The 72,089-nt window shown below is 35.2% G+C and overlaps 1 protein-coding gene across 1 annotated transcript; it reads right to left on the bottom strand.

Moving 5' to 3' along the window:
- Positions 1-13,802: 13,802 nt before the first annotated feature.
- acap2a (ArfGAP with coiled-coil, ankyrin repeat and PH domains 2a) lies at positions 13,803-50,305 on the bottom strand. The gene is made up of 24 exons (XM_056472436.1): positions 50,082-50,305; positions 45,575-45,632; positions 39,569-39,688; positions 39,400-39,453; positions 38,447-38,505; positions 38,106-38,289; positions 36,400-36,444; positions 36,172-36,267; positions 35,927-36,001; positions 35,104-35,115; positions 32,253-32,365; positions 31,359-31,410; positions 30,260-30,360; positions 30,072-30,177; positions 28,650-28,855; positions 28,124-28,193; positions 27,916-28,010; positions 26,774-26,967; positions 26,570-26,674; positions 23,065-23,157; positions 20,261-20,472; positions 17,847-17,956; positions 15,203-15,313; positions 13,803-15,103 (listed from the first exon to the last, which is right to left on the bottom strand). The coding sequence occupies exons 1-24, from the start codon at positions 50,153-50,155 to the stop codon at positions 14,953-14,955; spliced, it is 2,496 nt and encodes an 831-aa protein (XP_056328411.1). The 5' UTR covers positions 50,156-50,305; the 3' UTR covers positions 13,803-14,952.
- Between the last annotated feature and the right edge of the window lie 21,784 nt (positions 50,306-72,089).

The raw sequence follows: 72,089 nt of genomic DNA, 5'->3' as shown, positions 1-72,089 counted from the left end.
CAACCCAGCACTGGGAAACACCCACAAACTCTTGCACTCACACACACACATACACTACTGCCAATTTAGCTTATTCAATTTACCTATTGCACATGTCTTTGGACTGTAGGGGAAACCGGAGCACCCGGAGGAAACTCATGTCAACACAGAGAGAACAAGCAAACAGTTTTGTGATCCGTAGTCCCTGCTGAAAAAAAACAGCTGAAACCAGCCTAGGCTGGTTTTAGCTGGTCGACCTGCCTGGTTTTAGAGGGGTTTTGGCCATTTTCAGGCTGGTTTCCAGCCATTTACAGTCTGGTTTTAGCTGGTCGGGCTGGAAAATGACCAGCTAAATCCAGCTAAAACCAACTTGACCAGCCTGGTTTGAGCTGGACATAGCTGGTTTTGGCTGGGCTCCCAGCCTGTCTAGGCTGGTCAAGCTGGTTTTAGCTGGTCATTTTCCAGCCTGACCAGCTAAGACCAGGCTGGAAATGGCTGGAAACCAGCCTGGAAATGGCCAAAACCCCTCTAAAACCAGGCTAGTCAATCAGCTAAAACCAACCAGCCAACCAGCCTAGGCTGGTTTAAGCTGTTTTTTTCAGTATGGGAAAATCTCTGAAGGCAAGATGATCCTCTCATGTGAATACTCCAAACATCCACAAAGAAGAAGCTAAGGAAATCCTCAAAGTCCTGCATTATAATGAATAAAAATTGAATTCATTATACATGATTGAATAAATTTGGAAGTAAAAAAATGTAGACTATATATATATATATATATATATATATATATATATATATATATATATATATATATATATATATATATATATATATATATATATATATACTCATGGTACGGTTACACCAGATGAAGCACCAAGTGTGAGTGATTTACAAGTTAATGCAAGGATGCGTATAGACATCCCGCATCGCTATTTGTGTGAATAAAGCAGCATGATTTGAGCGCTTCAGGCGTTTGACGTGCTTGAAAAATCTGAATTTTGTTGACGTTCGCACTGTGTCAACCAATCACGAGCTTGCTCTAGTAGGGGCATGATTATTGCGTAGGGCCTGTAGTTGGTGTCCTTTTTTGTTTTTCAGCATTCCTAAAGCACATAAAGCACAGCTACTCTCTCAATAAATCCCATGTTAGCCATTAGTAACGAAACTGATGTCACTAGTTAAGGGCCACAGCCATATCACCCTGCAGCCAAAGACCAGTTACTCACTGAAGCTAAGCAGGTTTGTGCCTGGTCAGTACCTGGAATGGGAGACCACATGGGAAAACTAGGTTGCTGTTGAAAGTGGCTTTAATGAGGCCAGAAGGGGGTGCTCAACCTGTGGTCTGTGTGAGTCCTAAAGCCCCAGTATAGTGAAGGGGGACACCATTCTGTCAGTGAGTGCTGTCTTTCAGATGAGATGTTAAACTGAAGTTCTAACTCTCCATCGGTCCTTACTGTTTATGGCCTCCCAATCATCCCTGTTGCGACCTCTCTTTAAGAAGGCTTTTTTAAAAGAGAGAGAAAGCAACAACAAAAAAAATTGAGTGAGCATTATAAATGTTTTAAATTGATAACATGATGATGATAACATTCTTACTAAAAGCAAAAGAACAACAAATAAACAAATCTCAGACAATTACATAAATCTCCAAAAGAAAACAATACGAACAAAAAAAATAATGCTGACTTGTCCACTAAAGCTGTGTCACTTCTACTCCTTGTTGGTATCTTTTTAAATTCTCCCAATTAGTCCCTAACGACTACTCCCTGCCTATGGAAGAACTAGAACAAGTGCGCATGAGCACTCATAGAACAAGAGCCAAGAAAAACAAGGGAGGGTTAAACAAAAAGAAAAACACAAATCAAGCCACCGCCCGTAACAATCCCCATCTCTGCACTCCACCGACCGTCTCTCCACTGCACCTATAGCTGGTGTGTGGTGAGTGCACTGGCACCGTTGTCCTGTGGCTTCCATCGCATCATACAAGTGGATGCGGCACACAGGTGGTAGTGGTGTGGAGAGACCCCATATCATGATTGTGAAGCACCATGTGCGTATGGCCATACACCAGTGGTTCCCAACCTTTTTTTGCCTGAGACCCCCTTTCCATCGGAAAATATTGTAATGGTCCCCTCAACATTTAATGATATTATCGCTCATATAAGTTTGCAGTAAGGATGACAAAAAAAATCGATATGTTTATTACTATATCTAGATACCCAATACCCAAGCTTCCTCTGCAGGTCACGTCATTTACAATCGATGTGGCATGAGAGTGCTGGGCTCATTTGCATAAAAGTCCTTAACCAGTTTAAGGTTAAGGACAGGGGCGTAGTGGACATTTTAAAAGTGTGTGTGTGTGTGGGGGGGGGGGGGGGGGTGTATGAGCTCATACGTCCAAATAATTATTAAACACCTGTTTCTAAATGGTCTGTCTCTAAAAGTGAGGGAGACGCATCCCCCCATCCCCCCCGGTTGCTACGTCCCTGGCTAAGGGTACCCTTAGTAAAAGTTGGGTTGTAAGATCAACTTAAGGAATTTAAGGCTGCCATTAAGTATTTCCCCTTAGTCCTTGGTAACAATTTCCTCTTAAAACAGCTGTGCTAAATGACTAAATGTAAATGTGAAAATTACACACTGTGGCTTTAATTAACATTATGCCACACATGATGTTGACTGAACTTGTACAGATTCCCAAAAAAGTCCTTTAAAAAGACTGCTGAAATGCACAGAAATGTCTGTATGCATAGCTACCTTTTGACATTTATTATTTATTGAACAGAGTTTGAAAATATATAACTTACTCTAAACAGAAATCTGTAAGAGTTTAAATGATTACCTGTATAATTATTATTATTTTTTAATCAAATGAATGCATCCATGCATGGTTAATAAATTCATTAATGTCATAGTGATTACAATCTCTGAAGCCCAAAAGTTAAGGTAACTCAAATCATTTGCAACAAACCAAAGGCAACAAACCATTTAAGTTCAAAAACCAATTCTAATGAGTACTGCGAACTTAATCCATTAGAGTAAATGAAGAAATCTGAGCACAGTAAAACCTGATAAGTGAAGAGAACTCAAACCAACTGAGTACTATAAAACCCAATAAGTTAAGGCAACTCAAACCGTTTGAGGAAACCGATTGCTACAAACCATTTGAGTTAAAATACTAATCTATATAAGTACTGTGAACTTACTTTATTTAAATTGAATTAATGAGATATTTAATTAACTCATCACCTTCAACACTGAGTTCAAAACTCTTTTCAAATGAGTAGAATTAACTTTCAGTAAATTTTGGGTTAACGACACTCATTTCATTTTATAAAGTTGACTGTTGGGTTTTACAGTGTATTTGTAAGTGTACGTGGATCAGTTTATATCAATGACCAGTTCATCATCACTGTCCTCCTCATCTTCATCCTGCAGGTTCTCCTCTTCCTCTGCTTCCTTTTTAACACTCGCTGGGATGTAGTTGTCCTCGATGAAGCCATCATCATCCTCTTCCGCCTCATCGTCTGAACTTTCTCCAGTGTGGATCATTCTGCCCCTCATGCCTCGCACTGGGATTTCTCCCTCCAGAGCTCCGTTTTGGCTCTCGGTTTCTTCCTCAGGCAATAAAGCGTGATTGTTTCTGGCCAGACACCATCGGAAGAAGCGGTATCTGATGGCCAGGGCTATGAGGAGACCGGTGGAAAACACTGCCGTCAAAGCACCGAGAACAGCGGGCCAGGCGGAATGGTTTTCAACGATTTCCAATGATCCTGTGACTGACAAAACAGGTTACCATATATCAGTAGTCAGTTAAAAAAAGAGAACAATGAAGAAATACAATGCTATTGATTTAAAGTTGCTATTTGTGTCTACAGAAATGAAACATTTTAAGTTCTTTGCAATAAATACACTGATTGGTGGAATTTTCTGCACAGCATCATGGGTAATGTAGTCCTGCTACTGTTACTTTTACAAACTGTTTCTGTTTTTACTATTAAGTAAGGCTGCATCCGAAATCGCATGCTTCCATACTATATAGTACGTTAAAAAATAGTATGCGAGCCAAGTAGTATATTCAAAAAACAGTATGCGAGATTCTGAAGTGTGCATCCGATGGACGCTATGCTATCCTATGGTGCACCCTGAGAGAATTCATGAGTTTATTAATCAGGGGTCACCACAGCAGAATGAACCGCCAACTTGTCCAGCACATGTTTTACGCAGCAGATGCCCTTCCAGTTGCAACCCATCTCTTGGAAACATCCACACACACTCATTCACACTCATACACTACGGACATTTTAGCCTACCCAATTTACCTGTACCACATGTCTTTGGACTGTGAGGGAAACCGGAGCACCCGGAGAAAACCCACGCGAACACAGGGAGAACATACAAACTCCACACAGAAACGCCAACTGACCCAGCCGAGGCTCGAACCAGCAACCTTCTTGCTGTAAGGTGACAGCACTACCTACTGTGCCACTGCGTCACCTACAGATTCATTTTTCCATATTATTATTTCCTATATGATAATAAGCTACTAAGGATGTCAATAAGTCACTTTGTTAATCTGTCGAGTTACATTTCAACATAAAAATTTCTCAGCAGAGATCAAAGTCCCACAATCCAATTTAAAAGTGTAAATAAAAGGAGAAAATACCCATGAAGCCTTTCATACTGACAACTCTTTACGTTTTTTATGTATAATTTATGGAGTTACTTAGTAATTCAGGATGATTTAGATGATCATCATTGCAGTTTTTTGTTATTACTGAAAATTATTACTCGTTATTTATGCAAATGGATGAATAATAATAAACCAACGCACTAACCATTTCCTCGCGTTTCCGGTTTGTCCTTCCGCTGATCATCTGAAGAGCTTTGCAGATGTTCGGATGAAAATGTCAGACATTCGTGGGCTGACATTACCACAAACACACATGTACCCAGAAGCACATTAACCCCGTGCTTATTCCTCATGATGGTATGTCTATAAGAGAGATTATATTCGTGACCATTGACGTTTTTTCCATCTCCTCAGATTAGTTTCTCATGATAAAACGACCACAGCAGCCACTTTAGTGTAAATCTTTAACAAAAGACGTTCCCGATGTACCTATTAGCTGTCAGCTTAAGGCAAAGAATATATGTAAACGCATGGAAAGTTACCATATTTGTGTTATTAATAAGTTATTTGTAAGTTATTGTTTTCCAAATCAAGTCATATCATCCTAAGTTATAAAGAGAGAAATATATCATAGTCAAACCCCCAATTAAAAAAATGGTCAAATTTAAATGGTATATTGGAATGTTAATACGTACCCGTAACTTGGTACAATCCAAATTTTCAGGGTTATTGCTTATTTTGGTCTCATGTTGAAGAAGTGTTGAATGCATCACAACGGAAGCATCTTGAGCAAAGGTTAAAAGAGGTGTATCTGTTCAGCTGGGTTAATAGGTAATTTTTATTACCTATTAACTGGTTTCTAGTGCTGTGCCTTTGCAGCTGTCAGCTGTTTCACACTTGACATACTGGTTTACAGTCTTTGAATGGTTTTGTTTCACTTTGCACAATATCTTCGCTGAAGAAAAAGATACTTTAAAGATTCCTAAAATAAGATTGAAAGACTTGATTGCAAAGTGAAACGTAAATACATTTAAGGTAATATTTAGAGTTATGCTGATCTATTTGCCAAAATACAACTGAAATGAACTCAGATTGTTGATTGGCTGTAATCAGTGGTTGAATTGTGAAAACAATGTTTCATTCATTTTCTTTTCAGCTTAGTCCCTTAATTAATCAGGGGCTGCCACAGCGGAATGAACCGCCAATTTATCCAGTCTTAAGGTATTAAAAGTCTTAAGGTAATATGTAATCTGTGCTTCAAAATAGTGACAAACATTTGCATTTAGAAGATTAAAACATTCAAATCTTTAGGTTTGTCAATTTTTATTGACATCACCTCATACTTCAGTTTCTCATCAAATCTTCTGACCAATCAAATGCTCTCTAGTATTTGATTTGTCAAACTGAGGGTTTGCCTAAACACATGTAAATATGAGAAAATCATAAACAGGAGCCAAGCAGTAGCCAACTCTGCTACTCCTTTATGTTACTCCTGTTTTAGTTCAGATTATGTCAAACATTGAATAAAAATGCAAAAAAAAAAAAAAAATACTTTTTACTGTCCTGCAATTGTCAGTTAAGTAATGGCTAAAACCAGGACCTCACGTTTTGCTTTGAAGAAAACGTCTTTTCTTGGAGTCCCAACACATTTAATAAAGAGCAACATTTAATTCAAGCTGTATGTCATTGGTGAGCGGGGAAAAATGGACCCTAATGCAAAAATTTAATGTAATGTGTATTTATATAGCGCATTTATTGTGGATGGCCATTCACTCAATGCGCTTCACAATCATGAGGGGGGTCTCTCCACACCACTACCAGTGTGCAGCATCCACTTAGATGATGGGATGACAGCCAAAGGAGGACGGCTCCAGTGTGTCGCCACACATCAGCTATAGGGGGAGCGGAGAGACAATGATAGAGCCAAATCAGTGGTTGGGGATGATTGGGAGGCCATGATCTGTAAGGGCCAATGGTGGGATTTACCGGGACACCGGGATTACCCTTATTCTGTACGAGAAGTGCCATGGGATTTTTAATGACCACAGAGAGTCAGGACTTCGGTTTAACGTCGCATCCAAAAGACGGTACTCACTGACAATATGGTGCCCCCTTCACTATACTGGGGCATTAGGACTTACACAGACTGCAGGTTGAGCACCTTCTGCTGGCCTTACTTACACCACTTTCAACAGCTACCTACTTTTCCAAGCGGTCTCCCATCCAGGTACTGACTAGGCTCTGCCCTGCTTAAAGCTGGTTTATACTTCTCAGTTGAGTGATCACCGTGACCCACGACACCTGCCTTGTGTGTAGCTGTGTACTTCTGACTGCAGTTTGTGTTGCTCTGCAATAACACCTCTGAAACGTTAGCTAGCAGCAGGTTAGGTTATGTTCCTCTGTATCGAGTTTCTTCAAAGGCGTTTTGTTTGTATGCAACTTTAATACCTTAATGTAAAAGTAGCTAAAACTTGCTCATTCAGAGGCGGGAACCCGCGAATGTGCAACAACTTTAATCAACCCAGGCTCATTCTGAAAACGTAGTCCCGTGGACGTTTCTGAAGACAGCGAAATACGTCCCGGGAGGTACGTATTTTTGCAGTTTTTGTTTTCGCGAATCCACGAGAAGCCACTGTGTGCGCTTTTTCGCTTCTCGAATGTCTCTCACGAGTGCCGTTTGCGCCCGTGCTGTTCTCGCGTAAACCCAGCAGAGGTCGCTGTCGAATGGCCATCTGTCCGACTGGCTGAATGATTGACTGGGCGACCAGCCAATCGGTCGACTGACCCACCCTCCTCCTTCCCTGAACCCAACCAATTTTACCGATTGACCAGCCCACCCGCTTACTTCCTTAAACCCAACCAACAATTTACAAAAGCTGTCCAGACAAAGAAAAGCCCTCGTCTGATTTTTACCACGTTTTCGGATTTTACCACATTCTCACCCTGTTATGAACTTGCTCACTTTTGTTTCTTGGATCCTGTTTTGGTCTTACCTGAGCTCTTCCCTGGACTCGAACATGATCGTCGTCGTGGTCAGCTCCTCTCTGCGTCTCAAGTCCACCGACGTACAGGACGAGCTAACCGGACAAACTGGTTGCAGGGGGAAAGCCCTCCACACGAAGGTAAACGGTCATCCGGTAAGCGCTAAAAGCAACAGTGTCATACCGCCCCGTAGCATACGCTTAAAAAATGAAATGCAGCCATACGTACCTCCAGCTACATAATTCGCAGTCTCCAGAAATGTCCACGGGACTACGTTTTCAGAATGAGCCTGGGTTGACTTTAATAATAAGGTAAACACAAAACAAAAGTTTCCATCCAGAGAGCCTTCACGGGACTCGACACTTGTAAACACTCGCTCCATCAGGTTTGCGGCTCTCAGCACCACCTACACTCGTCCCAGCTACCAAGCCGACCAAGTTATATTTTTTGAGAGGTGCGCGTCAGCCACAGCGAGGGCTATGCAACCACGCGATAGCTGCGCCAGACCATACGTGTGCGCTTGATGCATAAGTATAAATCATCTTATAGCTTCAGTGAGTAAATGGTCTTGGGCTGCAGGTTGATATGGCTGTGGCCATATGCAGTTTCTTGGATTTATTTAACAGAAAAAAAAAACAATTAAGGCAGGTAAAATGACAGTCAATTGGACCCCTTTGGCGCAGCAGGGACAAAAAAGAAACTTGACTGCCTAGTGGGGCAAAGTGAGAACTGGAACTAACTCACAAACTGTTAGAAAAAGTAAACATAACTCATGACAGTACCCCCACCCGATGAATGCACCCTGGTGACAACGAGGAGAGGGACTGGCAAAAATAAAGAGTGTAAAAAACCTTGATTAGTGAGCAGTCTAGCAAGTCCCGGGCTGGTATCTAGCTTCTCTCCTCCAGTTCATACCCCTCCTAATCTACCAAGAACTGATTACCCAGATCAAGGATGGGCAACTGTCCTGCAGAGTTTAGCTCCAACCTTAATCAAATACACCTGAACAAGCAAATCAGTGTCTTCAAGATCACTAGAAAGCTACAGGCCGGTGTGTTTGATTATAGTTGGAGTTAACTCTGCAGTAAAATGGCCCTCCAGGACTGAAGTTGCCCATCCCTGACTTAGATCATGGCGCTGGACATCCACTAGACAAGAATAGGGTGCAGGAGAAGAACAAGGTGATGGGGAAGTGAAATGACAGGCTTGATGCAAGAGACATGGAATAATGGTTTGTGACGATCCCTACACTGGCATTCAGGAGCATGTGGTTGCTCCACCCAGGCATTAAAGCCGGGATAAAATGGAAGTTAAGATTGTCCTTTTGACCTCTATCTTGATGTACACCCACTTGAAATCCTTTGGGAACCGATTGGACTGTTGGAAGATGGGTGTTGCTAACAAAACGTAAAAAAAAAAGATTGATGAACGGATGAAGGCAGAGCAGAAACAAGAAACGCCCTGATAGCCCCGCCCTATAGGTATTCAATGTGACCAGAAGTGAAGAAAAGATGCTTCGAGGGGGGACAGAAAGTTATATTTGATTAAAGATCAGGTGCACCTGTACATTGTTTAACACAAGGGGTGGCATGGTGGCTCAGCGATTAGCACTGTCGCCACACAGCACGAAGGTCACTGGTTCGAGTCCTGGATGGGCAAGCTGGAATTTCACTTGGAAACACGTGCCACGTGGGTTTCCTCTGGGTGCTCTGGTGATTCCCAGTACTGGGTTGTGGCTGGATTGGAATCCGCTGAATGAATGAATGAACTTGATTGGTGGACCATTGGTTACACCTGATGCTGTGGCTGTAATGCTCCTTTAAAAGACATTGCTAGATAGCATTGGGACTTGTGATTGGACCTTTGTTCTGCATTGTTTTGTCTTTGATTTAGTTTGTTCCACAGTCTTCTTTGCAATTTACATTTGGGTTATGGTTGGGCAGGCATATGTTATGGGCAACAAACAAAGCTGGATGTTATTGATATTATTAATAAGTGCATATATGATACAATAACCTATGTAGATCAATGGGATCCAGATTTTCAGAATACATTGTGCTGTATCAACACATTCCTAATCTAAATACAAACTGTACACAAAAGAGCAGTGAATGAACACGAGTTGTCCACTGAACCCGCTGCTGCATTAACAAATGGACCTCCCTAGCTAGCATTTTCATTAAAAGAGATTTAAATTTTAATTTAAATTATCTTTAATTAATATTAACTTAATCGTAAATTTAATGCACAATTAATGTTTTCCTGTTGTTTTAGGAGAAGGTTGGGCTCAACCTTTGAAAGTTGAACGTTTATTTTTCATTATTCTTTTTATTCTTGAGAAAATACCCGCACAAAAATCCTGAATTGAACCAGTTCGTTTCTGAAATCAGTGTAGCGTTTAGAACAATGCAAAGACTCGTATACGCTTGAAGACTTATTTTATTAATGTTGAGTCTCGCGTAATTTGAACAACTTTCTCGAAGACTTGCACTCATTTAGACCTGTCCCTCATGAGTGCGCAGACTCGCTCTTAAATAGAACACTCGTCTTTTAATGCCCCAACAAAAGAGAACATACACACACACACTCAAATGACACCTGGGGTCTGTTCTTCATATGTGGATTACTTCGTTTGCATGATTATTTTTTTGACAATCTATTTTGATATAGGATCATTTGATTCTACGAAGCTCTTCTTGGACTTGCTGTCATAGGAACAGATCTGGAAGCCATACCCATCAACCCTCCTGTTTTTCCCGGGATTCTCCTGTATTTTACAGTTCTATCCCGCTATCATCCCGTAAAAGTATTTTCCCGTATTTCTCCCGTATTATCAGTCTTTCTCAGAAGGGTGGCAAATAAACATTAAAAGCCGAGCTTCAGCCTCCCTATACGCAACCCATACTGCCGAACCACCAGGGGCCACCCATTGCTCTTAAACGTGAGTCTGTTCTGTGCTTTTGCTTTGTTTAGGCATGAAAACACTTTGAAATAAATATAAAAACCGGGGGATTCCCTTCCTTTTCATTACAGGTGCTGTCGTCCCTTTGTATGCAATCCTCAAAACAGTCATATAGTGGTGCGTGACTGTCAGCTGACGCGTTCCATAGTGATAAATAGACGCTGTTTCCCAAACGGATTCTGTACATGTGATTTGAAGAGGAGTGAAAGACTGGGTTTTGGGTGCGTGTTTGAACAGACATATACACATAATTAATAATAATAATAATAATAATAATAATAATAATATGTAAAGATGTCGATCTTGGTGGGTTTTTTTTTCAAACACAATTAATTTCGTCCTAAATGAGCATAAAATGTTAGTAAAGCAGTCGAAAGCTCTCATTATAACGTTAGATGTGTGCATTTTTAAAGCGACACCTGTTATTTAATGTAATGAAAAGAAAAAAATCTAAATAAGTAAGAGATTCATTTGTTGCTCTTTAATCAGAATGTGTAAGCTATAACGGCTAATGCGATTTGATAGCTTGAATCGATTTCATTATAATAGCTTTTAATTTTAATAAGTTGAACAGTTTGCTAATGTATTTGCTGCTAATGTATTCTACTTATTTTTTCTTTGTAAATAATAATAATAAAACATATTACTGACGATTTAATTGTGTATTTACAATGAAACCGCTTCAAATTAACATATTTAATAATTTGGGGATTTTATAAAGGAGGGGGGGGGGGGGGGTGTCGGGGGAACCCCTTATTATGGTGGGCATATCAATTATTTTCACATCCCATAGTTGACAGGTATGGTGGAAGCTTAAAACTGCTTGGGAGTCAACCAATATGTGGGTGGCTTCTCAGAAGACACACAATGTGATAAGACGTTAATATTAGGTATGATTTAGGTCGCCAGCGGCTAAGGACAATGTTATTTTGATGTAATTAAAATTACGTTGATATTTTGTTAATTTTAGGTTGTGTTGGAAAGTGACCAAAATCCAACATCGAGCCAACATCTTAAACCAACGCCATTTTGATGTCAAATACTGATATTTATTCATCAGGTATGGCAACCAAAATCTAACTCTGATAGACATCATATTGATAACGTCCAAACAACTTCAAGCTGTAACATCATTAGACGTTTTGCTTTTAGGTTGCATGGGAAAGTAACCAAAATGCAGCATTTGTCCGGCGTTAGACATTGACGTCGGCTTGACGTTCGGTTCTGATGTCAATTCAATTTTCATTTCCAAACAAAATGCAATGTCCCACGACGTTGGGGTACAACGTCAATCTGACGTCATGTTGAAGTTCTGTGTCTGCTGGGTTGATGCAGTCCAGGAGATCAATGTCCCTTTAATTCATAGCATTTCACTTGACGGCCATGTTTGAAACGCTTCTCGGGCAATCAAATCAAATCTCTTTAAATGCGGAAACATCCAATTCTCCAAAATGGTTTCCCAAGCATATGATTAAATTTCATATTTGTAAGCATAAGTGTATGAGCATTCGAAGGGAACAAGATCACAGTATCAACATCCAGATGACCAACGCTATCTCACGCTAATTCGTAACTTTTTGATTTAGTGGCTAAATTCTATATATCTGTACATCTCATTCAAACGTTTTAGTACGATTTGCTCATCTCCCAATGACGGTTGGGTTTAGGGGTGGGGTTTGGTGCCACAACCTCCTTTAAAAAAAAAAACTCGAATGAATTTGTACGAATTAGCCACTAAACGGACAAAATTTAAAATAGTTACATTTCCTTGTGAGATCAGGCTGATTCTGAAGAACACGATCAGACGTCATCCTGTCAATCAAACTTAGTAACTACCATAAGAATCGATAACTTACGGTGACACCATATCATCCTATGAATAATGGCATGTCTGTTCACGTCAGTCTTCTGAAGAAATTTCCAACTTATTCCTGACAGCAAATCTTCTCCCGAAATGATAGGATCTTTGTTTACTATTTTGTAGGTGTTCAAGTAGTTGCGGTCATGTGATTTGTATCTAAATGGCGGAGACAGGAATTCATGAGGTCAAACAAGATGACTATGGCTGTGTTCAAAATCACATACTTACTATTTAGTGCATTAAAAACAGTATGCGAGCGGAGTAGTATGTCCGAATTCATAGTATTCTGAAAATAGTATGCGAGAAGTACCTGGATGACCCACTTCTTCCAGTGAGATTCTGAAGTGTGCATCCAATTTACATAACTCTATCCCAAGATGCCATGCGAGAGAATTCACGAATGAGAGTGAAGTGACAGAACTGACGCAGGTATGGCACAAATGGCAGATGTAGTATGACGTGTTCTGTTCATACTGCTCACATTCATACTATATAGAACCTACTTTTCTAAAGGCCGAGAAGTAAATTCAAATCTAGTACCTACTCGAGTAGTAGGTGATTTCATACACAGCCTACACTACCTGACAAAAGTCTTGTCGTCTAGTTTTAGGAACAACAAATAATAACTTGACTTCTAATTGACCATTTGTCAAAGGTCTCTAGATTACACTTATTTTACCTAAATAAAATATGATCATGCCTTCATTGAATTATTTAATTAAGACAGTGCGGTCTGACTTTGCTTAGACAAAAGTCTTGTAACTTAACAGAAATAATGTCCAGTATAGAATATAAAGTCATGCTGCAGTGGAAAAAGAATGAGTATTGTGTATGACTCCCATGAGCTTGGAGGACTGCATCCATACATCTCTGCAATGACTCAAATCACTTATTAATAAAGTCATCTGGAATGGCAAAGACAGCTTTCTTGCAGGAGTTCATCAAGAGTATTTGGATTCATCTTCAATGCCTCCTCTGTCATCTTGCCCCAGACATGCTCATTAATGTTAATGTATGGTGACTGGGCTGGCCAATCCTGGAGCACCTTGACCTTCTTTCCTTTCAGGAATTTTGATGTGGAGGCTGAAGTATAAGGAGTGCTATCCAGCTGAAGAATTTGCCCTCTCCTGTGGTTTGTAATGTAATGAGCAGCACAAATGTCTTGATAGCTCAGGCTGTTGATGTTGCCATCCACTCTGCAGATCTCTCGCACACCCCCATACTGAATGTTAACCCAAACCATGATTTGTCCTCCATCATCAAACTTGACTGATTTCTCTGAGATTGGGATGCAGTTCACCAGATGATTAATCTAAAAAATCGACCTTCTGCCACTTTTCCAAATGATCAACTAGAAGTGAAGTTATTATTTGTTGCTCTTACAACTGAAATCGATGACAAGACTTTTGTCAGGTAGTGTATACCTCCTCTTAATTTCATTCAGATTACTAAATTACAATTCGTTTTTAACTGTAGTTGGTTTGTTTTAAAGTTTATGTAGATACATCCCTTGTGTCTTGAGGCAAGTATTCACTGAGATTCCAGTGCGTTCGCCCCTCTCCTGGAGAATCGTCAGTTTATATCGATTAACGATTGGCTACTTTACTTGAAGGCGGGGCTTCCTTTGCTAGAGCGACCATATTGACTGTTACATTTTTCCCTATTCAAAACGATGAGTGACATCTTGTGTCTTCTACAGTCTTTGAGGAGACTTCCCAAATCTCAAAATGCTTTTATTATGCCTTACGCGATTAAAAACGTTAATGATGTCACATTTAGCAAATCCGCTGTATAGATAAAATTAAATAAATTGATAAATACTCGCAGAAAAGTGTAAAGACTGTATTGTGTTCCATTTTAAAATATTTTATCAATGGCATCTTTTATGTAATTTTGCTTATTAATTATATGATATCATTACACTGCTCTCTTTGCCGCCAACGAAACGCCCCATTGTTGATCATAGTTCCTACGATCGATGTGTCTTCCTAATGAACACAAGCACACATACTGCAGCAATCTCAGATAACTCAACGCAGATATTTAAACAAGACTTGACTGATTTAATCAAACTTGTTTGAGGAACCAATTTCGTCAGTTATTGTAATTAAATAATCTGGCACGATCTCAGATGAAGAACGAACCCCAGGACATGAAACATTCTTCAGACTAGCTACAATAGAGACAGCAGCCATATTGGCTTAACTGGAACAAGCAAGCACCTTTTAAAGTTTTGAAGTTCTGTGCTGTTCATGTGTTTTCTTAAATAGACCAAGATATCGTTGAGGAAACAAGCACCAGTGCATTCTTTGACATGACTCTTTTTACAAAATGACTACAAAATTAGGAAACTTAAAAAACTTGTCAGTGTTTGGACTTTTGTAGTAAGAGATAGGAATTTGTGCTGTCTGGTGGCTACTGGCTGGCAGGTGATGTTACAAACGTGGCCTCAGAAACTATAAATATGGCTTGGATGTTTGAAAGACATCTAAAAGATGTTTGTCCAGTCTACAATGTCCAATCCTTTCCAGTCTAGGACTCCTGTAAGTGCAAACTTATAAACTCTTGAATGCATTTTTTATACTGTTGCTCGGTGTGACTCTGGGAGAGAGAGTATTGACCAGCCTGGCCAAACGCTCCTTCGGACCCTTTCATTTCTTCATTCATCTTTGCTAAACGTAACCTGAAATCCAAAAGGAGAGAAAAAATATATTAAAGATATGATTCAGCAGACAATGAATTCAATGAACAGAAAGTTTAAAGAAGCAGGTGTGTGACGTACAGAGTGACGATGTCTGCGTTTGCAGCCTCCACTGCAATGGACAGAGGGCTTCTGCTATCAGTGTCCACAGTGTTCTGCTTGGCTCCTCGTTTTAGGAACAGACACACTTGACTGACACCACATGAACACAGGAAGAAACTGTTAGTCATTTTTCCAAATAAAAACATAGCATAGATATGATTTACCATGTCTACAAGTTAGGTTAATTGAGCAAGTCATTGGATAAACATTGTTTGTTGTGAAGCCGATTGAAAAACAAGAGAGCTAATAATATTGACCTTCATTTTTTTTTATTTTGAAGCCAAATTAAAAAATATTTTGGATTTTGGCTAGAAGAAGAAATATTATAGGAAATACTGTTAAAAAAATCCCTTGCTCAGTTAAACATTACTTTTTTTTTTAAACCAAATTTTTTTTTTACATTTTATAGGGCTAATAATATTGCCTTAAACTGTATACAATATATATGTGTATATATACATATATATATATATATATATACATACATATATATATATATATATATATATATATATATATATATATATATATATATATATATATATATATATATATATATATATATATATATATATATATATACATATATATACATACACACACACACCGGCCACTTTATTAGGTACACCTGTCCAACTGCTTGTTAACGCAAATTTGTAATCAGCCAATCACATGGCAGCAACTCAGACATGGTCAAGACAATCTGCTGCAGTTCAAACCGAGCATCAGAATGGAGAAGTAAAGTGATTTAAGTGAATTTGAATGTGGTATGGTTGTTGGTGCCAGAGGGGCTGGTCTGAGTATTTCAGAAACTGCTGATCTACTCTAAATATCCAGTGAGTGGCAGTTCTGTGGACGCAAATGCCTTGTTGATGCCAGAGGTCAGAGGAGAATGGCCAGACTGGTTCCAGCTGATAGAAAGGCAACAGTAACTCAAATTACCACTCGTTACAATCGAGGTCTGCAGAAGAGCATCTCTGAACACACAACACGTGCAACCTTGAGGCGGATGGGCTACAGCAGCAGAAGACCACACCGGGTGCCACTCCTGTCAGCTAAGAACAGGAAACTGAGGCTACAATTCACACAGGCTCACCAAAATTGCACAATAGAAGATTGGAAAAACGTTGTCTGGTCTGATGAGTCTCGATTTCTGCTGCGGCATTCAGATGGTAGGGTCAGAATTTGGCGTCAACAACATGAAAGCATGGATCCATCCTGCCTTGTATCAGCAGTTCAGGGTGGTAGTGGTGGTGTATTGGTGTGGGGGATATTTTCTTGGCACACTTTGGGCCCATTAGTACCAATTGAGTATCATGTCAACGCCACAGCCTACCTAAATATTGTTGCTGACCATGTCCATCCCTTTATGACCACAGTGTACCCATCTTCTGATGATTACCTCCAGCAGGATAACGCACCATGTCATAAAGCATGAATCATCTCAGACTGGTTCCTTGAACATGACAATGAGTTCACTGTACTCAAATGGCCTCCACAGTCACCAGAACTCAATCCAATAGAGCCCCTTTGGGATGTGGTGAAGTGGGAGATCATGGATGTGCAGCCAACAAATCTGCAGCAACTGCGTGATGCTATCATGTCAATATGGACCAAACTCTATGAGGAATATTTCCAGTACCTTGTTGAATCTATCCCATGAAGGATTAAGGCAGTTAAGGGGGTCCATCCTGGTACTACTATAGTAAGGTGTACCTAATAAAGTGGCCGATGAGTGTATATGAGTGTTAAAGTTATGAGACAATTGAAAATGTAAAATCAGAATACTTTACTGTTCATGTGCTGTTACAGCAATTGAATTTTTTTTTGTTATTGCACACATTGACCATCATCCACTTTAATGTATTTTTCTTTTTATGTTATAAAAATCGATTTTATAATAAAAAAAAACATACATGAGTCAAATCTGAATTTTTAGATGAAAACTGCCAGAATGGTACATTATTGCCAACATAACATAAATTTCTCAATATGTCTGAAACGATATACAACAAATGTATAATTTATGGTAAACTAATGTAAATTAATGCTAAAATGTTGTAGATAACATTTAATTGTTACTAACTGTTCAACTTTTTAAAGTTTGAGAGTTGACAATAACAAAATTGACATTTCCCACACTTTTCTGCATTAGCTGTAGATGCTAACCTCAAACCAGACACCCCATGGCATATCTAAAACTGTATTTTATGTATAATAATCATATTACAGCTTTTAAAAAGTGAATGAGAAATGCACTGAAATATCACAATAACAAAGCTGTGTAATGATTACCAGCCATCTCTAACCACCAGAGGTCGCTGGTAAGCACTCACTTTCACATGGACTACATCTTATGAACTACAAATTCAGTCATGCCACACACACACACACCTGCTCCAAGTCTCCACTGATTGGACTCCCACAGCTGATGCTGCTTCTGGACTTGGATCCTAACGTTGTCTCTGTCATTCACGTGTTACAAGCTGACATATAATTGATATTTGCCTTTTAGCAATTAAACCACCTCCTTTCTAAAATGGCCTCAGCTGAGAGCTTTTAAATTATTTACTTTTTTTATAATACAATGAATGAAAGGCTGAATCTTTCATTCTGCACCTACCCGGTATGGCCCAGAATGGTGGCATGATGTAGTGGTCCTCTGCCACGAATGTCCTGCTGGTCTACACAGGCAGCATTTTGAAGCAGGAATTCACAGCTGATCAGAGAACCCTGGGAAAAAACAAAGACAGAAACCAAATAATTAGCAGCTTTTTAAATCGCATTGGGGTATATGGACACAAACTTTTCATTTTCAGTCAGCCAGGGGTGCGTTTCCCAAACAACAACGTAACTCATAACTGAACTACCACAGTACGATGCATCATTTGGCAAAAGAATGATGTAGTGACAAGTGTTTCCCAAAACCGTAGTTGCTTTGTCGCAGATCAGTTGTTTGACCATGTAAGTTTTAACGTAAACCGCCTATAATGATGCTCTGAACAGGGTGGAGTAACAACTTCTTTAGAGAAGAACCCCATAATTTTTTTTCTTTTTGTGTAAATTATATTGTTTTACACACGCACATTTAAAAAAAAATCCAATATGAGTTTTGGTAAAAACATGCACTCATTTTCCATTATAACTGAAATAACACCTCCTGTATAGAGCCCGTGTTTACTTCACAAATATTGAGAATATGCCATTTTCTACTCTATTCTAAATATTCTATTATTATTATTATTATAATAAAGTAGTATGTTATATATATATATATATATATATATATATATATATATATATATATATATATATATATATATATATATATATATATATACAGTTGAAGTCAGAATTACTAGCCCTAACCCCCCCCAACCCCCCCCGCCACCTTTAACTTATTTTTTTTTATTTTTAAAATATTTCCCAAAAGATGTTTCACAGAGCAAGGAAATTTTCACAGTACGTCTGATAATATTTTTTCTTCTGTTGAAAGTCTTATTTGTTTTATTTCGGCTAGAATAAAAGCAGTTTTAAATTTTTTAAAAGCCAATTTAAGGTCAATATTATTAGCCCCTTTAAGCTTTTTTTTTTTCCGAGTCTACAGAACAAACCATCGTTATACAATAACTTGCCTAATTATCCTAACCTGCCTAGTTAACCTAATTAACCTAGTTAAGCCTTTAAATGTCACTTTAAGCTGTATAGAAGTGTCTTGAAAAATATCTAGTCAAATATTATTTACTGTCACCATGGCAAAGATAAAATAAATCAGTTATTAGAAATGAGTTAATAAAACTATTATGTTTAGAAAAGTGTTGAAAAAAATCTCTCTGTTAAACAGAAATTGGAGAAAAAAATAAATAGGGGGCTAATAATTCTGACTTCAACTGTATATATATATATATTATAAAGTAGTAATAATACACGTTTTCAAAGTGCACTATGAAGGGAACGCAATTGTCTCTATGAAGATCGCGAAAAATAAACTGGAAAAAGCAAAAAAAAAAAGCACTTTGAAAACAAATTACACTAAGAGAGATGACTTTATTTTAAAAAAATAATAATTTTAAGGTTAAATGTTGCATTGTTCGAATGGAATAGGGCATAGGGGGGATAACTTGGAAGAGAACACAACCAGGAACTATGCTTCTAACTACAGCTCCAATGGATTTGGGAAATGCCAAATCAACGAACTATGTTTGTAATGATAGAACCTGCAACCTTAGTTGGCTAACGATGGTTTTCGGAAACGCACCTGGGTAATGCAAGTGGGTCTCAGACCGGACAAGAAGGACTGCATTAAATTACTCATTTCCATGGCATGTCTTTAAAATTTGGAAATTAATTTTATCTCAGTATTTTCAATGGAGTTTCTGTGCTAGCCTGCTGCTACTGACGCCACTTGCGTCTACACGTTCTTTCATCTCCAAACAACTAAATGATTGCTTAAGTCTATTTAACTGATTTTATTTTAATTACATAACAACATCGATGCTGTAAAAAAAAACACATGAAATTGAAAACAGTCACATAAACCTTTCACCAGAAGTTTAGCGTTGGCCGAAAAACACTAGCATGTGCATATAGCGCATTCTTTCTTTAAATTGTTTTTTAGAGACTTTTTAGTCTAAAACATCATATGTATTATCATTTATCAAGTGCGACACCATGGTTCAGTAGTTAGCACTGTCACCTCACAGTAAGAAGGTCGCTAGTTCAAGTCCCGGCTTGGTCAGTTGGCATTTCTGTGTGAAGTTTGCATGTTCTCCCAGTGTTCGCGTGGGTTCGCGGGTGCTCCGGTTTCCCTCATAGTCCAAACACATGCACTATAGGTGAATTGATTAAACGAAACTGTTTATAGTGTATGAGTGTGAATGATTGTGTATGGGTGTTTTCCAGTAGTTGCAGCTGGAAGGGCATCCGCTGTGTAAAAACATATGCTGGAAAAATCGGCAGTTCATTCCGCTGTGGCAACCCCTGATGAATACAGGGACTAAGCGAAAGGAAAATGAATGAATGAATAAAAGTGCTGACCCCTTGTACAGCTTGTATTAGTGGAGTGCGACTGCTGTCTTCTACATTGACCCAGTTGATGTCAGCTCCGTGAGCCAGAGCCTGTGCCATGTCTTTAAGGCTGCAAGCACACGACGCCCAGTAAAGAAGAGAGTCAGCGGAGAAATCAGTCAGCTTCGAGAACACTGGAGAACGCTCGGCCTGATTCGCTGCCGCCTCTGACTCTTGAAGATCTGAAAAACAACATAATTTGCATAATATTCAGTATATTTTTATTTCTTAGATTTTTATTTGATTTTTTTTTTGACTGCTGAACAGAAACACCCACCTGTTGCACTTATTCAGGGGTGTACTTGTTTCTGTTGCCTCATTACAAACATACATGACAAATTTCACAATATACACGTTAAACTAACAAAAGATACATTTGTTTTTTTTATGATTATTTTTTTTAGGGTTTTTTCACCTCTTTTTATAGGGATAGTAAAGTGAAGAACAGACAGGAAAGTATTGGCAGCTGAGAGAGGGGAAGGGTCGGCATAGGACCTCGAGCCAGCAATCGAACTCGGATCGCCGTGAACACCATGGGGTGCTATTTGTCAGCGCACTTAACCACTAGGCTATTGGTGCCAACAACAACAAAAGATACATCTGCTATAAATTTTATGAGTGTAAATATTGCAGTTATGACTGAGTTAAATGTGTTCAGATGAAGAAAAAAAAACGATGAAAAATGTATTGATCATGTTAAAATGACAGTTAATATGTATGTATTTTTTTTACACATTTATTCATGTTTGCATTACTAAGAGCAGGAAAGAGACAGACTGCACTGGTAAGCTGTATCCCCATAATATCGTTTAATTAAAATGACTGTCTTGACAGTTTTTACAAGTGAAGGCATTATCTACACACAATATAAATTCCAAATTAAAAAAAACTACAAACCATAAAAGACTATTCATTAAAATAGTTAAATACAGACAAATCCAAATGCCCAACACAAGTGAGCTGAGCTCCAGACCAGTCCAGCTTGATGACGTATAATGTCTCCGACACCGCCTGTAGTCCCATTTAGCAACTTGATAGCAACCTTCTTTTTAAAGAAACGTAACCGATTTTAAAAAATCAAGAGTGTGATGTAACTGATGTGTTTTATGTCGTAGAATAAAAGTGAAAGTATCTTGAGTTTGTGTTAGCCACAGACCTTATTTAAGCGATTTAACTGAAATCCCATTGAAAAAACCCATTGACTTTGTGACGAGGGAACCGGAACTGCTAAAACTCGCTTCCAGGTTTTTGCATACAAATTGATGTCATAGTTCCTCCTCTCTATTGATGAACTTTGACACATTTTTACTGTTAATTGGCTTTACTGTTTTTCTTTTTAATTTCTATGATGCTACTTTGACACAGTTTATACTTAACAGAAAGCAATTACCCTTATTGTTCAGTGTGGAAGTGCGCTTGTTTTTGGAAAAAATGACTAGGAATAATAAAAGTCAAACAGCTTACTCAACAAACAATCATGACTATGCATAAAAAGCAGAATGATATAATAAGAAAATATCAGTTTGCAACATCAAGCAGCATAACTATCTGTTTTCAATGTCTAAAAATGAATGGAAGTGATTAAGTCCAGAGGCCAAAAAGATTCCAATGGCTGCGCCTGCTGGTACTTGAAGAATAATATCGTTCACCCTGATGATCCCTCGGTTCCAGCTCGCATCTCAGCCTGCCTGTCAGACATTTCACACTGGATGAAAGATCATCATCTTCAGCTTAACCTCGCGAAAACGGAAATGCTTGAAGTTGCTGATAACCTGACTCTACACCATAACTTTTCAATCCAGATGGATGGGGCAACCGTTACTGCATCCAAAATGGTAAAAAGCCTTGGAGTAACGATTGATGACCAACTAAACTTCTCTGACCACATTTCTAGAACTGCTCGATCTTGCAGATTTACACTCTACAACATCAGAAAGGTCCGACCCTTCCTATCTGAACATACAGCTCAACTCATTGTTCAAGCTCTTGTTCTCTCCAAACTCGATTATTGCAACTCTCTACTAGCCGGGCTTCCAGCTAACTCTATCAAACCTCTTCAGCTGCTTCAGAACGCAGCAGCACGAGTGGTCTTTGATGAACCCAAAAGAGCACATGTCACTCCGCTACTCACCCGTTTGCACTGGCTGCCAGTTGCTGCCCGCATCAAATTCAATGCTCTGATGTTTGCTTACAAAGCGACCTCTGGCTTTGCTCCTTCTTATCTGCTCTCACTTCTGCAGATTTATGTGCCCTCCAGAAACTTGTGGTCTGTGAATGAGCGTCGCCTCGTGGTTCCATCCCTAAAAGGGAAGAAATCACTTTCTTCCCAAACTCTCGCATTCAATCTGCCCAGTTGGTGGAAGGAACTCCCTAACTACATCAGAACGGCAGAGTCACTTGCTGTCTTCAAGAAACTACTAAAAACTCAACTATTTAGTCTCCACTTTCCTTCCTAATCTGTAACTGCCTCTCTGGCTATACCACTAACTCTACTCTCTCAAAAAAAACCCATTACTAATGCTTTGCTTCTTAGACTTTACACACCTGAAACTTGCCTATAGCACTTATTCACTGTTGCTCTTATAGTTGTGTAAATTGCTTCCTTGTCCTCATTTGTAAGTCGCTTTGGATAAAAGCGTCTGCCAAATGACTAAATGTAAATGTAAATAAGGTCAATAGAAATGGCTCGCAGTGACTTCACCATGTCATAATATAAAAGAATGATTGGCATATCAGCTAAAATATGAAAGAAGGCTGAACTTTTTAAAGCTGACCTGTTTCACTCAGGCTGGAGCTGGAGGGGGTGGAGGCCAACATCTCTCTGCTCCCGTCTGCACTGTTCTGAATCCCGCTGTCCGCTCTCTTTACTGCCATAAGAACACAGTTAAAGCATGAATGAGCCACCAGAGTACTGCAGCAATAAAACTTGACATGACGACACATATTACATGTTATACTTATTATATCTTTATTATGGGAAAGATAACAAAATAGAACTTCATTCACAAGGTAAAATAAGCGATTAGTTGTTACATACTGTACACTCTTTATGTTACTGCAAACATTTTTATTATTAGCCCTCCTGTTTTTTTTCCCAGTTTCTGTTTAACGGAAAGAAGATTATTTCAACACATTTATAAACATTCTTCATTTTCTTTTCGGCTCAGTCCCTTGGTTAATCTGGGGTCGCCACAGCGGAACGAACCGCCAACTTATCCAGCACACGTTTTACATCCATAACATCCATACACACTCATTCACAACGGACAATTTAGCCTACCCAATTTACCTATATCTCATGTTTTTGGACTTGAGGGGGAAACTGGAAACCCACATGAACACGGGGAGAACATGCAAACTCCACACCGAAATGCCAACTGACCCAGCCGGGGTTCAAACCAGCGACCTTCTTGCTGTAAGGCGATTGTGCTACCCACAAGGGTTGGGCGATGTCGACTAATTTGGCATCGTACGATATCCGGAGGCGATGTTTGACAGAGTGCGCGCGACGTGTCTGAAGAGCAAGGAGGGATCCGCCGGTGAGGGGTGAGAAGGGTGCGCGACTTGCAGTGAAATCTCGTTTAAATTTATGTCATTTAAAAGAGCGTTTTAATGACATAAAACTATTTTAAATTATATATTTCATATACTGATGTACAACTAAAGGCATGTGTAAAGCTTTTATTTTAGATAGCCTGCGGCATGCTCCCAGTTCTTATGTAAATATATAATGTTACATTTAAATACATAAAAACATCAAAAAGACATAATTTAATGTTTACAAACATTTCAATTATTTAACTATGCATATCTTTAACTTGTAGTTCCCAATAATACTACCACTAATATGATTCGTCTTGTTAAAATGTAAAGACAGAGAATAGACTATAAAAAGCACCAAATATGATTATAACTGCACTGTGGATAAGTACAATAGTTTTTGATCAGGCATTCAACGTAGACGATCCATTAGGGTCCTAACTCGATTGCAGGGGGGACCCGATTTCTTATGACACCGGCTCAGCATTGTGTTGTCTATTGGCCATCGTCAATCGGCCCAACCCTACTACCCACTGCGCCACCGTGCTGCCCCATTTCTAAACATAATCATTTTAATAACTAATTTCTAATAACTGATTTATCTTTGCCATGATGACAGCACATAATATTCGACTAGATGTTTTTTTTAAGATACTAGTATTCAGCTTAAAGTGACATTTAAAGGCTTAACTAGGTTAATTAGGCAAGTCATTGTATAATGATGATTTGTTCTGTAGACAACCAGAAAAAAAATAGCTTAAGGGGGATAATAATATTGACCTTAAAATGGTTTTAAATTTTCTTTTGAACTGCTTTCATTCTAGCTGAAATAAAGCAAAAAAGAATTTCTCCAGAAGAAAAAACAATATAGGAAATACTGTGAAAAATTCCGTGTTCTGTTAAACATCATTTGGGAAATATTTGAACAAGAAAAAACTTTTACAGGAGGGCGAATAATTTTGACGCACACACACACACACACACACACACACACACACACACACACACACACACACACACACACACACACACACACACACACACACACACACGCTGCATTCTGACCCCATACCTTTTTTTCCTCACAGATTAGGCTTTAGATTTTTTTATTCAAAGCAGTTAATATTTAACTTAAATTATTTGTTTATATTCATCCCTTTATATTCCTGTGGTAATAGGAACCGGAGACAGGAGTTATTTCTTTCCTTATTGCAACCCTTTACCACATTTGTTTACCTGTGGACTGTAACACTTTTTACTTGAAGGGAGTGTTCATAGGAGTGTCATGAAACCTTTATGATCATGACATGATGCATAATGAATATGGAAGAGATTTTATGCATACTTATGACATCAGTCATTAAGTGTAATTCGCTCAGTTATGTCGTTTTAAACGCAAAGGTGATTTGAGATGTCTTTGTCATGACAACTTGACATAAATACATCATAACCTGTCTTTGTCATAACCTGTTTTGTCAACTTGACATTACCAAGACAACTTAAATTAGTTAAAAATTTGTCATTAATCTGTGACATTGCACTATACTTGTGTCATGAATTATATAAAAGCATCATTACTATTTTTTCTGACCTCAACTACAACAGTACAAACTGAATTTGTCATTAACATGTCATTAAATATGAATGACGCTGTTATAAAATCATTTGACAGACTATTGACACTTTTAGTGAGAAATTTAAATGACAAAATCAGCTTGGTAAAGTGACCAAATTAATATTCATTACACAATTATAAAGGCCCTAATGATAATTATGTTTATGATGGGTTTGTGACAAGTTATGTTGTATTGGTAATGTCAACTTGCCATGACAAAGACATCTCAAACAATGTCACCTTTGCATTTAAAATGATATATCGGAGCAAATGACACTTAATGACAGCTGCGTAAAGCATGTACAAAATCTCATATTCATGACATGTGACATAAAGGGGACCTATTATGCAAAAATCACTTTTATATAACTTTTATAAATCACATTTACAGTTGTGTGGGATCAGTCTGTGAATATAGCGCGCTTCTAATGGTAAAAAAGTATTAATTATTTTTTATAATCACACTTGATAAAAAACGTCTGCCGAAACACTTTGATTGACATTCTACCTTTGTACGTGTCATAAGAGAGAGAAAGCCTCGCCCATAAGTGACGATAGTTACGTTAGTCTTATTTTTGAATCTGCCACTATGCTGACACATAGGCATTTGCAGCTCCGTCCTCCTCTCAAAAGAGCACAATCTCATTTGAATTTAAAGCGACAGTCACCAAAATGGCACAATTAGTATCAAAGCCTAAGAGAGGCAGTTTCAAAGAGTTAAAAAACATTATTTGTGGTTTTTTTCTTAGCTGAAACGTCACATACATACTCCAGAGACATCATACATACTCCAGAGACTTATTTTACATCTTTAAAAAGGGGTGTAATAGGTCTCCTTTAGAGTAACGTGTTACAGATAGTACTAATATATATTTATATATATTGGGCTTAAATATCTCAGAGCTCAGGGTTCTATCCCAGGACAGCATGTCAAACCTGCTATAAATGCTAAGCATATCTAAGCGGGAACTCTTGAAACAGAAATTGGAGAAAAAAAAATAAACAGGGGGGCTAATAATTCAGGGGGCTAATAATTCTGACTTCAATATATATATATAGTGTTTGACTGTAGACATATAAAATATAGCATGCAACACAGCAATGATTGAAATTAAAGCACTTACAGTTTTGCAACTTTGAGGATGTGTCAAAGTAGGAAAATAGAGAATCAAGCTCATCAGGGCAGAACAGCGAATCCCGTCGCACCTCCTGGCCACTAAGGGAAGCTGCTAACAGTGGAAGGGATACAAAACAGAATTAGCAAGCAGAAAAAACAGAATGGTTTCAGTCAATCTCCAGTTTTTGATTTCCAGTTATGCGTCATTCACCTGAGGCATTGGAGGCAGTTCGGAGTTTGGGTGTCGGAGGGGGAGGACGCGGTGGCAGAAACTCCATGTTCCCCTGCATGCGTTTGTCATGTTTCCTCAGCGCCATGATCTTTTCCATTTGTTCCTGCTCTGTAGGTTTCAGGACAAACCTTTTGTCTACATACTTAGCACGGATGAAGGCTTCAATTTCCCGTCTTGCACAGAGAGAAATGCACACAAGTATTAAAAAGATTAATTACACGTACACAGAAAACTATATCACCTATCCAAGTTTTAGGAACAATAAATAATAACTTGACTTCTAGTTGATCATTTGGTATCAGAAGTGGCTCATATGAAAGGTAAAGGCCTCTAGATTACGCTTATTTGACCAAAATAAAAGATGATCATGACTTGATTTTGAATTATTTAATTAGGACAGTAAGGTTAGACAAAAGTCTTGTCACTTAACAGAAATAATGTCCAGTATAGAAAATAAAGTCATGCTGCAGTGGAAAAAAAATGACTATTGTGTATGACTCCCATGAGCTTGGAGGACTGCATCCCTACATCTCTGCAATGACTCAAATCACTTATTAATAAAGTCATCTGGAATGGCAAAGAAAGCGTTCTTGCAGGACTCCTAGAGTTCATCAAGAGTCTTTGGATTCATCTTCAATGCCTCCTCCATCATCTTACCCCAGACATGCTCAATAATGTTCATGTCTGGTGACTGGGCTGGCCAATCCTGGAGCACATTGACCTTCTTTGCTTTTAGGAATTTTGATGTAGTCCCTTTCCTGTGGTTTGTAATGTAATAAGCAGCACAAATGTCTTGATCCCTCAGGCTGTTGATGTTGTCATCCACTCTGCAGATCTCTCGCACACCCCTATACTGAATGTAACCCCAAACCATGATTTTTCCTTCACCAAACTTGACTGATTTCTGTGAGAATCTTGGGTCCATGCAGGTTCCAAGTAGTATTTGCAGTATTTGTGGTGATTTGGAGGCAGTTCAACAGATGATTAATCTGAAAAAAATCTACCTTCTGCCACTTTTCCAAACGATCAACTAGATGTCAAGTTATTATTTGTTGGTCTTACAACTGAGATTTACGACAAGACTTTTGTCAGGTAGTGTAGATAAACAGTGTTCAAGATACCTGGGATCTCCAGGCTGAGGTTTCTTGCCACCATTCTCTTCTCTGTGAGCTTCGTAGATGTGATTAATCACATCATTTCCCAGCTCACACATCAACTGCAAATACAACACAAAGCGAGACAAATGCTAAACATACGGCACAAATGAGTGATTTAATACTCCACAACACCAAAACACACAAATTAAACCCCATGATTATGAACTTCTACCTTCAGCAGTTCTGGTTCCCATGTGTCGAGTGTGAGAGATCGCACCTTTGAATTGTGAACTCCTAAACTCCTGAAAAGAAAAAAAAAATTGTCAATATTTATGTCAATTTGATTATATCAATTCTGGATCCTCTAATTGGTTTACACCATTACTTCAGTCTTTGCACAATCCTTAAAATCCATTGAAATATTCTGATGTATCATTTTACTGGGTAAATATTTTTCTAACATTTTCAAAAATCTGTCAAAAGCCATCAGATCCAGATCCCCTTATCGCAGTTCTAGGCATTACTGATTTTGATATAGCTAAAATCAGTACAGAACAAAATATAGTTTCATGTGTCAGTCTACTAGCACAAAGGTTAAAATGATTAATCTCTGCTGTTTTTAAAGAATAGCCATGTTAATAAAGGTCAATAATTTCGCCGTTTATCTTCATAAATCCCTTTTCCAAAGAGCACCAACACAATAACTACCCTTGAAGCGCTTTTGGGGTTTGATTTTTGGAACTATAACCATGCAGTACCTGTGAATGCCCGAGCACTCGATGCAGAGTGTGATGCAGAGGTTAATGCTGGCCCAGCGGGGATCGCTCTGGCCACAGTCACAGCAGAACTCATTGCCCGGAACGGCCAGCACCCGCTGAAGAGCACTCTCACCTTTAACCGGCTTCACAGACTCACAGCCGGAGTCCAGACTGCCCAGAGAGGCTGACGACTGCCTGTCCAGACTCTACAGCAGGCAAAACACATTCACAATCATTAAGACATTGTATCAGCATTTTCACATTAAACTTATTGCACTAATGGACTAGCAGTGGTGGTATAGTATGGGTCCAGTTAAATGGCTAATAAAGATTTCAATGTTTTGATTAACAACACTTTTAGAAATGCTGGGTAACACACAATCAATTTGAGTTGGGACAACAAGAAGGAATTAAGTTAACTTATTAGTTTTTGCAAATTTAAGTGGATTGAACATAAAACAATTAAGTTATCCCAACGAAATCTCAAGAACTGTATTGTTTCAGCTCATTTTAAATAAGTAGTTTGAACAAGCAACATTTTTATATACTATATTTACTTTTATACTATATATACTTCAGATTAACTATAAACTCTTTACTTCTTTCCTGCCCACATGAAAAATAATTTTTTTTTAATCATATTATTCTATTCAATTCACCTTTATTTCTATAGTGCTTTTTATATATAGCTCTTTTTAGGTATAATATGTGCTACCGAACAGCATATAAAATCTTGTTGAATGGATTCTAATTGGCTAGTAGACATTTCATTGTTTTTATTAACTACATACCTACATTTACGAATATACTGTATCTTTTAGCTCAGAAGGCTGTTATCATCTATCCGCAGGGTTAATCAGCTATACCAGGGGTCACCAATCTCGGTCCTGCAGGGCCAGTGTCCCTCCAGGGTTTTAGCTCCAACTTGCCTCAAAACACCTGCCTGGGTGTTTCAAATATACCTAGTAAGACCTTGATTAGCTTGTTCAGGTGTGTTTGATTAGGGTTGGAGCTAAAATCTGCAGGACATCGGCTCTCCAGGAACAAGTTTGGTGACCCCTGAGCTATACTAATAGAAAGACTTATGATACAGATACGTTTTTAATGTGCATTTTCAAACCTGATGCTTATCTTGGCATTTCCAGCAACTGTTTTTTATGCGCATATCCAAATTCCGCATAAAAATTAGTGGATGGAAACATAGCTATTGTATAATGACGTTTTGTTCTGTAGACAATAAAAAAAATGGTGTAAGGGGCTAATAATATTGACCCTAAAAATTTTTTTTTAATTAAAAACTGCTTTTATTCTAGTCAAAATAAAGCAAGACTTTCTACAGAAGAAAAAATATTATAGGAAACACTGAAAAATTCCTTGCCCTGTAAACATCATTTGGGAAAAATTTGAAAAAGAAAAACTCACAATAATTTCGTCTTCGTTCTCTCTGTAGGCTGAGGCGATGCTGCTCTGCACAGCTTTGATCCAGGCCTGCCGCAGCTTCTCCGAGTCGGCCTGCATCATACAGCTCCTGACGCACAACAGCAGCTCCTGTGAGTCAAACGCTCAACACAACGATGTCTAATAAAAAGAAATGACAGAACGAAACCTACTTGGACGGAGACAGCACTTCGAAACAAAAGCGTCTCTCCACGTCCTCACAGTGCTTAACAGTGCAGAGTCTCAGATCTTCTACAACTACTGTGGGGTTATCCTGAAACAACATTTCAAGTTAAGAAAGACACTTTAAACGAATACTTCTCTCTTTTTTGGGGGGAAAAAAGCTCATTTTACAACTTCCCTAGCATTAAACAGTTGACTTTTACTATTTTTGAATACATTCAGTTGATCTCCGGGTCTGGCAAGAGCACTTTTAGCTTAGCTTAGAATAGATCATGGAATCAGATTAGACAATAAGCATCTTGTTCCAAAATAAGTTTTAATAATTATTCTATTTATGTTCAAATATTTAACATTTTACAATATGTTCAAAGCACAGGGGCGGCACAGTGATTCTGTGGTTAGCACTGTCGCCACAGCAAGAAGATCGCCTGTTCCGAGTCCCGGCTGTGCAAGTTGGCATTTCTGTGAGGAGTTTGCATGTTCTCCATGTGTTGGTGTGGGTTTCCTCTGGGTGCTCCGGTTTCCCCTACAGTCCAGAGATATGCGCTATATGTAAATTGAATGAACTAAATTGGCCGTAGTGTATGACTGTGTGTGTGAATGAGAGAGTGTATGGGTGTATGCTAAGCTAAGTTAAAGGTTTTCATTTTCCTTTACTTGATGTAACTACAAAAGAGTCGAGCTTTAAATAAGAAAATTATTAAAACTATTTTTTGACTTTTTTGAGTGAGATGCTAATGGTCTAATCTGATTCAATGATTTATGCTAAGCTAAGCTAAAAGTTTTAATTTTCCTTTACTTGACGTAACTACAAAAGAGTCGAGCTTTAAATAAGAAAATGATTAAAACTATTTTTTGACTTTTTGGAGTGAGATGCTAATGGTCTAATCCGATTCAATGATTTATGCTAAGCTAAAATAAAAGTGCTCCTGCGTGACCCAGGGATTAATTCAATAGATTTAAAAAAATGGTAAAAATCAACTGTTTAACTCTAGGAGAGATGTAAAATGTGTCTATTTCCAAACAAAAGTTGATTGTAGTTTTAAATAAAGTGCAGTGGCTTTATTTAAGTGTTTATAACTGACTTACCCTGAACCTCTTCTGATAAACCAGCTGACTGTTTTGAATAGAAAACCACCGTCTGGGTTGGGAAGAAAAAAACTGGGTTCAGTCACAGATGAGAGGTTTAATTACAGAATATTCATCGACGGTAGAAATAAAAGAGTGTTCAAGACGGCACTAAACAAATTATAAAACCTACAAAACTATGAAGTATGATAGCGGCAATGGTAATCATCTCACCAACACAAGAAATAAGTGCAGTGAAGATAAAAAAAATACATACAAAAAAAATGAAGCTATAAAAAAAGCTGAAGATGAGGAAAATTAATCATGAAATTAAATTCTCATGCGTAAGCTCATTCACAATGCAAACACATGAAAATGTATATACAGCTGAAGTCTAAATTATTAGCCCTCCTGTGAATTTTTTAAAATATTTCTCAAAATGATGTTTAACAGAGCAAGGAGTTTTTCACAGTATTTCCTATAATATTTTTTTTCTGAAAAAAGTCTTACTTTATTTTTTTTCAGCTAGAATAAAAGCAGTTTTTAATTTAAAATACATTAAGGTCAATAAGGTCATTAAGGTCCCCATTAAGTAATATTTTTTTAAACCATCTACAGACCACTGTTATACAATAGCTGGCCTAATTAACCTAACCTGCCTAATTAACCTAGTTAAGCCTTTAAATGTCACTTTAAGCTGAATACTAATATCTTAAAAAATATCTAGTAAAATATTATTTACTGTCATCATGGCAAAGATAAAAGAAATCAGTTATTAGAAATGAGTTATTAAAACTATTATGTTTAAAAATGTGTTGATAAAATCGGGGGGAAATATATACAGGGGGGCTATTAATTCAGGAGGGCTAATAATTCTGATTTCATATGTTCACTACCAAAACCGAGCAGCCATACCTGTTCCAGGTTTTAAAGGCATTGCTTGCTCTTTTGAAGAGGTATCCCTCCATAGCTATTCCATTATCAGTGTCTATATTATATTCCAGTTTAGTGTCTTCAGTGGAGAAATCCTTGAAAATTCACCCAGAAAAGTAGCAATCAACTACTACAGTGATTGGTATATTTATATATTAGGACCATTAAAGGGTTAGTTCACCCAAATTGTTTTAATATGTTAATTACTCACGATCATGTTGTTCCAATCCAATAAGACCTTTGTTCGTCTATAGAACACAAATTGAGATACTTTAGATGAAATCCCAGAGCTCTCTAATTCTTGATAGACAGCAACGATCCCAAGATGTTCAAAGTCATTCATTCATTCATTTTCCTATGGCTTAGTCCCTTATTTATCAGGGGTCGCCACAGCGGAATAAACCACCAACTATTCCAGTTTTACACAGCGGATTCCCTTCCAGCTGAAACCCAGTACTGGGAAACACCCATACACTCTTACATTCACTCATACACTACAGCCAATTTAGTTTATTCAGTTTACCTATTGCACATGTCTTTGGACTGTGGGGGAAACTGGAAACAGGAAACCCACGCCAACAACCCAACTGGCCCAGCCGAGACTCAAACCAGCGACCTTCTTGCTGCGAGGTGACAGTGCTAACCACTGAACCACTGTGCCGCCACATGTTCAAAGTTCGAAATCATTTGAAGCTCCAAGAACACTTTTGCGCACCAAAAAAATAAAAAATAAAAATTAAGTAGAATTAAGTAGAATTAAGGTCCTCTCCTGTCTGTAGAATGAGAGAGCTCTTGGATTTTATCTGAAATATCTTTATTTGTGTTCTGAAGATTAATGAAGGTCTCAAGGGATTGGAATCACATGACGGTATTTTTTATTTTTGGGTGAACTAATTCTTTAAGATTTGTAAGATTTTGAATAAAACGCAAATTTGATAAAAAATGCAATAAAACATCCGTGATGTATAAATAACCCTAACAGTTATTATTGCACACTGAATCAGAAAGTTTTGTACATAATTTTTGCACATTAAAAAATGTATTCAACCTCACGTTCTGTCAATCCTGTTGACACACTGCCTCAGAAACTTTTGTTCGTCATAAAAAAAAAAAATCCAATTGGGTTCGTTTTTTTCTGTTTTTCACACACAATGAATGCATTTTAAGAGGTGCAAGCGAGGTGATGTGCAAGCGAAAGGCCAAGATGGTGTTGAAGAAACTAACATTAATTTAATAGAAATGTTCTGTGGTTTATCAAATGCTAGTTTGTGTGTGTGTGTGTGTGTGTGTGTGTGTGTGTGTGTGTGCATGTATCTGTCCAACACTGTTTCACGGCAATTCGTAACTTTTTGATTAAGGGGCTAATTAGTATGAAATTGTACGATCTCATTCGAGCTTATCCCCCAATGCCGGTTGGGTTTAGGGGCGTGGTTGGGTGCCACGCCTCCTTTTTAAAATCGTACCTTTTCGTACAATTGAACTCGTACGATTTAGCCACTAAACTGACATAACGTAAAATTACTTATATATTATATACTATATTTCCTCGTGAGAACAGGTTGGTTTGTCTGTATCTCCATACCTTAGACAAACTGCCAGTCTCTGTTCAGGGAATTGGTGGTCTTCTTTTTAATGTGGTTAGTCCATTGAGGTAAAGTTGTTTTTTTATTAACTCAGTCGGACTTTCTCCTCAATAATATAACCCAGCACGCAACATGACATCAGATTGATGTTGTATCCCAGCATTGTGGGACATTGCATTTTGTTTGGAAATGAAAATTGGGTTGACGTCAAAACCCAACGCCAGGCCGATGTCAATGTCCGACGTCGGACAGACAGTGCACTTTTCAACGCAACCTAAAAACAACCAAATATCAACGTCTAATGATGTTACAGCTTGACGTTGTGTGGACGTTACCACTATGATGTCTATCAGACGTTTATTAGTTGTCATACCTGACGAATTTAGTTGTCATACCTGACGAATAATTGTCAGTATTTGACATAATATGACGCTGATTTAAGGTGTTAGCACAATGTTGGATTTTGCCACTTTCCATCACAACCAAAAATCAACCAAATAACAACAAATGTCAAAATAATGTAGTCTTTAAAAGCTGGCGACCTAAATCTAACCTAATATTAATGCCTTATGACGTTGTGTGTCTGCTGGGAATTTCATTGAAGTATTCTTTGCAAATTCTAAATAGGAAAATCATATTAGCAGCCAACGACTATCAAAGTACAACACTGTTCACAATCAATTATACAGTGCTAGAGTTGTTTTGAAGTCATACTTACATACGATTTGAGGCCGAATATTCAAAGTACCATGGTAGACAATAAAGGGAGCATTTCACTGAATAAATGCACCAATATAAAATCAACTTTACCTCAATAAACTCTCATTCCTCTCTCCGCAATCTAAGGATGTGATGGAATAATGTTTGCTCTTTCTTTTTCTTACGTGAAGCAGGGAGAACACACTGAAATCATCGCAGACTCCATAACAATTGTATTGTTGTGTGAATTATTTCCCAACGGATTTATTAATATCAGAATCGGTGTGCAAGATTTGTGTGCGTGAGGAATTTTTCGGATTTGATTATGAAAAAAAAACGCATACGTAATTTTCTGACTTCAGTGTGCAAAAGACCTTAACTCTTAAAATAATCTAAAACACTTTTACAATGCAAAAACCTTCAATGATCCTAAAAAAATCCATACATTTTCATTATGTAGAACAGAATTTCTTTCAATTTTGAAGTCAGCTATACTGTAACCAAAAACATTTCCTGTGATAATTTAAGAGAGAAAGAGGTGGATGCTGTACCTGCAAAGCAGCCTGAATGGGGGAAAAAGCCAAACAAATAGGAATTAGAGAAAGACACATGAGAACATTCATAACGTACAGCAGGGAAAATAAGTAATGAACACGTCACCATTTTTCTCAGAAAACATATTTTTAAAGGTGCCTTTGACTTTAACTTTTCACTAGATGTTGATAACAACCAAAGAAATCCATATATGCAAAGAAAACAAATCCAATTAGTTTACAGATTAAATTATGTGTCATAAAATGAAATGACGCAGGGAAAAAGTATAGAACACATGAAAAAAGGAAGGTGTAGAAGGTCAGTGAAAGCCCAGACAGCAGCTGAAATCTCTCAGTAGTTCTTCAGCCACCCTCTGCCCTTCGTTAGTGTAAATTAATATTAGCTGCTTTAGTTCAACATCTACATTATCAGGAGGATGAAGATGAAACCAGGGTGGACATTTCAACAAGACAATGATCCAAAACACAGCCAAGGAAACTCTTAAATGCTTTCAGAGAAAGAAAATCAAGCTGTAGAATGGCCCAGCAAATCACCTGACCTGAACCCACTAGAAAATACAAAATAAAGATCAGATTTCATAGACGAGACCCACAGAACCATCAAGATTTTACGAGAGTTAAGTTAAGTTAAGTACAAGTTAAGTACTTTCTCCTTGTGTCATTTCATTGTTATTACACATTTGTATTATTTTGGGTTTTACCAAAATCTGGTTCAATTCCACGTCAACAGCTCCTTTAAAATATCACTCCCAGGAAAAAACATGCCATGTCCAATACTTATTTTCCCCACTGTATTATCAACTAAATGAAATGAATTTACCTTCTGTTGGATAGACGAGTGTTTTTGCTCCATGTCTCTTTTCTCCTTTGCTGAATCCACCACCAACTGATCCAGCTGACAAAACAAACACCAACACAAGGAGCTTCACATTTGAACACTCATCAAATGCATATTTTAGGTTATATATTTGTTAAACTGCATTACTGACTATAATTTATATTTATTATTATTATTATTTTATTATATTTAAGCTTATAATTGACACAGCAGTGATTGTACAGTACCTGACCACTGAGCTGCTTCATTAATGGCTGGAGCTGGCTAAACAAATCATGTCCTTGATTGAAAAAGGTGAGGTTGGCATTCATATAGGCCAGCATCTTAGACAGGATATAAGGAGTAATACTGATTAATAATTTAATAATAAGGATGCTTAACATCTGAAATTAAAACTCGACAGCACAAATAATTGAACTTTGATTTGATTTGATTGTAGGTCTGCCAAATCTTACAGATTTGAGGATTTCCAATCTTCTTTTTGACTGAAGGACATTTATCTGAAAAAGAAAGAAAATGCTTATAGTTATTTAATATACAGTGCTGTGAAAATCATATTACACTCTGCATTCAAATGACCTTCGGGATAATGTTGTTGAAAGGAACAGGTTTGGAGAAGGCTACAAAAACATTTCAAAGGCTGAAAAAAGATAAGATTTTATTTCAGGCTGTGTGACAAATAAAGTAGGAGAGAGCGGGGACAAAAGTAACATGGGACGAAAGTAACAAGATTCAATAAAATTCAAGATTGACTCAAATGAATCAACTGTTCATGACAAATTGAATCATGGAGTAAAATTACTTTGCCAGCATTTTGAATATTACAGATTTATAGTTAAAACAGAGGCAAAAAAAGTCATTTTTTTCTAATAAAGAGTCATGATGAGCAAATAGGTAGGCAATATAATTTTTTATTCATTAAGGAGATCTTCGGATCTGGCAGGAACACTTTTAGCTTAACATAAATAATTGAATCGGACTACACCATTAGCATCTCACTCAAAAATGTCAAAAAATATTTAAAGATTGACTCTTCTGTAATTACATCCTGTACTAAGACTGAACTGAAAAGTTGATCTTTTTGATATGGCTAGAAACTTATACAGTGTTAAGTTATAAACACTTAAATAAACCCACTGCACTTTATTTAAAGGAAAACTCAACTTTTGTTTGGAAAAAGTGGACTTTACAGCTCCCGTAGAGTTAAATAGTTGATTTTTATTATTTTTTAAAACCATTCAGCTGATCTCTGGGTCTGGCGTAAGCACTTTTAGCTTAGCTTAGCATAAATCACTGAATCAGATTAGACTGTTAGCTCAAAAAATCCTTATTGAAAGCTTGACTCTTTTACAGTTACATTGTGTACTATTTTCTAGACTGATATGGCTACTAACTATACTCTCATTCTGGCGTAATAATCAAGGAGTGATTGGCTGCAGCAGACACAATGATATATGCAGTACGGTTACATAGTTACCAAGCTGGGGAATATTTTCATGTGCTGCGAATATAGTTCCTAGCTATATCAGTCTATAAAATAGTACATTTTCATTTTCCGTCAGTCTTAATACGTGACGCGACTAGAGAAGGGTCAAGCTTTAAATAGGATAATCATTTAAATGTTTTTTGCACGCGATGCTAACGGTCTAATCTGATTCAATGAATGATGCTAAGCTAAGCTAAAAGTGCTTCTGTCAGAACAGGAGATCAGCTGAGTGGATTAAAAAATGGTAAAACTCAACTGTTTAACTCTAGGAGAGTTGTAAATAGGAAAATGATCTAAACTCTTGGGTCATTTTTGAGTGAGATGCTAACGGTCTAATCTGATTCAATGATTTATGCTAAGCTAAGATAAAAGTGCTCCTGCCTGACCCAGAGATTGCTTGAATGGATTAAAAAAATGGTCAAACACAACTGTTTAACTCTAGGAGAGTTGTAAATAGGAAAATTATCTAAACTCTTTGATCAGTTTTGAGTGAGATGCTAATGGTCTAATCCAATTCAATGATCTATGCTAAGCTAAGCTAACAGTGCTCCCACCAGACCCGGGGATCAGCTGATAAAACTCAACTGTTTAACTGTTAAAAAAAGTGAAGTGTTCCTATAAACCTAAACGAATTAGGGTAATTTTGAAAGATAAACTAAAGTTTACTTGACAAACCTGCAGCACGTAGTCCAGGGCGATGTTACGGAAGAATTTCTGTGTTGTGGTCAGGATGTTGGTGGCTTCTTCGACCTCGTGTAGTTTATTGCGAGGCACCTGAGCATTTTTCACCAGCGCCACCTCCTTCTCTTCACTCACCTTATCAAACTGCTTTTTGGCATCTTTAAACTTTCTTAAGTCTCTGCAATAACAATGACCATAAAATGTTTTTTCACAAAACAAAAAACAAAACAAAACAAAACAAAACAAAACAAAACAAAACAAAACAAAACAAAACAAAACAAAACAAAACAAAACAAAACAAAACAAAACAAGGAATTAAAAAACGAAACACTTACTCTTTTACAAACGTCTGAAGCTGGGACCTGATGGACCTCTGAGCTTGATCAAATAAAATCTAAAGGAAAAATAGAAAACAGAGTATTTTATTATTTCTTTACACTTCTTTACTTATATACCTCTTTTCATTCATTTAGCAGACGCTTACAAATGGAGAAAAAAAAAGCAGCAGAGAGTTAAATTTGTTTTTTTTAATAAGTTTTGGTGTGCATTTTTTACCATTTTACCATAAAGCGGCTAGTCTGATTTCACACAGCATGCTGTATGAGGGCTTGTGTGTTTTAAAACCAAACACATGTTGAAATGAATAATTCACTGAAAACTGTCTGCAAATGTTCTTTCTGGCATCTCTAAAGAAATCAGCCTAAATCTCTTTACATTAATGCTGATCATTTAAATGATTTCACTTACTCCATCATTAGATTTAAAACTTTCCTGGAGGATTCTGTTCTCTCGAATATTCAGATCACAAACAGAGATGTGATTTGGGGTTAGAATTTGTTTTACTAGTCTACTAGGATTGCAGGTGCTTGCAAAATTATACAGTTGACGTCAGAAATATAAGCCTCTTTTTCCAATATTTCCCAAATGATGTTTAACAGAGCAAGACATTTTTCACAGTATGTCTGATAATATTTTTTCCTCTGGAGAATTTCTTATTTGTTTTATTTCGGCTAGAATAAAAGCAGTTTTTAATTTTTTAAAAGCCATTTTAAGGTCAATATTATTAGCCCCCTTAAGCAATATTTATTATAATATTTATTTACAGAACAAACCATCATTATATTACCCTTACTTGCCTAATTAACCTAGTTAAGCCTTTAAATATCACTTAAAGCTTAATGCTAGTATCCTGAAAAATATCTAGTAAAGTATGATGTACTGTTATCATTGCAAAGATAAAAGAAATTAGTTATTAGAAATGAGTTATTAATACTTTCTGATGTCTTACTGTATGGTAGTTGTTCATCTCCTGCAGAGTCTCAGAAAATGCTGCTAAACTAGACTGAGAAGAGAGTGAAAAACCCCCAAATTATTACGCAGCCCCGAATCAGACAAACAAAGAAGCAGAAATATTGAAAGCTTTTGAGAAACGAAAAGCAAAATGCGCCGTCTCTTACCCCGATGACTTCGTCTCTGGTTGACTGTAAAGCTAGATCTCGGATTCCATTCACAAAGTGCTTGTTGGCCTGGTTATAAACTCTGCCAGCGTCTATCATCCCAATACACAACTTCACCAGCTAAAAAAAACATAATCAGTCAATATATTGTGATTTCAAACATGAGACAACACATCAGATTTCAAAGTTTAGGGTTGGGGCTAGCATAGCTTAGCATAGATCATTGAATCAGATTAGACCATTAGCATCTGCACTCAAAAATGACCAATAAGTTTTTGATAATTTTCCTATTTAAAGTTTGACCCTTCTGTTGTTGCATAGTGTACTAAGACAGACAGAAAATAAAAATGTACTGCTTTATAAACTGATATAGCTACTGTAGGAACTATACTTGCAGCGCATGAAAATATTCCTCAGCTAGTTAACTATGTAACCGCACTGTGTAATATCATTGTGTCTGCTGCAGCCAATAACTTCTTGATTATTACGCCAGAATGAGAGTATAGTTAGTAGCCATATCAGTCTAGAAAATAGTACACAATGTAACTGCAGAAGGGTCAAGCTTTAAATAAGTACATTTTTGAGCTAACGGTCTAATCTGATTCAATGATTTATGCTAAGCTAAGCTAAAAGTGCTCTCACCAGACCCGGAGATCAGCTGAATGGTTTAAAAATAATAAAAACAATCAACTATTTAACTCTAGGTGAGCTATTTTCCAAGTTGATATGGCTAGGAACTATACTCCCGGGCTCTCAAATCACATGCATTTACCTTGAGACACACAGATTTCAACCACTTCTCATGCTCACAAGCCATACCTTGTTTTTCTCATGCTAAGATGCAATAACATAAATCAATGGACAAGATGTGAGCAAATGGAAGGAAGTGGAGTTACCGATCTGATGTTAGAATTTAACATCGCTGTTCCTTGGTAAATTACATGACGTTCAGAAAAGACATTCGTTACTAGGTACAACATAAACATGAATAAACCTCTGGATGTACAGTAACAGTACAGTAGCCCTCCTTCTCATACTTCAGCCTTCACTTCAAAGTTCCTGAAAGCAAAGAAGGTCAAGGTGCTCCAGGATTGGCCAGATCAGTCACCAGAGATGAACATTATTAAGCATGTCTGGGGTAAGATGAAGGAGACATTGAAGATGAATCCAAAGAATCTTGATGAACCCTAGGAGTCCTGCAAGAACGCTTTCTTTGCCATTCCAGATTTATTAGTAAGTGATTTGAGTCATTGCAGAGATGTATGAATGCAGTCCTCCAAGCTCATGGGAATCATACACATTATTAGATCTTTTTCCACTGCAGCATGACTTTATATTCTATACTGAACATTAATTCTGTTAAGTGACAAGACTTTTGTCTAAGCAAAGTCAGACCTTACTGTCCTAATTAAATAATTCAAAATAAAGACATAATCATATTTTATTTTGGTAAAATAAGCATAATCTAGAGGCCTTTGCCTTTCAGAATAAGGTCAATACTCCCATTCCAGTGTACGAACTATGTTCAAGTCGTAATCAAGTCTTTTTGTTGATTCACTGAATTCCTCCTTAATTGTATGTTGCTTTGGACAAAAGCATCTGCTAAATGACTCAAGTGTACATGTATACTGTGTATTTGATATTTTATATGTGTATTGATAAACTGCCAATATAAATCTTAAGACTAAACAAAAAAGTTCTTGCATTCACTTCCCCCGGTTTCGGCTGTTCCAGGAGTATTTCCATCACTGCCTACATCACTGACATTTTCATCTTCTCCCAGAACAAGGGCAAACTTACTGTAGTTCATTGTCTGTTCCTGAGGCTATACATGTTTGATTAATGTTTCATTAATCTTCCTGTTGCAGTTCAAAAAACTGCAAAAAGCACTTGGAAATGCACTTCAGCCCTAAAGGAGTGGACTAGAGGAAGGTTTTTGACTTGCTTACAACCCCATCAGAGAAACTCCAGAGATTCATTGGCTTCGCAATCTTCAGTTGTCACTTTACTTGGAAATACTGCCAACTCTCACATCCTTCCCACCCAACACTCTGTTCTGGAAATCAGCAGTCAGGAGTTTTTAGCCATCAAACTGGTGATTGAGGAATAACACAACTGGCTGAAGTGTTTCCATCACACCTTAGGGCCGGGACACACCAAGCCGACAGTTGGCCATTAAGCTTCATCGATCCATCAGTCAAGGGTGCGTTTCCGAAAACCATCGTTAGCCAACTAAAGTCGCAAGTTCCGTCAAACATAGTTCGTTGATTTGGAATTTCCCAAATCCATCGTTCCAACGAACATTCACAAACTGCATTGCAAACTTGTATGCTTGCAACTACACCTCTGGAGCTGTAGTTAGAAACATAGTTCCTGTCTGTGATCTATTCCCAGTTATCCCCCCTATGCCCTATTCATTTAGAACCTTCTGACAGTTAAACTTGGAATTATAAAAAAGCATTAAAGTTATCTCTCTTAGGTGTAACTTGCTTTTAAAGTATTTTAACAGATCAGTTTTAGCAATCTTCATGTTTACAATTGCGCTCCCTTTGCAGTGCACTTTGAAAACTTTGATGTCATTTTGAACACAGCCGATGCTCATGACTAAAGCTATAGGTGACCTATTATTTAAAAGCGGAATTTATGTTACATCTCCAAAGCTTGTGAAAACAAAAAACATAGCACACTTTAATAGTTTTAATTTATAGTAGGTTATTTATTAAGTATTTGTACTGTATCTGACATGGGCCTGCTGGTTAGCACATTTCTGCAGTGGTTTGCATGTGTCAAATTGTAAAAGTAGACTTTTCAAAAAATAAATAAATAAACAACATCCTACTTAATAGTAATGATGATGATGATAATAATCATCATCATCATTATCATCATCATTAATATTATTAATATTATTTAATATTATTAAAGTAGGATTTTCTTCATTTCCAAATAAATTCAATTTCTTAATAAATAGCCACATTATTTATTTATTTAATTAATTTATATATGATATTAGAATACGTGTTTCATTTGAAGTACACAGTGGCGCCCCCAGAAAATTTTCTTTCTGGCCAGAAGAGGCTGCACCAAAACTGAAATGGATTCAGTGTAATGTTATATTTTTGTTTCTGGTCAACTTTTCAGTTATTTTTCACATACTTTTATTGAACAGCATACAGTATATGCCATGTCTAAAATTAATGAAGATTAATGAGTTAATTAATAAAACAAACAAATGAACAAACTGAACAAAAGCCATTATTATACACACACACACTCACTATACAGACCCTAATATAATAATTTATAAATATCCCTTTTTGAGCCACAATATTATTAATACAGCTTCTTCTATTGATATACCTTAATGTAGATATTAAATTGCCATTGCTGAAAGTGTGTGCCTTCTGACAATGATGATCGGGTAGTGCAGTGGCAGCTCTAGTTTAAATGACACCCTGGGCGACCCATACACCCCCACCCCCTTAAATTGTTAGATTTTTATTCAAAAAATATAACAATTTATTTATATTTTTTCTAAACAAATACAATTGTTATTGATATTATTATACAATTATTATTTTAAATAAATAACAGAAATCAATCCTAAATGTTACTGGAAAACAATGTAACAACTAGAGTGATATGCTGAGATCACTTAAGAAACCTTTTGCATGAATATTAAATATGACAATTATAAAGAATACAAAATAATATGTTTTATAGAATTATCTGTTGTCTTAGACCCGACTCATGGCCGAGAATTAATGTTATGAAGTCTTACCTTCCTGACTCTTTATCCCTCCTTTCTGCTTTATAGCCATGCTTAGTGAAAGTTACATCATCATCATATTATATAAACTTTAGTTTAGTGGACCTGAAAAACTCGCTGCTTGCCGACACAGACACAAAAGGCTGTTACTTGGGTTTCACGGCGCATGAGTGGCGCGTATTTTATCGGCGTGCATGTAAACAACCGGGATTCACACAGGAGTGCGTGAGGCGCACGGAAATGGTTTTCTGCGCGCATGCGTCAGTTTGCTTTCACCAGCATTGAACCAGCGCTGATGGGGAGAGGTCGTGAATCAGCTACTTCAGTGGCGCCAACAGCAATTTAGTGGCTGCATTGTATTTATTTATTTATTGATATATTGGGAATTTACATAAGTACATTTAAATTAATAATGTCAACAGCAAAATCATATTGGGTTGACCAGAGTATCCCCAGCCAGCCCTTAGGGGCGCCCCTGGAAGTACACTGGTCCGTGTGAAATCCGAATTTACCTTATTTTGCTAGCTCACATTGTTATTCTTAAGGCAAACAATTCATCTCATCTGTGCAAGTTATTCCACAGAATTTTTTTGTTTTGTTTTGGTAATCTTCAATTAAAGTCTGACCATTTGCTTCCGCGTTTGGAGTGGCGGTCCACCTCTGTTGATGTCAGTTTAACGGTTTCAGCACCAATATTTATAACCCTAGTTTGCTCAGTGCCGGCCCATTCAATAGGCAATATAGACGGTCGCCTAGGAGAGTCCCACAAACGTTGCTCTTGTTTATTTACTGTGAACGTAAGCGTGAGGACAAGCGCGTACTTATACGTATAAATCATGAAATTATTCATGATTGCGAATCATTGCGCAATGCACAAACCCCATTAAGCACGATACAATTCACAACAATAGTGAGCAAAAAAACCTCTACATTTCATTAAAAGAACAGCTCTGCATAATTCATACATGACAAATAGCTGAAAATGATAATAAATACACAACAACAGTATGAATAAAAGCAGAAAACATTAGAAACATACCCAGCAGCACCACACTCTATTTTGCATAACACCACCAGCGATCGACTATTGGGTGAACTAGAGTGACGTAATGTATTCCTACACAGACTCCACATATCTCTCCAAATTGCTCACGCTCGATATAAAGCCGAAAAAAGTGTCTTAAAGTCTTAAGTAATATAATGTCATTGCTATTTTTTATCGATCTTAATCGAATATTAATTTGAAATGGAATGGCGTCCAAACGGCATCTTTCCAGAGCCGAAAAAAGAAAAGCAGAGGAAGAAAAGCAAGCTCAAAGTAAAGGTATGTTCTGCTACGTATTATACATTATTTAGTAGTGTAGTATTAAGACTTGTTTTAATAAATGCAACGATGCCCATGATCACAGAAATACTGAGACATCTAATGCAAAGTTTTGTTTGTGTAGATCTCTGAGTAAAAACAACCTAAAACGTCTCCTGCAATTCTTGTTAGTTATACATAATTTTGTTATTAATTTACAAAAACAAAATGCATTTGATTCATGTTTTATTTGTATATGTCATACTTTTTTAAAAAATTTGTGTTTTCTGGCTTGCAAACATATTTGTTTAAATCTGAGTAAACATTTTTACATATGTATTATAGGTAAAATATGTTACAGTTAATAAAAATGTATACACCTACAGGCCGGCAATGAGTTTGCCACAATGGAATGATGCTGAAACAGGAAGCCCCGCCATTCCATTTCAGTTGAAAGTACATCAACATACTGAAATAAAAGTCTCTGCAGCTTCAAGTTCACACAGTCTTTAATCGTCATCCTCAAACTCAGTGGAGACTCTTTTTCACCATGTTAAGAACTTTCTAAAGCCTGTTAGAAGATCAATGTGGTACCAAATGTATCTATTATCTACAGGGTCTGGAGGTCTTTCTCATTCTTCCTTTGTCTATCAGCTATGATCCCCTGGTGAGCAAGCAGACGGAACAAAAAATCCACAACCAACAAACCAATGTCACAGGAAATATCATGTGTATGAATAAAGATTAAAGCATGACTGAAATTTGTCAGCTCAGTCCAGTTTTTGGCCTAAGAATAAAAATGTTTCTTTTTCTTTAAGTGTGACCTCCATTATTCTCTTATATAAAACAATATGAGCCATAAAAGTCTAATTCACAAAGTAAAAAAAGCACATAAGCAAACGTTGAAGGCAGAATGCCAATAAGAAAATCATACCTTGTCGAGTTTTGACTCCAGTTCTCCAAAGTCTTCCTCCACATCCTCTATTGTGGCCCTACAAACATCATTTCACAAATTATCTGAAGCAACATCTGTGAATTGATGAAGCAAGAATGTTTGCAGACCACATATTAACACATTATTGTACAGTGGCACTGAAATCATACATAAACACACATCATACCTGCCAATATTCGGATATTAAAATCAGGGAGATTTTATCGGGGGGTGTGCCAGTGGCGTAGCACAAAATGACGGGGCCCCCCTGCACGGACTGCTGGCCGAAATCACGCTCAATGGAGTTTGGGGGGGGGGGGTTGACGGACACCGAAATCACGCTCAGTGGGGAGGGATCTGTCGGACCCCAAAATCACACTCCGTTTGGGGGGGGGTTGCGCGTGTAGTAAAGCTCGGGGGGCGGGGGCCACACAAACTGGGGAGCAGGTATGAAGATGGTTGCATGGTGGGTTCGGTGTGCATGGGGAGACAGAGCAATACGGGAGATTGGCGGGAGATGGGTCTGAAATACGGGAGACTCCCAGGAAAAACAGGACTGTTGGCAGGTATGACTTGCATACATGAGCACTTGTGCATGTTTGGATAGACAATGAACCTCACAATGATGACATAAGCATCTAATGAGCTTTAAATCTCCTCATGAATTGTTTTTTAATAGTTTTAAAACAATCTGGATTAGAAAATTCTCTGTTTTGCTATCCAGGATCTGTTTGCAAAAAAAACTGCAGTGAAAATAATTCTGTGTTTAATAGATGTCTAATAGACTTTTGAATATCTTGCCTGAAACAAGGTTAAATTTGGGCTGTCAGTGAATCTAATAGACATCTAACAATAGTCTAAAACGACAGACATTACTGACATTAGACAGACTTCACATGTGTAGTCATTCTCTTCCTGTTTATTTGATGACTATATTAGACATCTAATAGATCGTCACTGACTGTCTTGTTTTAGCCAAGACATCTAATAGACGTCTATTAGACACACTCACCCAATAAATGCTTGCTGGTTTCCAAACTATGCTAAAACTATAGCTTTTAATGTCATATTAGCTATCGTCTTCTTGTGTTTGTTTAGCACATTTTCAGTATCAGTCTATACTTCAGAATCAGACATATTTATTTGTTGCGGAACGAATAAGGAGATGGTTTATAACAAATTAATATGAAAGCGGTAATTATAATTATACAGTTTTTTTGTACGATTTTGTGCCTATTTAAATCAAAAACATAAATGAATGTGTGAACGTAGATAACTCATAACTGTTTCTATCAGTAACCACACTCAAATAATGCTGTGCTATTGAATGGCCACAAAGTTTACTATCTCTAAAGCAGTTTTGAGTTTGGAAGAGACATGCTTCACATGCCATTTATTTATAACTAGGGATGCTTCGGATCAGGATTTTTGCAGCCGATATCGAGTAATGATTCATTGTCATGGTGATTGGTCAATATCGAGTACCGATTCTGATGCTTCAAGCTTTATAATACATAAAGCACATTTTCCCGCTAAGTATGATAATTAAGTGGAGTTTTCTCCTTACCTAAAAGAATAAATTAATGAGGATGCTGCATATAATCCCTTAAACACGTCTCTTTTAGGTGTGAACATGTCATAGTCAGAAGCAGCCTTACAAAAAAAGAAAAATTACAAACAATGCCATTTAGAAACACTGCAAATGATGGAAGAATTCAATGTATGTCAATCAAGAAAAAGTTTGGGGCACATATTTGATGGATAAGAAGTTAAATTGCAAACCTATAAATCCGTTACTTCTTTACAAAAAGGAAATAGGTCTATGAACTACTGTTTATTGCAATGTCATTCAAACACTTGTGATCGGTTCATGAGATCGATACCAATCCCTAGCCGATCGATGAGAGCATCTCTAACTAAATAAAACATTGAGTTAGTTGGACAATTGAAGATGGAATTTTTAACTAAGTTTAAACTATTCCTGCTGGAAAAAAAATTGGGGGGAGGGGAATGTCTGGCTCAAAACACTTAATTAAACTTGTTTGCCTTGATTAAACTTAAAATAGCCAGTTCTATTAAATAATTTTGTTTCTCAGCTGGCTTGGGTACATCTACGCCATTGCCCCTACCTGCATTCACGAATGACAGACATTTGACACACAATATTTCAACTTAATTTAGGTAAAGTAAAAACAATGATCAACTTCATTTTAAACCAATGAGATCAAATCATATCAGTTTGAATTATCTTCTGAATATAAATTGAACACATTTACTCTTGTTTCAGCATTTAATCTTAATCTCTTTTTTTTATTATTCAAACAGAATGTTCTGTTTATTATTCATCCAAACTATTTAAATAATGTTTTAATATGTAACTTGTAGACTGGAAAAGTAAAAGTGACTGATTGCAGAACTGCCATTATTATCAGTTCACTGAGTGAAGCAACAAATGCTGTTTAATTAAAACTCTTCTAAGTCTCCAAATTAGGTGAACATAAGATGTCATTTTAAGTGACAAACAGACTACAAATTAATTTGACTGTTTATATTTATACACAAGTATGTACTGCTTATATAGTGCTCAGCATAATTGAGTAAACCCCATTTTGAAAATGAATATTTGTATCCATTTTTCAGTAAATATAGGCTATGTATTTTTGTGCATTTGAACAAAACAGATTTATTAAACAGATATATTTATTAAAATAATATTTTAGTCACAGAACATCTTTAGAAATTGAAAGATAATACATTTAAATTCATGCAAAATATTGCAAAAAAACAAAAAACAAATACAGTCTACAAAGTTTCAACTAAATATTTCTTTTTTTTTGCTTCTCTTCCTCCTTTTTAAATCTGTATTTAATATGTGTCTATAACATATAAATTTGCTGTACTAGTTTTTGGACCATTATCGTAAGTTATTTTGTTAGATAAGCTCCAGATTTTGCTTCAGTACCGACTAATCTAATGTATATGCACAAATATAATACTGTATAGCTTCCTATAAAAAATATGAATTTAAAAGATTTTGTGAGGGGTGTACTTATATATCCTGAGCACTGTACATACAGTACATACAGTATATATATATATATATATATATATATATATATATATATATATATATATATATATATATATATATATGAAATTTCAGACTTATAAAGGGCTAAATGCTAAAGATCTAAATTCTAAAATCTAATTCGTTATTTCTTAGCCACATATTTGAAAAAATGTGTCAAAACAAGCAGACCATGGTTGTATACGTTCATTTCTTCAACATAACTTAAAAAAACTTTAAAAGCTAAATGTATTCACAACAGACTGTTATAATAGTAGTTTTAAGATGTACTGTTGGTGACTGGATGTGTGTTGGATTGGATTGATTGGGTATAGCTTCACATAAACAAAAGAAAATTAAAACCTGTTTAAATTGATTTAAGACCCACAAGACAATATTTCAGTCAATTTAAGACTTTAGGACTTTTTAAGGTGTAAACGTTTGGTTTTGAAATTTAAGACATCTAAAGACTTTTTAAAACCCTGCAGATACCCTGATACATATATATAATTATTATTATTATTATTTTTTTACTATTAGGCGCTAGACACTGGGATACCAAAATATAAATATATTATGCCCAAAACGCTTCATAAAGTAGACTAAAAATCAACTGAAAATTCTGCTGCTGCGAAATTATGTATGTGTGGGTTGCAGCTGGAAGGGCATCCGCTGCGTAAAACATATGCTGAATAAGTTGGCGGTTCATTCCGCTGTGGTTATCCCAGATTAATAAAGGGACTAAGCCAAAAAGAAAATGAATGAATGAATGAGTGAAAATGAATGAATATATATGAATATATATGAATATACTCTCGCAGAGAGTATCCTAATAACTACAAAGAAATTATTGTCATCATATTTTATTACTATTAATTAAACTACTATAGGTCAATAGTAAATTAACTGTGGTAATGGCAGAGAAGATTTTGAAGGTGTCTATAGATTCATTTCTGGTATGCTTGCTGCACATTCTACATCATAAACATTTGAAGGCCATTATATAACATCTTTTAGAAACGCCAAGCGAATGTCTTCAACGTCAAAACGCACTGCAGAAAAGGAAAAAGGTCTAAAAAAAACGTCTCCATGATGAAAACAGTCTTGAAGATGTTCGTGTATCATGAGGAAATCGAGCGTTTTCATTTTGGTGAATGGGACAAAACGCGGCGCCCTCCTCCTCCCACTATGAATAACCTACTGTCATTTCATGGAGTTGCCAAAATAAAAATGAGTGAGGTGCGATAGACCACGGCTTGTAAAGACATTTGTGAAGGCATATCTTGTTTAAGCGGACATTTTATCGTTTAATCCGCTTGTACCTGCAGTGTTGTACTGTAGGTGGGCACCATGCAGACCCCCAGCTCTGAGGCGCAGCCCGTTCATCCGTTTTTGTACATCATTTGCGAGCATATGAACTGATATTAACGTCAGACTCACCGGAAACGTGGCGAATCTTTCAGGCATTCCTCAAAATCCACTGTAACTTTCATTGTGCTGACAATAAATGGCATTAACCGCGCTGAAGTGTGGATGTGACGTTAAGAGCGCACGGGTTGCCTAAATAAATGAATAGAACTGATAGTGATCTACAATCCGTGTTGGTTTAACGGACAAAATGAAACGCTTTTGCAAAGCACCCAGTGACATTTAATGCCATTCGGTCACGGTATTGATTTGTGCATGTGTGTGTGATGATAATGAAGCATCCCACACCGTACAGTTGCAGAGCCCCATCCGGTTAGCAGAGTCACTGGTCCTGAAGGCGGGCTCTCATAGGCTACATTTTAATAATAGTGCATCAGTGCCCGCCCCCTTATACCTTATTCAGCGACCCTGCTTCCGGAAGTATTCATTTTATCAATAGGATTTAAAAAAGGGCAAGGTAAAAATGTTTAATAACTGCACACGATGAATTAATTAATTAATAGCAAATAGGTAATTCACAGTGGTGTAGTCTTAAAAAAGGTGGTGTACTATTACCCAACCAACCCAATATTAAAAGTAGGCAAAGAAACGTTTCTTTGATTCATTAGCAGTATATATATACAGTATACACATATACACCCATAATACACTCTATAGATACACATGTATCAACCCAATCATATGCACACATGATGCATTCTATAATTATGCACATATGATACATTCCATTCACAATATATATATATATATATATATATATATATATATATATATATATATATATATATATATATATATATATATATATATATATGTATATATATATATATATATATATATATATATATATATATATATATATATATATATATATATATATATATATATATATATATATATATATATATATATATATACAATGTGTCCGAGGTTGACTACGTTAAATGTTAAGTGTGTCTGGTAATAACTCCCTCTAACGTAGTCAACCTCGGACACAATGTATATATATATATATATATATATATATATATATATATATATATATATATATATATATATATATATATATATTGTGAATGGATTGTATCATATGTGCATAATTATAGAATGCATCATGTGTGCATATGATTGGGTTGATACATGTGTATCTATAGAGTGTATTATGGGTGTATATGTGTAGTGTGTATATGTATATCAGGTGAGTATCTGGGTGATATCCCCAACTTCCAATAGCTCAGTGGATTCGTCCCTCACCTCTCACGCCAGAGACCCGGGTTCTATCCCAGACCCTGACAGCAATGTATAGTGTGTATAATGTGTGTATATGTATAAAATGTATCATGTGTGCAAATGTAAAGTGTAATGTGTGTATTTGTATCATGTGTGCAAATGTAGAGTGTACTGTGTGTATGTATAGAATGTATCATGTGTGCATATGTAAGTAATGTATTGTGTGTATATGTATAGAGTTATCAATTGTATACTGTACTTTTTTTGCCTTCCCTAACTCTCTCTCTTTTTGCCTTTCCTTGTACGGATTCATCAACTTCCAGTAGCTCAGTGATGACGTGAGTCACCTCTCACGCCAGACCCAGGTTCTATCATATGTAGAGTGTATCATGTGAGCATATGTATGGAGTGTATCATGCGTGCGTATTTATACAATGTATCATTTGTATATGTATATTTGTTTGTATCTTGTATTTATTAATTTTTTTTTTCCTTGCCTTGCCTTGCCTTGCCTAACTTTCTCTCTTATTACCTTTCCTTGTACGGATTCATCAACTTCCTGTAGCTCAGTGATGACGTGCCTCACCTCTTTGGCAACGATTGATGACCAACTGAACTTCTCTGACCACATTTCTAGAACTGCTCGATCTTGCAGATTCACACTCTACAACATCAGAAAGGTCCGACCCTTCCTATCTGAACATGCAGCTCATCTCATTGTTCAAGCTCTTGTCCTTTCCAAACTGGACTATTGCAACTCTCTGCTAGCCGGGCTACCAGCTAGTTCTATCAAACCTCTTCAGCTGCTTCAGAACGCAGCAGCACGAGTGGTCTTTGATGAACCCAAAAGAGCACATGTCACTCCGCTACTCACCCGTTTGCACTGGCTGCCAGTTGCTGCCCGCATCAAATTCAATGCTCTGATGTTTGCTTACAAAGTGACCTCTAGCTGTGCTCCTTCGTATCTGCTCTCACTTCTGCAGATATATGTCCCCTCCAGAAACTTGCGTTCTGTGAATGAACGTCGCCTCGTTGTTCCATCCCAAAGAGGGAAGAAATCACTTTCCCGAACTCTCACATTCAATCTGCCCAGTTGGTGGAATGAACTCCCTAACTACATCAGAACAGCAGAGTCACTTGCTGTCTTCAAGAAACGACTAAAAACTCAACTGTTTAGTCTCCACTTTCCTTCCTAATCTGCAACTGCCTCTCTGGCTATACCACTAACTGTGCTCTCTCTCTCTCTCTCTCTCTCTCTCTCTCTCTCTCTCTCTCTCTCTCTCTCTCTCTCTCTCTCTCAAGAAAAAAAAAAAAAAAAAATTTTATTAATGCTTTGCTTCTTAGACTTTACACACCTGAAACTTGTCTATAGCACTTGCTCACTGCTGCTCTTATAGTTGTGTAAATTGCTTCCTTGTCCTCATTTGTAAGTCTCTTTGGATAAAAGCGTCTGCTAAATGACTAAATGTAAATGTACATTGACATAGTATTTGTTTTTCTTTTCGTGGAAGTTAATAGTTACAGGTAACTGATGTTAAATTATATATATATATATATATATATATATATATATATATATATATATATGTATATATATATATATACACACAGTATAAGGAATCAAAAAAACATTGACTTTCATCGTTTCTTTGCCTACTTTTATTTAAAATTTGGGTTGGGTGCAATAGTACACCACCTTTTTTTAGGACTACACCACTGATATACACACTCTATACATATACAAACGATACACTCTTTACATATACACACACATGATACACTCAATAGATGTTCTCACATGATAGGCATATGGAGTATACGTGCGCATAGCCTCGACTACACCACTGATACACACAATACACTCAATACAAATACACACTCTATACATATGCACACATGATACACACCATACATATACACATGATACACTCCATACATATACACACATGATACACTCCGTACATATACACATGATACACTCCGTACATATACACACATGATACACTCTATACATATTCACACGATACAATCCATACATATACACACATGATACACTCTATACATATTCACACGATACAATCCATACATATACACACATGATACACTCTGCAGATGTAAGGTGAGTCACATAACCACTGAGCTACTGGAAGTTGATGAATACGAACAACGAAAGGCAATAAGAGACAAAGTTGGGCAAGGTAAAATAACAACACGATACACTATACACTCTATACATATGCACACATGATACACACAATACTTTCTATACATATACACACATGATACACTCAATAGATATGCACACATGATAGGCGTTTGGAGTATACTGTATTGTATAAATATACTGTATTGTAATTACATCTCAAATGTAATTACAATGTTATAACAATGCCAAATGTTATTACATAGTAATTATAATGCAATTACATCCAAAATAAAAGATTGCAATTACATATGTACTTTGTATATTTATGTAAATACACAAATACTGTACATGAAATATACAAAAACATTTACGATCCCATCATAAACATAATTACAATATTATGACAATATTATGACAACGTTATAACAATGTAATTACAATGTTATTACATAGCAATTATAATGTAATGGCAATGTAATGACTTCCTAAACAAAAGATTTTAATTACACAATATAATGTTATAACAATGTAATTACAATGGTAAAATAACATAGTTGTTACGTAGCAATTATAATGTAATGACAATGCAAATACATCCAAAAAATAAAAGATTGTTCTTACATATGTGCTGTATATATTTATGTATAAATACACAAATACTGAACATGAAATATACAAAAACACATTTACTATACCATCATAATTGTAATAACAATGTAATTATAGTGTACTAGCCGTGTAATTACAGTGTAATAACAAGGTAATAACAATAATATACTATGTTAATACAGTGTAGTAACAGTATAATTACAATGTTAAACCAATGTAATTACAATGCTACAAAAACACATTTACTATACCATCATAAATGTAATTGCAAAGTAATAACAATGTAATAATGTAATTATAGTTTAACTACAGTGTTAAAACAATATAATTACTATGTCATTACAGTGTAATAACAATGCAATTATAGTGTAATAACCGTGTAATTACAATGTAATAACAATGTAAAACAAATGTATTTACAATGCTAGTACATAGCAATTATAATGTAATGACAATGTAAATACATCCAAAGTAAAAGTTTGTAACTACTTATGTACTGCGTATATTTAAGTATAAATACACTGTAAAATAAAACTATAAATACTGTACATGAAAATTACAAAGAACCATTTAAGTTTATACATATTATCTTGGATGTAATTACAATGTAATGGCATGGTAATTAAGTTTGTAATTACATGTGAACTGTGTATATTTATGTATACAAATATAACTAACCAAATACTGTTCATGCAATATAGAAAGAAACATTTACATTTATAAATATTGTCTTGGATGTAACTACAATGTAATGACATAGTAGTTAAAATGTAACCACACGATAATTGCACACAAGATAAAAGTTTGTAATTACATATTACATCTCAGATGTAATTACAATGTTATAACCACACGTAGCACTTATAACGTAATGACAATGTAAATACATCCAAACTTAAATTTTGCAATTACATATGTAATGCATATATTTGCGTATGAATACACAAAAACTGTACATGAAATATTCAAAGACACATTTACATTCATAAACATCTTGGATGTAAATACAATGCAATAGCAATCTAATTACAATGTAATGGCATGGTAATTAAATTTGTAATTACATGTGTACTGTGCATATTCACGTGTACAACTATAAATAAACAAATACTGTAAAAAGGTTTAAGTACATATGTACTTTGTATATTTATGTAAATACACAAATACTGTACATGAAATATACAAAAACACATTTACTGTAGGTCATAAATGTAATTACAATGTTATAACAAAGTAATTACATTGTTGTTACATAGCAATTGTAATGTAATGACAATGTAAATATGTTAAAAAAAATAAAAGATTGTTCTTACATGTGCTGTATATATTTACGTATAAATACAAATACTGTACATGAAATGTACAAAAACACATTTACTATACCATCATAAATGTAATTACAATTTAATAACAAAGTATATATATTTAAATGTATATATATATGCATATATACACACAAACGATAAACTCCATACATATGCAGACATGATACACTCTATACATATGTACACATGATACATTCTTTACATTTGATACAAACGATACACTCCTGTCATGGGATAAAACCTTGGGTGAACTATCCGAACTATCCAAAAATATTTCAACAAATTTGTTTATTTTAAAAAAAGAGATTGTAAAAGCACTACACAAATAAAGGTGAATTGAATTGAATTGAATATGCACACATGATACACTCCATACATGTACATGATACACTCCATACATAAACATACAACACATTCTTACAGACGTAAGGTGAGTCATGTAACCGCTGAGTTAGAAGAAGCTGATGAATCAGAACAATGAAAGGCAATAAAAGATATAGTGGTCAGCGCGCTGCGTTACAATGCTGCCGTCCCAGGTTCGAACCTCACCTGAGTAGTGGTTATAACTTTTATTCTTCTCTTTGTTTGTCAAGATATATAATAATATTTGGTTACTTATATAGGTGTACATATTTTGTTTTATTTATTTTTTTTGTATGTGTGACCACTGTTATAACATATACCCATGATCCATTCTATACATATGCAGACGTAAAGGGAGTTGATGAACACGAACATCGAAAGGCAATAAGAGACAAAGTTGGGCAAGGCAAAGCAAATACACAAGACACTCTATACATTTACACAAACGATAAACTCCATACATGTGCAGACATGATACACTCTACACATATGTACACATGTACATTCTTTACATTTGATACAAATCATACACTCCTGTCAGGGTCTGGGATAAAACCTGGGTCTGGCGTGAGAGGTGAGTCACGTCATCACTGAGCTACAGGAAGTTGATGAATCCGTACAAGGAAAGGTAATAAGAGAGAAAGTTAGGCAAGGCAACAAAAAAAAAAAGACACGATACAAACAAATATACATATACAAATGATACATTGTATAAATACGCACACATGATACACTCTACATTTGATAGAACCTGGGTCTGGCGTGAGAGGTGAGTCACGTCATCACTGAGCTACTGGAAGTTGATGAATCCGTACAAGGAAAGGCAAAAAGAGAGAGAGTTAGGGAAGGCAAAAAAAGTACACAATACAACTGAAAATTCTATACATACACATTACATACATATGCACACATGATACATTTTATACATACACACACTCTACATTTGCACACATGATACAATCTGTACATATACACACATGATACATTTTATACATATACACACACATTATACATTGCTGTCAGGGTCTGGGATAGAACCCGGGTCTCTGGCGTGAGAGGTGAGGGACGAATCCACTGAGCTATTGGAAGTTAATAAAACCACCCAGATACTCACCTGATATACATACACACACTACACATATACACCCATAATACACTCTATAGATACACATTTATCAACCCAATCATATGCACACATGATGCATTCTATAATTATGCACATATGATACATTCCATTCACAATATATATATATATATATATATATATAGATATATATATACAATGTGTCCGAGGTTGACTACGTTAGAGGGAGTCATTAGCAGACACACTGCTAAAACAGCGATGTTGTGGTCCAGTGGTCTGCGTGCTGCGGATAGAACCTGGGTCTGGCGTAAGAGGTGAGTCACCAAGGGCGCAGCAACCGGGGGGGACAGGGGGATACGTCCCCCTCACTTTTAGAGACAGACCATTTAGAAACAGGTGATTAATAATTATATGAACGCATGATCTCATACAGCCGTCCCCCCTACTTTTAAAATGTCCACTACGCCCCTGCGAGTCACTATTGGAAGTTCATTTAGAATTATTTCTGAAAACTGAATTTTTTTTTCTAGATATTTAGTTATATATTATATGCGAATACGTCTGCAAAATGCTTCCTGATTTAATTTGAATTTGATGTAAACAGTTTTAAGCTATTTGAACTACAAAATGCATTTTTTTCAGTGTTAACATTTATCCATTTTTAAAAAATGATCTTTATTGTCACTATTCTTGACTGTTTGGCAGCGTTTTGTGACTGAATAATAATAATAATAATAATAATAAGTATGCTATTGGCTACTTCCAGCTGTTTTTGTTTCTGTCAACATTAATTACAGCTTAGATTAATGTTTTGTGTCTAATTGTTTAGTTTTGTGGCATCAATAGGCAGTTGATCAATAGGCAGTTGTTTCTGCAGTATAATATTTGGAATTGTCTTTAAACATATTTTATGATTTAAGTAACACAGCTACAGCAAATAAAATCGATAATGCATGTTTAAATTTACAGTGTGCGAAAAATCAAGGATCGATGATAATTTGTCACATTGTTTGCACCAAGGGGGCCCCAAATAAAATCCTGCTTAGGGCCCCCTGAAGGCTTGGGCCGGCCCTGCTTGTACCCCAATGGGTCATGGAGGAGCAATCGGGTTTCCCCATGTACTGTTTCCTCGGCGCTCCCCTCATCATCACAGCTGCTTCCTCCAGCGAAAATGCAGCTCTTAACGAACATTTCGCTGTTTATTTCAAAATTAACTATGAAAATAAAACACATTACAGTGCATGTGGCATTAACTATAGCACACATTCATGCACAGGATTAAACACTGACAGAACCGCTCAGTGAATGTACTGCATAACTGCATATCAGAGTGAAACATCACGTGTTATCGTATTATTTATTTGTCCTATTATGACTTATATTATGATTGTGAAATATGTAAAATAGCATGTACATTTTTATGTTCATATTAATGCTATTTTGAATTTATAAAGTGGCTGGTTTAGATATTTAATATATGGAAAAATTATTTGAATATAGGAAATGATTTGTATTACAGTAAACGGGTATGTTGAGCATATTTGGCTCATTCTGAACTTAAATGGCTTAGCCTGTCTATGAAATACAGTGGAATACTGCTAGTTTAGTATACAATCCCACCATATTAGTCAAACATTTTTAATTTTATTTTAAATTCTTACTTAAACGCTTAACACTATGGAATTTAAAAGGGAAACTACTAGTATATAATAGCGACAGCAGAAGACAGACTCCTAATAGCTTGGTTTAGAACAACAAACATGCACAAATGTGACAATCAATCATAATGGCTGATTGATGTTTAAAGGATCCGATTAAATGTAAAGTAATAAGCCAGTAAAGAAAGTAAATTTCTATATTAAAATGATTAAATAACTACATACTGTAGCTTATTTCAATTTAAAGAAGTGTGCTTTACTTTTGTTTTCCTGATTTAATTTTTTTATTTTAAATGTACTGTTTATGTTAACAACATACACTACTTGATATAGCTGTCTTGAAACATGATTTTTTTGTACAGTATTTAGATTTTTTTACAAGTCTCTTTAGAGTTAAACAGTTGGGTTTTACCACAGCATAATATATTCAGCCAATCTTTGGGTCTGCTGGGGGCGCTATGAGCTAAACATAAATCATTGAATAGGATTATATTATTAGCATCTCCCTTTAAAACAAACAATTTTTTTTCTTTTTAAATGGATAGTTTACCCCCAAAAAAAGAAAATTTCCATCATTTACGCAACCTTTACTTGTTCCAAAAACGGTTTGTCTTTTTTTCCTTCTGTTGAACACAAAAGAAGATATTTTGAAGAAAGCTGGAAACCTGTAACTATTGATTTACATTGACATAGTATTTGTTTTTTTTTTCGTGGAAGTTAATAGTTACAGGTAACTGATGTAAAATTTTTAATATATATATATAAGGAATCCAAAAAACATTGATCATCGTTTATTTGCCTACTTTTATTTAAAATTTGGGTTGGGTGCAATAGTACACCACCTTTTTTTTTAGGACTACACCACTGATATACACACTCTATACATATACAAACGATACAATCTATACATATACACACACATGATACAGGATGAGGAAAGGTAATAAGAGAGAAAGTTAGGCAAGGCAAGGCAAAAAATAAAAAATAAATACAAGATACAAACAAATATACATATGATACATTGTATAAATACGCACGCATGATACACTCCATACATATGCTCACATGATACACTCTACATATAATAGAACCTGGGTCTGGCGTGAGAGGTGAGTCACGTCATCACTGAGCTACTGGAAGTTGATGAATCCGTACAAGGAAAGGCAAAAAGAGAGAAAGTTAGGCAAGGCAAAAAAAGTACAGTGTACAATTGATAACTCTATACATATACACACAATACATTACATACATATGCACACATGATACATTCTATACATACACACTCTGCATTTGCACACATGATACATATACACACATTACATTTGCGCACATGATACATTTTATACATATACACACACATTATACATTGCTGTCAGGGTCTGGGATAGAACCCGGGTCTCTGGCGTGAGAGGTGAGGGACGAATCCACTGAGCTATTGGAAGTTGATGAAACCACCCAGATACTCACCTGATATACATATACACACTACACATATACACCCATAATACACTCTATAGATACACATGTATCAACCCAATCATATGCACTCTATAATGCATTCTATAATTATGCACATATGATACACTCCATTCACAATATATATATGGTAATATACAATGTATATATATATATATATATATATATATATATATATATATATATATATATATATATATATATATATATATATATATCGGACACAATGTATGTATATATATATATATATATATATATATATATATATATATATATATATATATATATATATATATATATATATATATATATATATATATATATACATTGTGTCCGAGATTGACTACGTTAGAGGGAGTTATTACCAGACACACTGCTAAAACAGCGATGTTGTGGTCCAGTGGTCTGCGCGCTGCGGATAGAATCTGGGTCTGCCGTAAGAGGTGAGTCACTATTGGAAGTTGATGAAAAAAATACACGATACAAACGATAAATTGTATACATACACACACATACATATCCATACATATGCTCACATGATACACTCTATACATATGGTCACACAAACAATACACTCTATACATATGCACACATTATACACTCTATGCATATGCACACATTATACACTCTACATATTACATTGTGAAATATGTAAAATAGCGTGTACATTTTTAAGTTCATATTAATACTATTTTGAATTTATAAAGTGGCCGGTTTAATTATTTAATATATGAAAAAAAAAACTGAAAATAGGAAATGATTTGTATTACAGTAAACGGGTATGTTGAGCCTATTTGGCTCATTCTGAACTTAAATGGCTTAGCCTGTCTATGAAATACAGTGGAATACTGCTAGTTTAGTATACAATCCCACCATATTAGTCAAACATTTTTAATTTTATTTTAAATTCTTACTTAAACGCTTAACAATATAGAATTTAAAAGGGAAACTACTAGTATATAATAGCGACAGCAGAAGACAGACTCCTAATAGCTTGGTTTAGAACAACAAACATGCACAAATGTGACAATCAATCATAATGGCTGATTGATGTTTAAAGGAACCGATTAAATGTAAAGTAATAAGCCAGTAAAGAAAGTAAATTTCTATATTAAAATGATTAAATAAGCTACATACTGTAGCTTATTTCAATTTAAAGAAGTGTGCTTTGCTTTTGTTTTCCTGATTTTATTTTTTTATTTTAAATGTACTGTTTATGTTAACAACATACAGTACATGATATAGCTGTCTTGAAACATGATTTTTTTCTACAGTATTTAGATTTTTTTTTACAAGTCTCTTTAGAGTTAAACAGTTGGGTTTTACCACAGCATAATATATTCAGCCAATCACTATTAGCTAAACATAAATCATTGAATAGGATTACATTATTAGCATCTTCCTTTAAAACAAACAATTTTTTTTCTTTTTAAATGGATAGTTTACCCAATAAAAAAGAAAATTTCCATCAGTTACGCAACCTTTACTTGTTCCGAAAACGGTTTGTCTTTTTTTCCTTCTGTTGAACACAAAAGAAGATAATTTGAAGAAAGCTGGAAACCTGTAACTATTGATTTACATTGGAGTAACGATTGATGACCAACGATTGGCTGAATATATTATCATTGGGAGTTACATTGGAACGTTGTGTAGCTTGCTGTATATCTTATCAGCGAAGAGAAAGTAACACAATTTTATCATTTCACCGCCTTCCGAGTGACCCGAAGGTCCGTTCTGAATGAATGGTGAAAATAAAAAGGGATATCAGAGCTCATTTTCAGCTAAGTTAAGGGAAATGGCACTAGTTAGCTAGCGTTTTCTTTCCCAAACACACGTTTTAGACGCCATTTATCAAACGCGAGTTAATGAACTTATTCTTTCACTATATTAGACTTGTCACGATACTGAATTAAAAGAAAAACCATCAATTTCCCGCTAACATTTAAGGCACTGTTGATGGCTTTCTTAAAACAGCGCTGATTTGCCATTGTGTTCACGTGATCAACAGAATAGCTTGTGATTGGCCGAAAAGGTCATCAGTTCACCCTCCGCTGTTTACCGAGTACAAACACAGACGAGCCGAGCGATCTGCTTGATGACTCGACTGGTCTTCATGGCTGCTTCGCGCTCGCGTCTCCGTGTATCTGTGTTTGCACTGGGTGAAGGGCAGTAAACTGAGTGCAAACACAGATACAAGGAGACTGGAACGCGAAGCAGCCGTGAAGATCAGTCGAGTCATCTGCGCTCAGCGGCGCTTCAGTGTTAACTCAGCGGGAAATAGATGGTTTTAAAACTTCAGTACCGGGACAACACTATTACAGACAACACGAGGGTGTGCTACAGTGTTTTATCGCTCACTGGGTAACATAGACTGAAGCAGGGAAGCGTCCCCACGGTGTTTACCTGCTGCCATGATCTGAAGCCTAGGAGGACACTTGAGCATATTACTCTTAAAGAGATTGTGATGTTGTTTGATGCTAAATTGCTTTTTATTTTCTAAATTAAACTTACTGAATGACATTAAAGTGATGTTTACACCAGTTCTGCATTTTGAAATCTCGGCAACAGCTGGAGGTGTGTACTCCACAGCATGTTACTGTAATGTGTACAGTCCTTGTCCTATACTTCCGGGTTTCTTCCCACCGCAGCCTCGCTTTGGTTCTTTAAAATGGTGGCCACGTGAAATAAGCGTATAGCCCCGACTACACCACTGGTGTATATGTAGATTGTATCACGAGTATACTGTATATGTAGAGTGTATAATGTGTGCATATGTATAGAGTGTATCATGTGAGCATATGTATGGAGTGTATCGTGTGTGTGTATGTATACAATGTATCGTTTGTATCGTGTATTTTTTTCATCAACTTCCAATAGTGACTCACCTCTTACGGCAGACCCAGATTCTATCCGCAGCGCGCAGACCACTGGACCACAACATCGCTGTTTTAGCAGTGTGTCTGCTAATGACTCCCTCTAACGTAGTCAACCTCGGACACAATGTATATATATATATATATATATATATATATATATATATATATATATATATATATATATACATTGTGTCCGAGGTTTATATATATTGTGAATGGAATGTATCATATGTGCATAATTATAGAATGCATCATGTGTGCATATGATTGGGTTGATACATGTGTATCTATAGAGTGTATTATGGGTGTATATGTGTAGTGTGTATATGTATATCAGGTGAGTATCTGGGTGGTTTCATCAACTTCCAATAGCTCAGTGGATTCGTCCCTCACCTCTCATGCCAGAGATCCGGGTTCTATCCCAGACCCTGACAGCAATGTATAGTGTGTATAATGTGTGTATATGTGTAAAATGTATCATGTGCGCAAATGTAAAGTGTAATGTGTGTATTTGTATCATGTGTGCAAATGTAGAGTGTACTGTGTGTGTATGTATAGAATGTATCATGTGTGCATATGTATGTAATGTATTGTGTGTATATGTATAGAGTTATCAATTGTATACTGTACTTTTTTTGCCTTCCCTAACTCTCTCTCTTTTTGCCTTTCCTTGTACGGATTCATCAACTTCCAGTAGCTCAGTGATGACGTGACTCACCTCTCACGCCAGACCCAGGTTCTATCATATGTAGAGTGTATCATGTGAGCATATGTATGGAGTGTATCATGCGTGCGTATTTATACAATGTATCATTTGTATATGTATATTTGTTTGTATCTTGTATTTATTAATTTTTTTGCCTTGCCTTGCCTTGCCTTAACTTTCTCTCTTATTACCTTTCCTTGTACGGATTCATCAACTTCCTGTAGCTCAGTGATGACGTGCCTCACCTCTTTGGCAACGATTGATGACCAACTGAACTTCTCTGACCACATTTCTAGAACTGCTCGATCTTGCAGATTCGCACTCTACAACATCAGAAAGGTCCGACCCTTCCTATCTGAACATGCAGCTCAACTCATTGTTCAAGCTCTTGTCCTCTCCAAACTGGACTATTGCAACTCTCTGCTAGCCGGGCTACCAGCTAGTTCTATCAAACCTCTTCAGCTGCTTCAGAACGCAGCAGCACGAGTGGTCTTTGATGAACCCAAAAGAGCACATGTCACTGCTACTCACCCGTTTGCACTGGCTGCCAGTTGCTGCCCGCATCAAATTCAAAGCTCTGATGTTTGCTTACAAAGTGACCTCTAGCTGTGCTCCTTCGTATCTGCTCTCACTTCTGCAGATTTATGTGCCCTCCAGAAACTTGCGTTCTGTGAATGAACGTCGCCTCGTTGTTCCATCCCAAAGAGGGAAGAAATCACTTTCCCGAACTCTCACATTCAATCTGCCCAGTTGGTGGAATGAACTCCCTAACTACATCAGAACAGCAGAGTCACTTGCTGTCTTCAAGAAACGACTAAAAACTCAACTGTTTAGTCTCCACTTTCCTTCCTAATCTGCAACTGCCTCTCTGGCTATACCACTAACTGTGCTCTCTCTCTCTCTCTCTCTCTCTCTCTCTCTCTCTCTCTCTCTCTCTCTCTCCTCTCTCTCTCTCTCTCAAAAAAAAAAAAAAACATTACTAATGCTTTGCTTCTTAGACTTTACACACCTGAAACTTGTCTATAGCACTTGCTCACTGCTGCTCTTATAGTTGTGTAAATTGCTTCCTTGTCCTCATTTGTAAGTCGCTTTGGATAAAAGCGTCTGCTAAATGACTAAATGTAAATGTACTTTGACATAGTATTTGTTTTTCTTTTCGTGGAAGTTAATAGTTACAGGTAACTGATGTTAAATTATATATATATATATATATATTTTATATATTATTATATATATATATATATATATATATATAAGGAATCAAAAAAACATTGACTTTCATCGTTTCTTTGCCTACTTTTATTTAAAATTTGGGTTGGGTGCAATAGTACACCACCTTTTTTTAGGACTACACCACTGATATACACACTCTATACATATACAAACGATACACTCTTTACATATACACACACATGATACACTCAATAGATGTTCTCACATGATAGGCATATGGAGTATACGTGCGCATAGCCTCGACTACACCACTGATACACACAATACACTCAATACAAATACACACTCTATACATATGCACACATGATACACACTATACATATACACATGATACACTCCATACATATACACACATGATACACTATACATATTCACACGATACAATCCATACATATACACACATGATACACTCTGCAGATGTAAGGTGAGTCACATAACCACTGAGCTACTGGAAGTTGATGAATACGAACAATGAAAGGCAATAAGAGACAAAGTTGGGCAAGGTAAAATAACAACACGATACACTATACACTCTATACATATGCACACATGATACACACAATACTTTCTATACATATACACACATGATACACTCAATAGATATGCACACATGATAGGCGTTTGGAGTATACTGTATTGTATAAATATACTGTATTGTAATTACATCTCAAATGTAATTACAATGTTATAACAATGCCAAATGTTATTACATAGTAATTATAATGCAATTACATCCAAAATAAAAGATTGCAATTACATATGTACTTTGTATATTTATGTAAATACACAAATACTGTACATGAAATATACAAAAACATTTACGATCCCATCGTAAACATAATTACAATATTATGACAATGTTATAACAATGTAATTACAATGTTATTACATAGCAATTATAATGTAATGGCAATGTAATGACGTCCAAAACAAAAGATTTTAACTACACAATGTAATATTATAACAATGTAATTACAATGGTAAAATAACATAGTTGTTACATAGCAATTATAATGTAATGGCAATGTAAATACATCCAAAAAATAAAAGATTGTTCTTACATATGTGCTGTATATATTTATGTATAAATACACAAATACTGAACATGAAATATACAAAAACACATTTACTATACCATCATAATTGTAAAAACAATGTAATAATAATGTAATTATAGTGTACTAGCCATATAATTACAGTGTAATAACAAGGTAATAACAATAAAATTACTATTTTAATACAGTGTAGTAACAGTGTAATTACAATGTTAAACCAATGTAATTGCAATGCTACAAAAACACATTTACTATACCATCATAAATGTAATTGCAATGTAATAACAATGTTATAACAATGTAATTATAGTGTAACTACAGTGTTAAAACAATACAATTACTATGTCATTACAGTGTAATAACAATGTAATTGCAATGCAATTATAGTGTATTAACCATGTAATTACAATGTAATAACAATGTAATTACAATGTAAAACAAATGTATTTACAATGCTAGTACATAGCAATTATAATGTAATGACAATGTAAATACATCCAAAGTAAAAGTTTGTAACTACTTATGTACTGCGTATATTTACGTATAAATACACTGTAAAATAAAACTATAAATACTGTACATGAAAATTACAAAGAACCATTTAAGTTTATAAATATTATCTTGGATGTAATTACAAAGTAATGGCATGGTAATTAAGTTTGTAATTACATGTGAACTGTGTATATTTATGGATACAAATATAACTAACCAAATACTGTACATGCAATATACAAAGAAACATTTACATTTATAAATATTGTCTTGGATGTAACTACAATGTAATTACAATGTAATGACATAGTAATTAAAATGTGACCGCACGATAATTGCACACAAGATAAAAGTTTGTAATTACATATTACATCTCAGATGTAATTACGATGTTATAACCACACATAGCAATTATAATGTAATGACAATGTAAATACATCCAAACTTAAATTTTGCAATTACATATGTACTGTATTTATTTACGTATGAATACACAAAAACTGTACACGAAATATTCAAAGACACATTTACATTCATAAACATCTGGGATGTAATTACAATGCAATAGCAATCTATTTCAAGGTGAATTGAATTGAATTGAATTGAATTGAATTGAATATTTACAATGTAATGGCATGGTAATTAAATTTGTAATTACATGTGTACTGTGCATATTCACGTGTACAACTATAAATAACCAAATACTGTAAAAAGGTTTAAGTACATATGTACTTTGTATATTTATGTAAATACACAAATACTGTACATGAAATATACGAAAACACATTTACTATACGTCATAAATGTAATTACAATGTTATAACAGTGTAATTACAATGTTATAACAGTGTAATTACAATGTTATAACAGTGTAATTACAATGTTATAACAGTGTAATTACAATGTTATAACAGTGTAATTACAACGTTATAACAACATAATTACATTGTTGTTACATAGCAATTGTAATGTAATGACAATGTAAATACTTTCAAAAATAAGATTGTTCTTGCATGTGCTGTATATATTTATGAATAAATACAAATACTGTACATGAAATGTACAAAAACACATTTACTATACCATCATAAATGTAATAATTTAAAAACAAAGTAATTATAGTGTACTAGCCATGTAGTTACATTGTAATAACAATGTAATAACAATGTAATTACTATGTTAATACAGTGTAATGACAATGTAAATACAATGTTAAACCAATGTAATTACAACGCTAGTACATAACAATTATGATGTAATTACAATGTAAATCCATCCAAACTAAAAGTTATTAAAACATATTACATCTCAGATGTAATTACAACGTATAACATTGTAAAATGTTATTACATAGTAATTATAATGCAATTACGTCCAAAGTAAAAGATTGTAATTACGTATGTGCTTTGAATATTTATGTAAATACACAAATACTTTACATGAAATAGACAAAAACACATTTATTATACCATATTAAATGTTATTACATTTAATGAACAATTTATTTACTGTGTTATTACATAGCAATTATAATGTAATGACAATGTAATTACATCCAACATTAATATTGTTTTTACATGTCGTCACCTTAGAATTATAAGGTTCTATCTGACATTTTTGTCAAAATTGAGTTATTGACATATTCTTAATAAATGACAATTTATTTACATTATGGAATGTTTTTTGATAAGTTGTTTACATTTTAAGAATTTTTATTTAAAAAACAAATGTCACACACATACTGTTTGCTATGGAATGCAAAAACTTTGAAGCTCGATATCTCAAAATCATTCAGAACGCAGATAGAACCTTATAATTCCAAGGTGACGATGTGTTGTATATATTTACGTATAATACACAAATACTGTACATGAAATATACAAAAATCGCATTTACTTTACCATCATAAATGTAAGAACAATGTAATAACAATTTAATTATATTGTACTAACCATGTAGTTGCAGCGTTATAACAATGTAGTTACTATGTTAAGACAGTGCAATAGCAATGTAGTAACAATGCATTTATAGTGTAACAACCATGTATTAACAAAGTAATAACAATGTAACTACAATGATAGTACATAGCAATTGTAATGTAATGACAATGTAAATACATCCAAACTAAAAGTTTGTAATTACATATGTACTGTGTATATTTACGTATAAATACACTATAAAATAAAAATATAAATACTGTACATGAAAAATACAAAGAACCATTTAAGTTTATAAATATTATCTTGGATGTAATTACAATGTAATGGCATGGTAATTAAGTTTGTAAATACATGTGAACTGTGTATATTTACGTATACAGCTATAAATAACCAAATACTGTACGTGCAATATAGAAAGAAACTTTTACATTTATAAATATTGTCTTGGATGTAACTACAATGTAATTAAAATGTAATGACATAGTAATTAAAATGTGACCACACGATAATTGCACACAAGATAAAGTTTGTAGTTACATATTACATCTCAGATGTAATTACAATGTTATAACAATGCCAAATGTCATTACATAGCAATTAAAACGTAATGACAATGTAAAAACATCCAAAATAAAAGATTGTTCCTACATGTGCTGTATATATTTACATATAAATACACAAATACTGTACATGAAATATACAAAAACACATTTACTATACCATCATGAATGTAGTTACAAAGTATTAACAATGTAATTACAATGTAATAACAATGTAATTATGGTGTATTGACCAAGTAATCTCCGCGTAATTACTATGTTCATCCAGTGTAGAAACATTGTATTTACAATGTTAAACCAATGTAATTACAATGCTATTACATAGCAATTACAATGTAAGGACAATGTAAATGCATCCAAACTGAAAGTTTGTAATTACATATGTACTGCGCATATTTACTTATAAATACACAAATACTGTACATGAAAATACAAAGAACCATTTAAGTTTATAAATATTATCTTGGATGTAATTACTATGTCATTACAATGTAATGACATAGTAATTACAATGTAACAACACAGTAGTTGCACACAAGACAAAAGTTTGTAATTACATAGTATTTATAATGTAACTACATCCAAAATAAAAGATTGTAATTATATATGCGCTTTGTATATTTATGTAAATACACAAATACTGTACATAAAATATACAAAAACATTTACTATACTATCATAAATGTAATTACAATGTAATAACCATGTATTTACAATGAAATAACTGTAATAACCATGTAATTAAAGTGTAATAACCATGTAATTAAAGTGTAACAATCATGTAATTACAGTGTAATAGCAATGTAATGAAAATGTTAATACAGTGTAATAACAATGTAATGACAATGTTAAACCAATGTAATTACAACGCTGTTACACAGCAATTAGAATAAAATGACAATATAAATACATCCAAACTAAAAGTTTGCAATTACATATGTTCTGCGTATATTTACGTATAAATACACAAATACTGTACATGAAATAAATGTATTCACAATGTTATAACAATGTAAACTGTTTTTACATAGTTATTATAATGTATTTACATCAACGATTGTAATTACATTTGTACTTTGTATATTTATGTAAATACACAAATACTGTACATGAAAAATACAAAGAAACATTTAAGTTCATAAATATTATCTTGGATGTACTTACAATGTAAGGGCATGGTAAATAAGTTTGTAATTACATGTGAACTGTGTATATTTTTGTATACAACTATAAATAACCAAATACTGTACATGCAATATACAAAGAAACATTTACATTTATAAATATTGTCTTGGATGTAACTACAATGTAGTGACACAGTAATTGTGCACAAGATAAAAGTTTGTAATCACATATTACATTTCAGATGTAATTACAATGTTATAACAATGTCATTACATAGTAATTATAATGTAATGACAATGTAATTTACATCCAGAATAAATGATTGTAATTACATATGTATTGTATTTATTAAGGTATTAATACACAAATACTGTACATGAAATATACAGAGAACCATTTAAGTTTATGAATATTATCTTGGATGTAATTACCATGTAATGGCAAAGTAATAACAATTTAATGGCATAATAATTAAGTTTGTAATTACATGTGTACTGTGTATATTTACGTATACAACTATAAATAACGCGTACATATAAATATTACTGTACATGCAATGTACAAAGAAACATTTACATTTATAAATATTGTCTTGGATGTAACTACAATGTAATTACAATGTAATGACATAGCAATTACAATGTAACGACACAGTAATTGCACACAAGACAAAAGTTTGTAATTACATATTACATCTTAGATGTAAATACAATGTTATAACAATGCCAAATGTTATAACATAGTAATTATAATGTAACTACATCCCAAGAAAAAGATCGTAATTATATATGTACTTTGTATATTTATGTAAATACACAAATACTGTACATAAAATATACAAAAACATTTACTATACTATCATAAATGTAGTTATAATGTAATAACAATGTAGTTACAATGTAATAACTATGTAATTAAAGTGTAACAACAATGTAGTTATAGTGTAACAATCATGTAATTACAGTGTAATAGCAATGTAATTACAATGTTAAACCAATGTAATTACAATGCTGTTACATAGCAATTAGAATAAAATGACAATATAAATACATCCAAACATATGTTCTGCGTATATTTACGTATAAATACACAAATACTGTACGTGAAATATATGTATTCACAATGTTATAACAATGTAAACTGTTATTACATAGTAATTATAATGTATTTACATCTTCGATTGTAATTACATTTGTACTTTGTATATTTATGTAAATACACAAATACTGTACATGAAAAATACAAAGAAACATTTAAGTTCATAAATATTATCTTGGATGTAATTACAATGTAAGGGCAGGGTAAATGAGTTTGTAATTACATGTGAACTGTGTATATTTTTGTATACAACTATAAATAACCAAATACTGTACATGCAATATACAAAGAAAAATTTACATTTATAAATATTGTCTTGGATGTAACTACAATGTAGTGACACAGTAATTGTGCACAAGATAAAAGTTTGTAATTACATATTACATTCCAGATGTAATTACAAAGTTATAACAATTTCATTACATAGTAATTATAATGTAATGACAATGTAATTACATCCAGAATAAATGATTGTAATTACATATGTATTGTATTTATTAAGGTATTAATACATTAATACTGTACATGAAATATACAGAGAACCATTTAAGTTTATGAATATTATCTTGGATGTAATTACCATGTAATGGCAAAGTAATTACAATTTAATGGCATGATAATTCAGTTTGTAATTACATGTGTACTGTGTATATTTACGTATACAACTATAAATAACCCGTACATATAAATATTACTGTACATGCAATGTACAAAGAAACATTTACATTTATAAATATTGTCTTGGATGTAACTACAATGTAATTACAATGTAATGACATAGCAATTACAATTTAACGACACAGTAGTTGCACACAAGACAAAAGTTTGTAATTACATATTACATCTCAGATGTAAATACAATGTTATAACAATGCCAAATGTTATTACATAGTAATTATAATGTAACTACATCCAAAGTAAAAGATTGTAATTATATATGTACTTTGTATATTTATGTAAATACACAAATACTGTACAGGAAATATACAAAAACATTTACTATACTATCATAAATGTAATAACAATGTAGTTACAATGTAATTA

Source organism: Danio aesculapii, chromosome 2 (assembly GCF_903798145.1).
Source record: "Danio aesculapii chromosome 2, fDanAes4.1, whole genome shotgun sequence".
Taxonomy (NCBI): Eukaryota; Metazoa; Chordata; class Actinopteri; order Cypriniformes; family Danionidae; genus Danio; species Danio aesculapii.
This window is presented reverse-complemented; position numbering and strand designations above follow the sequence as displayed.

Bases quoted from the DNA above. Each gene is read 5' to 3' on its own strand.
- acap2a (XM_056472436.1), bottom strand. From the start codon at position 50,155: ATGCCATTTATTGTCAGCACAATGAAAGTTACAGTGGATTTTGAGGAA. The intron at 20,473-23,064 runs GTCAGCTTTAAA...GTTGTTTTTCAG, and splicing joins CTCCAGCCTGAGTGAAACAG to ATCTTCAAGAGTCAGAGGCG. The intron at 17,957-20,260 runs GTCAGCACTTTT...GTTTTTTCCCAG, and splicing joins TAATACAAGCTGTACAAGGG to GGTTCTCTGATCAGCTGTGA.